This window comes from Bufo bufo, chromosome 5, assembly GCF_905171765.1.
Source record: "Bufo bufo chromosome 5, aBufBuf1.1, whole genome shotgun sequence".
NCBI classification, from domain to species: Eukaryota; Metazoa; Chordata; class Amphibia; order Anura; family Bufonidae; genus Bufo; species Bufo bufo.
The window spans coordinates 70,971,896-71,043,984 of record NC_053393.1 but is presented as its reverse complement, the minus strand read 5'-3'; the positions used below and the strand labels follow the sequence as shown (position 1 = coordinate 71,043,984).

At 45.2% G+C, this 72,089-nt stretch overlaps 1 protein-coding gene across 1 annotated transcript; it reads left to right on the top strand.

Moving 5' to 3' along the window:
- Positions 1-28,265: 28,265 nt before the first annotated feature.
- Positions 28,266-56,990, top strand: AZIN1 (antizyme inhibitor 1). Its single transcript, XM_040431829.1, has 12 exons — positions 28,266-28,540; positions 38,651-38,787; positions 43,432-43,627; positions 45,105-45,278; positions 46,933-47,105; positions 48,813-48,947; positions 51,583-51,664; positions 52,609-52,683; positions 52,777-52,939; positions 54,424-54,536; positions 54,615-54,829; positions 56,351-56,990. The coding sequence occupies exons 3-12, from the start codon at positions 43,526-43,528 to the stop codon at positions 56,418-56,420; spliced, it is 1,302 nt and encodes a 433-aa protein (XP_040287763.1). The 5' UTR covers positions 28,266-28,540; positions 38,651-38,787; positions 43,432-43,525; the 3' UTR covers positions 56,421-56,990.
- The last annotated feature ends 15,099 nt before the right edge of the window (positions 56,991-72,089 follow it).

The following is a 72,089-nucleotide window of genomic DNA, read 5'->3' as shown; positions in this document are numbered from 1 at the left end:
GTAAGATGTGCCCCCATAGATGCCCCCCAATCATGTGCCAGTAAGAAGTGCCCCCATAGATGCCCCTCAATTATGTGCCAGTAGTAGTACCACCATTTAAAAAAATAAACACTTATACCTACCTCCATCCGGCTGGCAGCGATGCTATGCAGGCCTCTTCCGGCCTGTGTCCCGTGCTATACGGCTCAGGCGGCGTGATAACGTTATTGCGTCGCCCTCTGATAGGCTGCAGCCTATCAGAGAAAACGGGGAAGGGAGACGCCTCACACTCCCCTGCCCCGTTGCAGCACTTCCATCTGTATCGCTGTCCTGAGGACGGTGATACAGATGACTATGGAGATGAGCGCTTCCACAATGGAAGCGCTCATCTCCCTGTGCCCTGCCGCCGCCCCCCATGTCACCAGTGGCCAGCGGGGCAGCTGCCCCTTGTTAAAGACGGCCCTGTTCCTATTGAATTATCCTACAAGTAAAATTCTTAACATAGTAGTGTTATAGTTTTTAAAAATTATGGCTACTTTCTCACAAGAACAACACCATACCTGTCCATGGGTAGTGTCTGGTATTGCAGCTAAGATTCATTAATAATTTTATGCAAGCACTTACTCTGTGGTGTCAGCCAGTGCAAAAACAGGCAAAACTTTAATCTGACCTTAGATTAAGGGTCCATTCACACGTCTGCAAAATAGGTCCGGATCCATTCCGCAACGTTTTCAATTGGGTCGCAAAAGATGCGGACAGCACACAGTGGACAAGAAAAGGCATTTCTATTTACAGAAAATAGAAATACAGAAGTATTGGAATGCATTGTAAAGGATTAGACCCCCAAAAGTTCAAGTCCCAAAGTGGGACAAAAAATAAAGTGAAAAAAAAAGTTGAAAAAATAAAGTTTTCCTCTCCAGAAATTAAAAGTTTCAAGTAAAAATAAACAAAAACGTAATTTTCCCCAAATAAAGTTAAAAAAAAATTGGTAAAAAATAGGGGGGAAACAAAGTATACATATTAGGTATCGCCGCGTCCGTATCGACCAGCTCTATAAACATATCACATGACCTAACCCCTCAGATGAACACCATAAAAAATAAAAAATAAAAACTGTGCTAAATAAACCATTAATTTGTCACCTTACATCACAAAAAGTACAACAGCAAGCGATCAAAAAGGCGTTTGCCCACCAAAATAGTACCAATCTAACCGTCACCTCATCCTGCAAAAAATGAGCCCCTACCTGAGACAATCGCCCAAAAAATAAAAAAAACTATGGCTCAGAATATGTAGACACTAAAACATAATATTTTTTTTTTAAAAAAGCTGTTATTGTGTAAAACTTACATAAATAAAAAAAAAAGTATACATATTTGGTATCGCCGCGTTCGTATCGACCGGCTCTATAAAAATATCATATGACCTAACCTCTCAGATGAACACCGTAAAAAATAAAAAATAAAAACTGTGCTAAATAAACCAATTTTTGTTACCTTACATCACAAAAAGTGTAATAGCAAGCGATCAAAAAGTCATATGCACCCCAAAATAGTGCCAATCAACCGTCATCTCATCCCGCAAAAAATGAGACCCTACCTAAGATAATCGCCCAAAAACTGAAAAAATTATGGCTCTCAGACTATGGAAACACTAAAACATGATTTTTTTTGCTTCAAAAATGAAATCATTGTGTAAAACTTACATAAATAAAAAAAAAAGTATACATATTAGGTATCGCCGCATCCGTGACAACCTGGTCTATAAACATATCACATGATCTAACCTGTCAGATAAATGTTGTAAATAACAAAAAATAAAAACGGTGCCAAAACAGCTATTTCTTGTTATCTTGCCTCACAAAAAGTGTAATATAGAGCAACCAAAAATCATATGTACCCTAAACTAGTACCAACAATACTGCCACCCTATCCCGTAGTTTCTAAAATGGGTCCACATTTTTGAAGTTTCTACTCTAGGGGTGCATCAGGGGGGCTTCAAATGGGACATGGTGTCAAAACAACCAGTCCAGCAAAATCTGCCTTCCAAAAACCGTATGGCATTCCTTTCCTTCTGCGCCCTGCCGTGTGCCCGTACAGCGGTTTACGACCACATATGGGGTGTTTCTGTAAACTACAGAATCAGGGCCATAAATATTAAGTTTGGTTTGGCTGTTAACCCTTGCTTTGTAACTGGAAAAAAATTATTAAAATGGAAAATCTGCCAAAAAATTTAAATTTTGAAATTGTATCTCTATTTTCCATTAATTCTTGTGGAACACTTAAAGGGTTAACAAAGTTTGTAAAATCAGTTTTGAATACCTTAAGGGGTGTAGTTTATAGAATGGGGTTATTTTTGGGTGGTTTCTATTATGTAAGCCTCGCAAAGTGACTTCAGACCTGAACTGGTCCCTAAAAATTGGGTTTTTGAAAATTTCTGAAAAATTTCAAGATTTGCTTCTAAACCTCTAAGACTTGTAACATCCCCAAAAAATAAAATATCATTCCCAAAATGATCCAAACATGAAGTAGACATATGGGGAATGTAAAGTAATAACTATTTTTGGAGGTATGTATTATAGAAGTAGAGAAATTGAAACTTGGAAATTTGCAATTTTTTACAAATTTTTCGTAAATTTGCAATTTTTTTATGAATAAAAATGATTTTTTTTTTACTTCATTTTACCAGTGTCATGAAGTACAATATGTGACGAAAAAACAATCTCAGAATGGCCTGGATAAGTCAAAGCGTTTTAAAGTTATCAGCACTTAAAGTGACACTGGTCAGTTTTGCAAAAAATGGCCAAGTCCTTAAGGTGAAATAGGGCTGAGTCCTTAGGGGTTAAAGCGCCGGCCATGTGCGGTCCGCAAAATGCGGAACACACATGGCCGGTGTCCGTGTTTTGCAGATCCACAATGTCACGGATGGTGTACAGGAAACAAGACAAAGCAAAAGAATCTATGACTCACTGGATCCAAAACTAAGGAACAAAAAAGGGAGACCCCTGCATAAGACCTGTCACTCTCCCTGACTGCTCAGCCTATGCGAGCACCCCAAAGGTGGATGGTCGCATATCCACGTACCTCGACTATCTACCACCTGAATACCCTACAATAGTGAGGGGGACACGACCACCGGCTCCCTACACTAGACACGGAGGGAGTCAGGGTCAACTGAGATCCAGCAAACAGAAAATCACAAATAAAAGTACAGCACTTATCTTAGTAGAAGACTGGGCAATAGGAACAGCATGCACACACACTCCAGGAAGTTGTATAAGCCGCACACTACTGCATTATGGGGAGGAATTTAAAGGGAAGCAATCAGTCCAACTGCATGACAGCTGAGAAAGGCTAACGAGATGAGGAACTGAAAACCAAAACAAAGAAAACTCAAGGAGGAGGTTCTGAACGGCTTCTGTCAGAGCTTCTCAGCTGTCTGGTTGTGACAGTACCCCTCCCTCTACGAGTGGACTCCGGACACTCAGAGCCCACCTTCTCAGGAAGGGACCTATGGAAAGCCCTGATGAGACGAGTGGCCTTAATGTCCGTCACTGGGACCCACATCCTCTCCTCAGGACCATAACCCTCCCAATGAACGAGGTACTGGAGAGAACCGCGGACAAGACGAGAATCCACAATCCTAGAGACCTGAAATTCAAGATTCCCATCAACCATAATCGGAGGAGGAGGCAAAGGCGAGGGTACAATGGGTTGAACATAAGGTTTCATAAGGACTTATGAAAAACATTATGGATCTTCCAAGTCTGAGGAAGATCAAGACGGTAGGCAACAGGATTGATGACAGACAGGATCTTGTAAGGCCCAATAAACCTAGGACCCAACTTCCAGGAGGGAACCTTCAATTTGATATTCTTGGTAGACAACCACACCAGATCACCAACATTCAGGTCCGGACCAGGCACACGTCTCTTATCTGCCACACGCTTATATCTCTCACTCATGCTCTTTAGATTATCCTGAATCTTTTGCCAAATAGATGACAAAGACGAGGAGAATCTGTCCTCATCAGGTAAACCAGAAGACCCCTCTCCCGAGAAAGTCCCAAACTGCGGATGAAACCCATATGCACCAAAAAATGGTGACTTATCAGAGGACTCCTGACGACGGTTATTTAAAGCGAACTCAGCAAGGGACAAAAAAGAACACCAATCCTCCTGATTCTCCGCCACAAAACAGCGCAGATATGTCTCCAGATTCTGATTGACGCGCTCTGTCTGGCCATTCGACTGCGGGTGGAAAGCAGAAGAGAATGACAACCGAACCCCCAAGCGAGAACAGAAAGCCTTCCAGAATCTGGAAACAAACTGCGTGCCCCTATCAGAGACTATGTCTGAAGGAATACCATGCAATTTGACAATGTGGTCAATAAATGCCTGCGCCAGCGTCTTAGCATTGGGCAAACCAGGAAAAGGGATGAAATGCACCATTTTGCTAAAACGGTCCACCACCACCAGAATCACAGTCTTCCCCGAGGAACGAGGCAGGTCCGTTATGAAGTCCATGGACAGATGTGTCCAAGGACGGGAAGGAATGGGTAAGGGAAGGAGAGGACCTGATGGACGTGAATGAGGGACTTTGGCACGAGCGCAAGTCTCGCAGGCTGCCACAAAACCCTCAACCGACTTACGAAGCGCAGGCCACCAGAATCTCAGAGCGATGAGATCCAGTGTGGCTCTTGCCCCCGGGTGCCCAGCAAGGACCGTATCGTGGTGTTCCTTAAAAATCTTGTGTCTCAAAGCGAGAGGCACAAACAACCTACCAGGAGGACAAAGATCAGGAGCCTCTGACTGGGCTGCCTGCACCTCTGCCTCCAATTCAGGAAAAAGAGCAGAGACCACCACACCTTCAGCCAAAATGGGACCCGGGTCTTCAAAATTTCCACCTCCCGGGAAAACAACGTGACAGGGCATCTGCCTTCACATTCTTAACCCCAGGGCGGAACGTGACAACAAAATCAAACCCTCCCATGCGGGCTGAATCTTCTATTGTCAGAGGCAATCAACCCCAGCTGCATGGGCTCCTGCTCAGAAGGGGCTGACAGCGACTGAGACCCCTGCGCACAGAATGAGACCGCTGCACTGTCCCGGGACTGAGTATGACAGGAAGGAGAGATCTCTCCTCTCTCTCTAAGACGCCTGTCAATACGAACGGCCTGAGACATAGCAGAATCCAAGGAGGTAGGTCTCTCATGAAAGGCAAATGCATCTTTCAATCCCTCAAGACCATGGCAAAATTGACTTCGGAGTGCAGCATCATTCCAACCAGTATCAGCTGCCCATCTCCGAAATTCTGAGCAGTATGTCTCTGCAGATTGTTTACCCTGGCATAAGAGACGTAGTCTAGACTCAGCCAGCGCAATACGATCCGGATCATCATATATCTGACCCAGGGCTAAAAAGAATTCATCCACTGAACGGAAGGGCCGTGCCTCCTCTGGCAGCGAAAAGGCCCAGGACTGAGCGTTACCCCTGAGCAGCGATATAATGATCCCCACCCTCCGTTCCTCATCACCAGAGGAATGGGGAAGAAGGCGAAAATGGAGTTTGCAAGCCTCTCTAAAACGCACAAAATTCTCACTACCCCCGGAGAACGTATCCGGCAGCGAGATCTTAGGCTCCGAACAAACTCCATGAACGCAAGCTGAACAGGTCACTTGAAACTGAGAAAAAGTCTTACGGAGATCAGCTACCTCCAATGAAAGACCCTGGAAACGTTCAGCCAAAAGTGAAACCGGATCCATGCTTGAGACGGTTTTGGCGGCTTATAATGTCACGGATGGTGTACAGGAAACAAGACAAAGCAAAATAATCTATGACTCACTGGATCCAAAACTAAGGAACAAAAAAGGGAGACCACTGCATAAGACCTGTCACTCTCCCTGACTGTTCAGCCTATGCGAGCACCCCAAAGGTGGATGGTCGCATATCCACGTACCTCGACTATCTACCACCTGAATACCCTACAATAGTGAGGGGACACGACCACCGGCTCCCTACACTAGACACGGAGGGAGTCAGGGTCAACTGAGATCCAGCAAACAGAAAATCACAAATAAAAGTACAGCACTTATCTTAGTAGAAGACTGGGCAATAGGAACAGCATGCACACACACTCCAGGAAGTTGTATAAGCCGCACACTACTGCATTATGGGGAGGAATTTAAAGGGAAGCAATCAGTCCAACTGCATGACAGCTGAGAAAGGCTAACGAGATGAGGAACTGAAAACCAAAACAAAGAAAACTCAAGGAGGAGGTTCTGAACGGCTTCTGTCAGAGCTTCTCAGCTGTCTGGTTGTGACACACAATTTGCGTGTGAATGGACCCTAATTAGTGGATACCGCTGAAGATGTTGTGGAGATGGTGGTATAGCAGCACTGAAGATGTTTCCTAGTCAGTGGTGTGAGCAGAGCTGAAGATGTTGCGGAGTTGGTGGTAGAGTAGAGCTGAAGATGTTGCAGAGTTGGTGGAGAAGAATAGCTGAAACTGTCACTGAGTTGGAAACAGAAGAAGTGTAGAGCAGGCGAACAGGGGCACCAAACATCTAGAACAGTCAGGCCTCACCCCATTGCCTAAGCTGTTTTTTAATAACCTGGCGGGATGATGTCACTGCCACAGCAACCCGATGCATAGGAGTAGTAGTGCTGTCCTCTGGACGGGTGCGTAACAGTCTTTTTATACTGCACTGTCATAGCAGCAGAAATTCAAGCTGTGACAACTCCATCACAACGGTATCCGACAGACTCCATGGACTTACAATGGAGCTGGTTAGGTTCCAACATGGTGTCCGTCATATTACCTGAAAAAATAGCGTTTGTTTTTTTCCTGGCAAATATGATGGAGTTTGTAAAGAGCCACCGAGGCAAATGTGAACAGAGCCCTATTTCTACAATGTACTCCCTAAAAGCAAACCTTGTCCCGTCCTTTCAAGTAATGTTGATTTCGTCCATACAAAGGGATCCTGAGATGAAATGTCCTAGAAGTTATTTTCCTAGAAAATCCTAGTCATCTAGCAGGTTCTTATGAAATGCTTAGCTTCTTTGTTATGCTCTCATTGCAATCTCTGCATCTTGCCAGGACGCCAAGTTCTTCGAGTGGAGATTACACTACTATTGTGACATACCTGGCAACTTACCTCTGATAGGTGATCTGTAATCATGGCACCAGGAATGCTGGAAGAAGGCTATGCCTGCCGAAGAATAGGATCACAGTAGGGAATGCCATCCGAAGATAATTCTACCCATAGCCTGCCTTTAGCCTTTGGCTCGGCTCCTCTAACTTGAATAAAGATTTAATCATATGAACAAAGCAAACCTTGTTGTCAGGGTTCTTCAACTGTTCCATTATTAGATTAGCTTTAATGCTTCATAATTCAACTTCCAATCTGAAAGCAAATACTGTTTGGTTACATATCTCGGGGCAATGTGCCACTGAAATGGATATTAACCCACAAAATATTTAATCACTACTGACAACTTGCAATTCTAACTACAACGAGGCAATTGTCCGTTCACTGTAAAGGATCGGTGAGACTGTAGGTGTAATCTATGAAGGGCTAACGACTGGAGAAAGGACGCGTTCAGCTCTGCAGCCCTCTATATTTTAAGGTGGCCATACACGTAGATGATGTCGGCCAAATCTGCACATTTCGGTGGGAACTACCAACCACTGAATGTGTACAGGGGTACCCTGACTACCCTAATGGCATGGGGGGAAGAAGGGTCAGGCATGTCGGATTTCAACATGGAAGATAAGCCGCTTACTCCCTTCTCCCCACAGACCCATTCATTTACTGTTAAAATGAACAAATATAGGACATGCGGTAGACTTTTTGGCATGGGCGTCTGGTCCATGTAGAAAACTGACCAAGTGAATTTACCCACTCAATTGACTGGGTCGGAATTCAATCTGAGTCAGATGCCAACCCCCACCCTCTAGAAAGAAACATCAACTTAGACCATTCTGACTTCTACCAGGGGATCAGGGAACGATCCATATAGCATGTCTACGACACTACTGAAAATTTTTGCATGCCCTTTTTACAGTATTCACAATGTATATGCATTTTTCACAGTGATAGTTGCCATGTGTAGTTACTTATTGCACTTGTTCCATAGCCAAAACCATCCTCATACATTACCATATTGCTCTTCCCTGCCTGCAATGCCTAAAAGGATATACACTCACCTAAAGAATTATTAGGAACACCATACTAATACGGTGTTGGACCCCCTTTTGCCTTCAGAACTGCCTTAATTCTACGTGGCATTGATTCAACAAGGTGCTGATAGCATTCTTTAGAAATGTTGGCCCATATTGATAGGATAGCATCTTGCAGTTGATGAAGATTTGAGGGATGCACATCCAGGGCACGAAGCTCCCGTTCCACCACATCCCAAAGATGCTCTATTGGGTTGAGATCTGGTGACTGTGGGGGCCATTTTAGTACAGTGAACTCATTGTCATGTTCAAGAAACCAATTTGAAATGATTTGAGCTTTGTGACATGGTGCATTATCCTGCTGGAAGTAGCCATCAGAGGATGGATACATGTTCTCATTCTGTTTACGCCAAATTCGGACTCTACCATTTGAATGTCTCAACAGAAATCGAGACTCATCAGACCAGGCAACATTTTTCCAGTCTTCAACAGTCCAATTTTGGTGAGCTTGTGCAAATTGTAGCCTCTTTTTCCTATTTGTAGTGGAGATGAGTGGTACCCGGTGGGGTCTTCTGCTGTTGTAGCCCATCCGCCTCAAGGTTGTGCGTGTTGTGGCTTCACAAATGCTTTGCTGCATACCTTGGTTGTAACAAGTGGTTATTTCAGTCAACGTTGCTCTTCTATCAGCTTGAATCAGTGGGCCCATTCTCCTCTGACCTCTAACATCCACAAGGAATTTTTGCCCACAGGACTGCCGCATACTGGATGTTTTTCCCTTTTCACACCATTCTTTGTAAACCCTAGAAATGGTTGTGCGTGAAAATCCCAGTAACTGAGCAGATTGTGAAATACTCAGACCGGCCCGTCTGACACCAACAACCATGCCACGCTCAAAATTGCTTAAATCACCTTTCTTCCCATTCTGACATTCAGTTTGGAGTTCAGGAGATTGTCTTGACCAGGACCACACCCCTAAATGCATTGAATGCCATGTGATTGGTTGACTAGATAATTGCATTAATGAGAAATAGAACAGGTGTTCCTAATAATTCTTTAGATGAGTATATATATATATATATATATATATATATACACACATCACTGTCAAGCAACAATTAAAGTGAATTAAACCGCCATACACATTAAAGAGCAGATTTGTAGCTATGACACTGGCTGACCTGTTACATGTGCACTTGGCAGCTGAAGACATCTGTGTTGCTCCCATGTTCATACAGTACAGACCAAAAGTTTGGACACACCTTCTCATTCAAAGAGTTTTCTTTATTTTCATGACTATGAAAATTGTAGATTCACACTGAAGGCATTAAAACTATGAATTAACACATGTGGAATTATATACATAACAAACAAGTGTGAAACAACTGAAAATATGTCATATTCTAGGTTCTTCAAAGTAGCCACCTTTTGCTTTGATTACTGCTTTGCACACTCTTGGCATTCTCTTGATGAGCTTCAAGAGGTAGTCCCCTGAAATGGTTTTCACTTCACAGGTGTGCCCTGTCAGGTTTAATAAGTGGGATTTCTTGCCTTATAAATGGGGTTGGGACCATCAGTTGCGTTGAGGAGAAGTCAGGTGGATACACAGCTGATAGTCCTACTGAATAGACTGTTAGAATTTGTATTATGGCAAGAAAAAAGCAGCTAAGTAAAGAAAACGAGTGGCCATCATTACTTTAAGAAATTAAGGTCAGTCAGTCAGCTGAAAAATTGGGAAAACTTTGAAAGTAAGTGCTATTTGACCATGAAGGAGAGTGATGGGTTGCTGCGCCAGATGACCTGGCCTCCACAATTATCGGACCTGAACCCAATCGAGATGGTTTGGGGTGAGCTGGACCGCAGAGTGAAGGCAAAAGGGCCAACAAGTGCTAAGCATCTCTGGGAACTCCTTCAAGACTGTTGGAAGACCATTTCAGGGGACTACCTCTTGAAGCTCATCAAGAGAATGCCAAGAGTGTGCAAAGCAGTAATCAAAGCAAAAAGTGGCTACTTTGAAGAACCTAGAATATTACATATTTTCAGTTGTTTCACACTTGTTTGTTATGTATATAATTCCACATGTGTTAATTCATAGTTTTGATGCCTTCATAGTCATGAAAATAAGGAAAACTCTTTGAATGAGAAGGTGTGTCCAAACTTTTGGTCTGTACTGTATGTGTCCGCATTGCTGAGAAAACTGATGTTTTACTATATGCAAATGAGCCTCAAGGCTCACCTCTCTCTGCAACTGCTGCATCCTCTGCACTTTGATTGACAGGGCCAGGCGTTATGATGTTTTCACTGCCTGGCCCTGTCAATAAAAGTGCAGAGGGTGCGGCAGTTGCAGAGAGAGCAGAGCCTCTAGGTGTAGCAGCAACGCCCCGGTTGCTCTTGGAGGCTCATTTGCATAAATTAAAACTTCCTTTTTCTTAGCAATGCGGGCGAACACAGATGCCTTCAGCTCCCAAGTGCACATGCAACAAGTCAGCCAGTTTTGTAGGTACAAATCTGCTAACAGATGCCATTTAAATAAATGCCAATCAAAACCATAATTGTCAGCAGGACTGGCTGGCCATCTAATATGTATTGGAGTGTCCCGATGGCAGATTTCAGAGGAAACAAGGGTTAAGTATGTGAGATTTCAGCATGCCCGACCCTTTTTTGCTCAAGGGAAATAAGCTGCAAAGCTTTCAGTTGAAAACCAATAATGGAAGTCGGCAAGAGCTGCTGACGAAACACCCTGCTACCTACAGTGCCTGGCCACCTTAAATGGAGTCTGCCAGGCACAATGTCTTGTAGGGTTAGATCAGCTAAATGTAACGAAACCTTTCACTAACTGATCCATTGCTTCATTCTGGAGAAAAAGTACTTTTAAGGGTCCATTCACACGTCTGTAGTGTATTGTGGATCTGCAATACAGCCGGCCAGAACCCCCCATAGAACTGCCAATTCTTGTCCGCAATTGCAGACAAGAATAGGACATGTTCTATTTTTTTGCGGAGCTGCGGCCCGGAAGTCTGGGGCCGCGCTCCCGAAATGCGGATGCGGAGAGCACATAGTGTGCTCTCCGCATCCATTCCTGCCCCATTGAGAATGAATGGGTCAGCACCCATTCCCGATATTGCGGAAAGGATGCGGACCTATTTGCGGACGTGTGAATGGACCCTAATCCATAGACAAACAGCAGATTGCTGGAGGTGCTGGGATTCGGATTCCTACCAATCAGATATTGCTGACCTATCAAGGAGCTTCAGTGAAAGTGTCCTGCAACAACCCCATGCCTAAGCTTCCTGGACCCAATCTGATTTTTTTTACTGACATTAGGTTGTACGTTGTCCTGTACAATTCTTCGACATCTTAACCATGGGTTTACAGCCTATGTGGTCAAAAACACGTTCTGCTCAACATTTGCTTCTGGGAATTCAATAGCATATGCGGGTAACACGATCTGCTCCGGGTGGTTGGTGAGGGATGTTAAGGTGATAGCTATAGATTCCTCTTTGATCCACAAAACAAAAGTTACTCCCCGAGGACATAACTCGGTAATATGAGAAGGTGATATCTGAGTTGATGCCGGACATCTGTTGCTATGAAAGCCTAGAATGACTTACCAGTAATGGCCTTATACACCAGCAGAGTTTCTAGACCTTTCTATACTGACTTTTCAACACTCAAATATCTATTGCTGACACTACGTCAGTATGTTCCTCTGCAGTACATAAAGGGAGCAACGCTTAGCAATTATTTTTCCCCTTGGGATGTCCTACCACTGGTAAGTCCTTGGTAAGAAGATTGTGGCTTCTGAGTTTCAGGGCAGAAAGTATAAAAGCTCCCACACCTCCCATTTTCAAAGACTTACCATCGTCATATCTTACAAGGTTAGCCCTTTCTTTCACTGATATTTCTTACACCATAGGCGTACACCACAGAGTGAATAGACAGTCACCTTAAGGCTTCTTTAAAACATAGGTGTATCTAGGGTAGGTCAGCATGGGGACGGGGTGGACTGGGAACTTAAAGTGGCCCTGGAAAAAACCTAAAAGTGGCCCCATGTTGTAGGTGGGTCCAAAATGACAGAGGGCCATAGTGCAGAACAGAATACCTCCCGTAACCGCCTGGTGGTACTCTGCGTTTTGGCACGCTGGGAAATTTCCCTGTAAGCTATATGGCCAGTCCGCCTATGTGGTCAAAAACACATCTGTTACAAGGGTGGGCGTGGCGGTACTCTGGATGTGTAAATCTGAACGGCACGAGATTTACACTGCAGACACGGTCAGCGGGAGGAGAGCAGCGCTGCCTGGCCCTGTCAATCAAGAGAAGAAGGGCGTTAAAAGAGGTGGGCAAACGGAGCCTCTAGGAGCAGGTGCAACACCCTCCCTGCTCCTAGAGGCTAATTAGCATATTATAAAAGTTTGTTTTTCTCAATAAAGGCTTTAGGCAGTGAGATGGCACTAATATAGTTAACCCCTTAACGCAGAATGCCGTACATGTACGGCGGGGGATGCATTGCTAGAATGCATTCCTCCATACATGCACGGCGGGATGATCGGGCGGTGCGCGCCCGATCAATGCAGGGGTCTTGCAGTCCCTGGTAGCCGGGCCCCTGCTGTATCCGCCGGCATCGCTGTTTACAGTGATGCCGGCGGATTAACCCCTTCTATGCCGCGGTCCGCGCTGACTGCGACATAGAAGTGGTTTGCGGCGGATGAGTGATCGCATCGAGTCCCCGCGCTGCTGTGGCGCGGACCCGATGCGTGACAAGGCAGCCCGATGCCGTGCAGAGGCTGCCCAATGCCCTGCATGGCATCTGGACCTGCCTTCTACGGGTGCCCAGGAGATCCAGCCTCAGGCTGGGTCTCCTAGGCAACCTGTTAGTGTATGACTCAGTGTCATACACTAACAGGCAATGCATTACAATACAGATGTATTGTAATGCATTGCAGAGGGGATCAGACCCCCAAAAGAGTGGGACAGAAAAAAGTGTGTTGAATAAAAAAAATTACATTTCAATTAAAAAAACAAACAAAAAAAACACGCCCCTTTCCCCTGATTTTCTAATAAAATAAAAAATAATAATAAAAACCACACATATTAGGTATCGCCGCGTCCGTAATGAACGGCGCTATAAATATATCACATGATCCACCCCGTCCGATAGACACCATAAAAAATAAAAAATTAAAACTGTGTAAAAAAAGCCATTTTTGTCAACTTACATCACTAAAAGTGCAACACCAAGCAATCAAAAAGGCAAATGCCCCCAAATATAGTACCAATCTAACCGTCACCTCATCCTGCAAAAAATGAGCCCCTACAAAGGACAATCGCCCAAAAAAAAAAAAAAAACTGGCTCTCAGACTATGGAGACAATAAAACATGATTTTTTTTTTGTTTCAAAAATGATTTTATTATGTTAAATGTAAAAAAAAAAAAAAAGTATACATATTAGGTATTGCCACGTCCGTAAAAACCTGCTCTATAAAAATACCACATGACCTAACCCCTCAGATGAACACCATAAAAAAATATAAAATGTCAAAAAAGCAATTTTTTTGTCACCTTACATCACAAAAAGTGTAATAGTAAGCGATCAAAAAGTCATACGCACCCCAAAATAGTGCCAATCAAACCGTCATCTCATCCCGCAAAAATCAGACCCTACCCAAGATAATCGCCCAAAAACTGAAGAAACTATGGCTCAGACTATAGAGACACTAAAACATGATTTTTTTTGTTTCAAAAATGAAATCATTGTGTAAAACTTACATAAATTAAAAAAAAGTATACAAATTAGGTATCGCCGCGTCCGTAATAAGCTGTTCTATAAAAATATCACATGACCTTACCCCTCAGGTGAATACCGTAAAAAAAAAAAAACTGTGTAAAAAAAGCCATTTTTTGTCTCCTTACATCACAAAAAGTGTAATAGCAAGTGATCAAAAAGTTATACGCACGCCAAAATAGTGCCAATCAAACCGTCATCTCGTCCCAAAAAAAATAAGCCCCTACACAAGACAGTCGCCCAAAAAAATAAATAAAACTATGGCTTTCAGAATGTAGAGACACTAAAGAATCATTATTTTTTTTAAATGCTTTGTTATGTAAAACTGAAACAAACAACCAAATAAAGTAGTCATATTGGTATTGTCGCGTCCATGACAACCTGCTCTATAAAAATACCACATGATCTAACCTTTAGCTGAATGCTGTAAATAACAAAAAATAAAGACGGTGGCAAAACAACTATTTCTTGTTACCTTGCCTCACAAAAAGTGTAATATAGAGCAACCAAAAATCATATGTACCCTAAAATAGTACCAACAAAACTGCCACCCTATCCCGTAGTTTTTTAAAATGGGGTCACTTTTTTGGAGTTTCTACTCTAGGGGGCATCAGGGGGGCTTCAAATGGGACATGGTGTCAAAAAAACAGTCCAGCAAAATCTGCCTTCCAAAAACCGTATGGCATTTCTTTCCTTCTGCGCCCTGCTGTGTGCCCGTACAGCAGTTTACGACCATATATGGGGCGTTTCTGTAAACTACAGAATCAGAGCCATAAATATTGAATTTTGCTTGGCTGTTAACCCTTGCTTTGTAACTGGAAAAAAAATTATTAAAATGGAAAATTTTATCTCTATTTTCCATTAATTCTTGTGGAACACCTAAAGAGTTAACAAAGTTTGTAAAATCAGTTTTAAATACCTTGAGGGGTGTAGTTTGTAAAATGGGGTCATTTTTGGGTGGTTTATATTATGTAAGCCTCACAAAGTGACTTCAGACCTGAACTGGTCCTGAAAAAGTGGGTTTTAGAAATTTTCAGAAAAATGTCAAGATTTGCTTTTTAACTTCTAAGCCTTGTAATGTCCCTAAAAAATAAAATGGCATTCCCAAAATGATCCAAACATGACGTAGACAGATGAGGAATGTAAATTAATAATTTTTTTTGGAGGTATTACTATGTATTATAGAAGTAGAGTAGTAATTTTACCCCATCCAGAACCCCATCAGACCTCAGATCAGACAGAAAAGAATATGTAACAGTACATTACCCTACTATAATGGCATCATATGTTGGGTGACAACTACTACACTGCACATTCATTACAGTACCATAGGGGTTGTCATAGTCCCCATTAGAACCTCAGATTACATCTGCTATAGCACCCAGCAAGTGAGGTTAAAAGTGTGTTGTTCCTCACTTGAATGGTGCAAACAGGGACCATTTTATCTTCTCACATAGAGACACAACCCTCTTATTGGTGACTAATACAGATGTAACGTTACATTACCCTACTTCGTGAGATTTCCCTACCTCCAAACTTCCGGTCGCACTGCTAATGACGTGAGGAGGCGTTCCTGAGTTTTGACGATCTGTGCATGCGCAAACGGACAGTTTATGGAAAATCTCAGCGGAGTTCAGCTTCACACCGGGACACTGCGCATGCGCCGGCCGGAGTTAGCCGCGCATGCGCACTGGGCCGTAATATTTCCCTACTGAGGCTCTCCGGCGCATGCGCAGTGTCCCGGTGTGCAGCTGAACTCTGCTGAGATTTTCCATAAACTGTCCGTTTGCGCATGCACAGATCGTCAAAACTCAGGAACGCCTCCTCACGTCATTAGCAGTGTGACCGGAAGTAAGGAGGTACTAGGTAGGGAAATCTCACGAAGTAGGGTAATGTAACTCTGTAACGTTACATTGCAGGCGCGGCAGCAGCAGCGACGTGGTCAGTGGCCTGCCTGCCGCCCAGACTGGCCTGCGCCCTGAGGCTTGAGCCTCCCGAGCCTCTGTGTCGGCCCGGCCCTGCTCGGGAGTCCACAATCCTGCTGATTTGAAATTCTAAATTACCGTCCACCATGACAGGAGCGTGAGGCAAAGAAGACGGCTCAACAGGTTCGACACTTTTCTTCAACAACGACTTATGAAATACGTTATGAATTTTCAAAGCCTAAGGAATTTCAAGACGGAAGGCTACAGGGTTAACAATGGCAGTGATCTAATATGGACCAATAAATCTTGGGCCCAACTTCCAAGAAGGTACATTAAGCTTAATGTTTCTTGTGGACAGCCACAAAGAATCAGCCACTGTCAGGTCCGGACCATTCATACGTCTCCTGTCAGCCACACGCTTATACCTGTTGCCCATCTGTTTCAGGTTATTTTGAATTTTCCGCTAAATCAAAGACAGAGAAGAGGAAAATCGTTCCTCCTCAGGAATACCAGACGTTTGAGAACCAGAAAATGTGCCAAACTGCAGATGGAATCCATATGCCCCCAAAAACAGCGACTTATCAGTGGACTCCTGTCTACGGTTATTAATGGAAAACTCAGCTAACGACAAGAATGAAGACCACTCCTCGTGGTTCTCCGAAACAAATCATCTCAAATAAGTCTCCAAATTCTGATTGGTGCGCTCCGTCTGTCCGTTCGACTGAGGATGAAAAGCCGAAGAAAAGGACAATTGTAGCCCCAGTCGAGTACAGAACGCTTTCCAGAATCTGGAAACAGACTGAGGCCCCCAATCAAACACCACATCAGAGGGAATGCCATGTAGTTTCACAATGTTATCGACAAACACCTGTGCAAGAGTCTTGGCATTAGGTAGAGCCGGCAATGCTATAAAATGCCCCATTTTGCTAAACCGATCAACTACAACTTTCGGTGTCCCAGGCTATGAGCTGTGCGCTACGATTGGCCAGCGCTGCAGCAAGGGACAACCCTAATACAAAAACTCTGCCCCGTACAACAGAGGGAGCTGCACACACACCGGAGCCTATACCGGGCGAACGGAGCGGCGCCCAGACATACTAGTAAGTGCAGGGAGACCCCTGGACGCCGCTCTGCCCACTGATATAGTTAGTTTTTAAACTAGTGAAAGGTCCTCTTTAATATCCCTATTAGGCCCTGGAAAAGGTTAGGACCAGAGACAACTCATTCCTCCTCAGATGGATAAATGGAAGTTTCTGTCTCAGATACAAACAACAGGGAATATAACAAACACAAACAAACCCGACACTTAACTTCTGTAGAGACGGACGAGCAGGAACACCAGAGACAAACTCACACCAGCTCAGCCAAACCCAAATGAAGCTATCTACCGCATAGTCAGAAGGGTGGGGTCAGACTATAAAGGGTAGAAGTGATGACCACTGAGCAACAGCTGAGGAAAGGGAAGTGGTAATTAACCCTATCAACACTGAATCAAGAGAAATCAAGGAGGCTGTTAGATTCCTCCACGCTCAGCCAATCTCCTTAATTTCCTGACATCAGTCACCTGAGGGACCGTGACACATACATAAGTGATTACAGCCCAGTTATAACCAGTAAATTATATTTCTGGTTCACTTTTCCTGCCTTTTCTGCCTGGCCTAGACCACTATGGTGGCTTCTTCCAGCCACGACTTCATACAGAGTTTGCAACAGAGACATCTTTGGCTCCTCACTTTTCCAGCATCTTCCTTTCCCGAACCTACACAAACACCCTACCCTGCTGATACCTGTTGCTGCCATTTGCCTCTATTATGACAGGCATCGGAGTAGCGGTTAGACAGATATATGAGCCTGGCTGCTGCGTTCAGGATGGATTAGAGAGGGGAAAGTCTGGTGAGGAGGAGGCCAATTTATAATGAGTAAGGGCTGGATTACACCTACCGATGTAGCAGATGACTGTGTCCTTCCTGACAATCTCCTGCTTGTCAGTGAAGGAGACTGCTGCTATTACATCCAGTGATCTCCTCCACAGTATAGGGAGCAGTGATCGCTAATGACATCGCTCGCCCCATACTGAATCGTTGCTTGCCAGCAGCAGATCGCGATTAGACAGCATGATCTGCTGTTGGCACTTGATGATTTTTAAACTTGCTGAAAGACTGCTATTGCCCAATGAACGTTCATCGGGTAATGGAATCGGCGGCAATATTTATTACACAGGAAGATCGCTAACGAGCGTTCCTTGTCAGCAATAATGTGCCGACAATCAACTGGTGTAATACAGCCTTTGCAGTAATTGAGACAAGAATGGATCAGGTCAACAATGAGAGTTTTTGTTTCCACATTACGAAAGGGTCAGATTCTAGAGATGTTTTTGAGGTGCAGGTGGCATAGGCGGGGCGAGTGATTGAATATAGGGGGTGAAGGAAAGATCAGTGTCAAACATAACACCGAGACAGCAAGCATGCTGGCTAGGAGTTATGGTAATGCCATAAACTGAGATGTAGATAGTCTGAGGTCACAATGTTCGGGCCCTGGACAAAACATCCAAACCTTGGGCTCTGAATGTTTTGACCTAGTGACGTCCCTGCCCCTAAGTAATCCTCCCCCACTGGTAGTTACATTGTCCCCTAACCATCCCACCCCCCACTGGCAGTAACACTGTCCCCCTACCTATGCCCCCACTAGCAGTAATGTTGTCCTCTTTTCAGTTTCTTACCCCTCTTGCAGACTGGCAGGAGCCATGACAATGGAGGTGAAGGGAGAGTGCTTCTCCTGAAATTCTCCCCTACTCTCAATTGGGTAGGAGGGAGATTACATGTCCAGGCCTAATAGCCTTACGAAATTGAGTTTCTGGTCTCAGAGAACCCCAATAACCAGGCATAAGATGTCACGGATATAGTATGGGAGAACACCAAAAGACAACAATAAGAAAGGGGAAAGACACTAGGTCTCACCGCTAGGGAAGGAAAAGGGTCACCACCTATAAAACCCTGCTCCTGGCCCTAACTCCTATCCGTATGGACACCTCTCGATGGTAGAGATGCCCATACACAGGAACCTAGAAAACCCTGGTGACCCTCGGATGCCCTAAAGGTAATAAGGCAGAGATAACCCGTTCCTTCCCTGGTGAAGGAACCAGCGTCTCGCTGAGGGCTAGTAAACAACCGGGGATGGGGGGGGGGGAAACAAAACACAACAAACGCAACACTTCTGAGGATGATGGATGATCAGGACTTCAATAAGAACCACACTCCAGCTCTTCCAAAGCCAAATGAAGCTATCCAGAGCAAGGAGTGATGGGTGAAGACAGACTAAATAGGGGGAGGTAAAGGTCACATGATCCACACCTGAACAGGAGGTGTGGACATACCAGCAACACACAGACAAAGTGAAACCAAAAGAGGCTGTCAGATCACTCATGTGCAGCCAGTCTTTCAGACCTTCTAACACCTGTAACAGGTGTGACATCAGAGCTGTGGATGGATTGGAGGGGCGCGAGAGTGTGGGCATTAGAAAAAAGGGATGTTGCAGTAGCCTGGGTGGGAAGTGTATGCACTAATGTTTTAGTGTCACAGTGGGGAGTGGGGGAAACCCCCCACCGTGCGGTGTCAAAAGGTAAAAAGGGGATCAGCCTGGCCAAAAGGAGTAATAAGGGAGCAGGTCACCTCCTACAGCGTCCCTAATCCTCTCCCTGACTCCTCACCGTATGAGCGGACCCCGATGGTAGGACGACTCATACTCTGGATTCCTAGAGACCCTAAGTCGCCCTGGTAATCCCTTACCAAAGAGCCGGGAAGAGACGACCTGTTCATCCCAACCATGGAGGAACAGGAGTCTCTATCTGAGGCCAGGCTGCAAGGAGAGGGGAACACATACAGCATATGGAGATGGCAGGTAAGTGAAACCCATAACACACTTACCTGCCACAGACACACTGACTGGAACCCGTGCACAAGTGCTGCTGTCCACACCAACATTAAAGGACACAGCACACACCACAAACCACACAGGAACCCAGGACACCCATAGCTGCAATAACATGAGACAAGGGAATGTCTAGTAAACATGCTGGACATCAAACATCACCAGCCATGTAACACCACACAAGACATACAACACCCTGAACATAACCCACACAAACCAAAACATAGGAACGGAAGGAGACACCATAAGAACATCAACATCTATGACCACAAGGGTGGCCCTCACTGGACAGATGGAACACCCTGGACTGGAGCAGAGCTCCAGCACCAAGGACAGCTGAAGTACAACTGACTCCAGCCAGGAAACCACAGAAGATAAAAGCCAAGTGACCACACCCAGTCAGGGAGTTAACCCTTACAGCACCAGACAGAGGAAGGGAGCCACTTAAAGGGGAAGTGCACACACAAGCATACAAAACCACACATTACCACCGGCAACAGCATGCGTGGCAACCATGTCACGGCAATCACCCAGAAGGCCGAGACACTGCCACCGCATGCTCACACAGCAACACGTTGGCGCGAGCAACCGCAAGTGTGGCAACCGTGTCACAGCGCAAACCAAAGTCTGTGACATTTAGGAAAGAGTGGACAAGATAAATATTTGGGAGTTGGAGGTGGCACCATGTTGTTAGGTCCAGAATATTTTGCTAAATCTTTCCCAAAATGTTTACAGGGCCAGTGTTTCTGTGTAGACTAAGTTAAATTACAAAGTTCTGACTTCCTGCAGACACCACTAGGGGGAGCTTACAGCATACTGTTTTATTATATGCAGCCAGCATGATTTATCATGTACATCTACGCAGGGGATTCAGTCTATATGATTTGGTAGACAATAATTTATGTGTCTCCCTTTAAGGCTGGACTCTGTGTGCTTCTATTTTTTGTTGGCAGAAATGCTGCAGCCAGATGCTATATTAAAGTCTATTGTGAAGGATTGAAAGATAATGGAGATTTGCAAAAACTGTCTAGAATGAAAACTGGTTTTGTTGTCCATATCAACCAATCACAGCACAACTTTCATTAAAGGGTTTATCCGACCCTAACAAATGATACCCCATATGCCGGGCCCCTCACACTAATGCTACTTACCTCGCTTCCTGCACTGCTCCTGGTCCCCGCACCGCCGCTGCTGCTTCTCCCCGTGCGCGGATGAAAAGATCTGGTGTCGGGGGGAGCAGCCAATGGTAGGCGGTGACGGAGACGAGCCTCCCTAGTGTCACCAGCAATGCTAGGGAGGCTCGTGCCCGTTTGCCATTGGCTGCTCCCCCCCCAACACCAGATGTTTTCATCCACGCCCGGCGAGAAGCAGCAGCGGCGGTGCGGTGACCAGGAGCGGCGCAGGAAGCGGGAAGTCAGGTAAGTAGAATGAGTGTGAGGGGCCCGGCATAGGGTGGAGCATTTGTTAGTGTCGGATAACCCCTTTAAGAGCACTATACAGTAAGCTGCGCTGTGATTGGCTGCTATGTGCAACAAAGACCTTTAGACAGTTTTAGTAATATCCCTTTAATACTAGCAGCTACACTAACATGTCCTGTTGCTGTGACTCCTCTACCTGTCTGACCGCACTTTGTAACTTGACAAACCAGTCTGTCCGAGCTGCCATTGTGTCAGCTAGTCTGTATGACGTCACTCATTCAGGTTTTACGGTGCTGAACCTGGGGGCGTAAAGGTGTGTTCCCACGGGGCAGAAGGACAGCATTTACAGTAGCAGATTTTACAAGAACTCCAATCCACGCGCTGTCGAAAAGAATCAGCAGCAGAAATTGACCTTCAGTGCGGATTTTAGGCAGCACCTCAAGTTATGCTGCGGATTCCTGCTGCACATTTCCCCCGTAGCAATCCACAAGGTGCAATGTGCTGCAAGTCTACACATCTGCATGGAAATGAGACAGATTCTGGTGCGGATCTGACACAAATTTCACGGGGATTTTTTTCACTGCAAAAAACATTACGTTGGAACATATATTGAGATCTGTGAACGTCTTATCACATATTTTAGCATTAGGTTTTTCCTCAGGAATGTGACATTTATGTGCTTCACTCTAATCACCAAATGATGTGACCCAACCCAGGATTAAGTGGCCGAGCAGAACGTGTGACTCCCATAAAAATCGTTATTAAAGGGTTGGTCCAGCTGTGCCCCAAACATAAAAAAAAAACTCATCCCCCCCCGCTGCTCTGTTCCTGGCCACTTCTGGTCTCTGCAAGACTAGAAAGCGTCTCGGTGACCACTGCAGCCAAGCACAGGCCTCAGGGGTCACAGCACCTTGAATGCTGTAGTTGTGATGCAGCTGCTGTGACCCCTGTGATTGGCTGCAGTGGTGACAGGAGGACCGAGACGCTTTCTAGTCTTGCAGAGACCAGAAGTGGCCAGGAACAGAGCAGTGGCGGAGTTGAGGTTTTTTTTTATGCTCGGGGCACAGGTTAGGACTCCCGGGATTGTCCGTTCCAAAGCTGGACCAACCCTATTTTTATCACTAATTAATATATGGTATATATATATTTTTTTTTTTTGATTGTACACTTTTTTATTCTGTTTTCTGAACATGATTATGAGGTTATGATATCATGCAGCCATCTTGCTTGAGCAACTGTTGACAGCCTTTAGAAATATGCTTTACAGCAGCCACGTGGACCATGGACACAATAGTGTAGAGGGGACGGCTGAATGGGAGCTGAGCTGCAGTACCCCGACACGGCCACTACACGATGGGTGGAGCGTGTTTTTTGTTTATAGGGACAGGATAGGACCCCAGGGGTTGGCTGCTCCGAGGCCGGACAACCCCTTTAAGTAAGTTCCTCGTGAAGAAGTCACTAGGTGAGCTCTATGGGTCCCTTTCCTCCATATCCATGCGTGCATCAAGCAGTAATGTGCAGATCCTGTAACTCCCTTTTCTGTACTTTCGACCAGGGTAATATATCACAAGACTTACAAGGAGCAGAAGGACAATCATATTTGATGACGCAGATCCTTTTCCAAGCTTCTCCTACTAGTTTATCTCCTAAGTGAGGTTAAATGTTAATTGGAGCTGTGTCATCTGGAATGCCTGAAGACCTGGACTTCGACAGCTTGCTGACTTGAGCTCCAGCCTTTCCTAAAAGGTCCACATGTGACAGGTTATGTAAGCCATTACAGAACCCTGCTGCCTTCTTCTTCTACTCGGAGTCCTTCAGAAAACCCGCTGCACGCTGCCGGTGTAGACCAACCACCTGTTTCCTTCCCAAGAGAAAGAAAATTCTCTATTTTTACATGGCTGCCTGTGGGGGATTCTGTCTCTTCTATACCGGGGTGGCTTGGATCTCAGCACAGTTTTTTACTACTGATATCAGAATAGACGACTATCGTCTCAAGATGAATTATGACTGAACACATGAGCGTACGGGTTCTGGGCCCAAAAGCAAAAACTGTAACTGGGTGCCTAACGGGGCAGAAGGCCCTTTGGGCTCCTTCAGGCACCAGATCACGGGTGGGACTGCTACCTCTGCCTGGTTGCTACCACTCCATTTTTATTTATTTTTGCTGCGTTTTTTGGCCTGTAATAAAACTTCAGCAGTTTTTTTTTTACACGTGTTTTCTGGGGGTTTGCGTTTTTTTAGTCAAAATTTTTCTAGCGTATTTATTTCCTCTAGAGAAGTCTAGGGGACAACGCCTGAATAAAACACCAGGCTGTGATTTGAAGAAAACGCTAAACTCAGTTTTTGCATTGCGTTCTATGTTTGACTGTTCCACAACAATTAACATCTGAACGCAGCATTTATCGTTGTAAACAAAAATACCTTTAAAAAGGCCACACAAAAACCTGCTAAAAATGTGGATTTTTTTTCCAAAAACAGCCAATTAGAAGTTCGGGCTTGGGTTAGTTGTAGTGTTGATTGTATTATTTCCCCTTATAACATGGTGATAAGGGAAAATATTAGCATTCTGAATACAGAATGCATAGTACAATAGCGCTGGAGGGGTTAAAAAATAAAATAAAATAAATTTTACTCACCTTAATCCACTTGTTCGCGCAGCCGGCATCTCTTCTGTCTTTAACTGTGAGCAATAGGACCTTTGATGACGTCACTACGCTCATCACATGGTCCATCACCATGGTGATGGATCATGTGATGGATCATGTGATGAACGCAGTGACGTCATCAAAGGTCATATTGCTCACAATTATAGACAGAAGAGGTGTTGGCTGCGCGAACAAGTGGATTAAGGTGAGTAAAATTATTATTATTATTTTAACCCCTCCAGCGCTAGTTTACTATGCATTCTGTATTCAGAATGCTATTATTTCCCCTTATAACCATGTTATAAGAGAAAATAATAATGATCGGGTCTCCATCCCGATCATCTCCTAGCAACCGTGCGTGAAAATCGCACCGCATCCGCACTTGCTTGCGATTTTCACGCAACCCCATTCATTTCTATGGGGCCTGCGTTACGTGAAGAACGCACAAAATAGAGCATGCTGCGATTTTCACGCAACGCACAAGTGATGTGTGAAAATCACCGCTCATGTGCACAGCCCCATAGAAATGAAGGGGTCGGGATTCAGTGCGGGTGCAATGCGTTAGACTCACGCATTGCACCCGCGCGGAATACTCGCCCGTGTGAAAGGGGCCTAATAGTTGAAGCTCTGCAGTTTTGAGCGTCTTTTCTAGCATTTCTTTTAACAGTCTACAGTGCAATATGAGCTCCACACAATGGCCCAGATTTACTAATCCTGTAGATGGCGGAAGCTTAGACCGGCTGTATAGACCTGCAGCAGATTTATCACAGTTAGTGTTGAGCGAACTTGTGTTTTAAGTTCGGCGTCTAAAGTACGGGTTCGGGTTATCGAAGAATCGCGTTATGGATTCCGCTACCACGGACCATAACGGAATTTAGAATCCATAACGCGATTCTTCCATAACCCGAACTTTAGACGCCAAACTTAAAACACAAGTTCGCTCAACACTAATCACAGGGGCCCAGGCTGGAGGATACATCTGGTGCAGGGACGGACACTCTTCTCTGACTCTATACCAACTATTGGTTGGCTCACTAAGAGACAGATCTTTATGCCAAAATAGTGTGCAATTTTGGCGCAAAATGGCAATCGTAAGCCTGCCCTCTTTCCCATTAGGCTTTAGCCCCTTTCCGCTAAGCCCACCCCCGCCAAACATGTCGGAAAAGGGTGTAAAACCCCTTACGTGAGACCAATTGCACCAATTTGGGCCACTTTTCAGACTGATTTTTGGCGTAGATACATCGGTAAATCTGGGCCAATGCATTTTCTTTGTTGAGTTTTTAGGGTAGTAGAGTTTTTTGTTTTTTTTTCTAAATGTAGGATCTTCTGAGTATGATGCTTCTGGCATTTTTCCCTATTGGATTCTCTATAGGATTTAAAAAGCCTCAGGAAAAAAATGCAATGCAGAATAATGCCACCAAAAATGCTATAAAAGGTCTTCAAATTCATGATGTTTTGAAAAAGCAAAAATAAATAGGTAAAAAGGGTAAAAAGAGCTTATGGCAGGTTCACTTCCCATTTGGAGCCTACGTTTGGCATATAGACTGGAGCTCCCATCGTATACCTCCAAAGTGTCCTTAGCACTCCATTCACACAACGGAGGCCAGTATACCCCCCATTGGGCCGGTGTACCTTTTGCAGAGAAAGCCCCCTTTTACACGAGCGAGTTTTCTGCGCGGGTGCAATGCGTGACGCGAACGCATTGAACCCGCACTGAATCCGGACCCATCCATTTCAATGGGTCTGTGTACATGAGTGAAAAACGCAGCGTGTTCTATAGTCTACGTTTTTCATGCAGCCCTGGCCCCATAGAAGTGAACGGGGCTTCAGTGAAAACCGCATTGTATCCGGAAGCAAGTGCGGATGCGATGCGTTTTTCACTGATGGTTGCTAAGAGATGTTGTTTGTAAACCTTCCGTTTTTTATCACGTGCGTGAAAAACGCATCAAAACGCATTGCACCCGCGCGGAAAAAACAGAACCACTGAACGCAATCGCAGACAAAACGGACTGAATTTGCTTGCAAAATGGTGCGAGTTTCACTGAACGCATCCGGAGCCAATCCGTCACGCTCGTGTGAAAGAGGCCTAAGGGTCCTTTAACACAAGCAGATTTTTTTTTGCCGAAAACGAGCCCAGACTGACGATATAGCAAACTGATTGGTGCTTGTTAGCTCCATTTCCATGAAGCAATGCCTGAATGATCATTAATCAGCCTGACCCCCCCCCCCCCCCACCCACCACATCGTCAGACCGGACCGAAAGACCCCTGAACGCGAACCGCCCGCTTAGTGCAATGGTTCGGGCAGATAGACTTTGATTAGCGTTGGCGCTAGATCCCTGTTCATTCAGGTCGATGTTCTGTAAACAACTGATGACTTTTCATAGCAAGGACAAGAAGTTGAGGAACGAGCGTTTGCTTGTGCAGTACCCCAGGGAACTACTGCAAAGGGTTCATTATTGCCAAAGGAGTTCATTTATTGTTGCCAAGTTAAAGGTTGTGATTTATTGGTGAACCACTTACCCACTTCCACGTACTGTGTAAACCCAATAGTAATTCCATGGGCAACAGACAGTTAACATTGGCAGACTGTTTAGGTTATCAGGGTGATGGACTTAGCCCGCCCCTTGTCTAGTCTGAGCAGAGATACAGAAAGGAGGTGTATGAGAGAGTTCCTGCAGACCGGGTCCAAGTCCAGAGAACTCCTGTCTCGGAGACTACAGCTGCCAAAGAAGCAGCTCTACTCCCATAGGACCCCTGAAGGAAAGAGACCCTACTTCCTAGAAGGTCCAGAGACATTGAAGTCGTGCAAGATAACGGCAGTATTGCAACTACCACACTTTGAGACGGACTGGCCATCGGTGTCTAAAGTCTGCACCCCTGCAGAAGGAGTTAATAATTGCCTGGGGTCATTGGAGAGACTGCAAAGTGTCTTCGAGAGAGTCAGGTCAGCACTACTACCTCCATCATTGACGCTGCTTGTACAAAAATAGTCGGAGAAAAACTACACTGTGATATACTTTAGAACTGCGCCTTCTGCTGCTCTTTGTACTACTACTCCCATCATTGTGAAGGAGCTTATTCATTGCAACCAACGGACCGGGTTATTGACTCCACCATCCATTTGCCACTGCATTTTCTTGTACCCTGCCAACTGCTCACCATCAGGGGTACCGCCAACTACCACTAGGCAGGAGAGCCAATACCAGAGAGTGCCCTGAGCGAAAAAAGGGTGTGTCCTCCAGGGCCACAACCACCACTCCTACCTTCCTCGCTGCACTTGTTTGTGGGTGATCTGAGCCCCGTTTACACAGGGCAATGATCGGGCAAATGAACATTCATGCCGATCATCGGCTCGTGTAAAAGAAAATCTACAGCCCTGCTCAAAAGAGCTTACAATCAATGAGGAAATAGGGGGGGGGGGGGGACACAAAATGGTCCAGCCATTGATCTCCTTTATATGAACGCTTTCCGATTTTTCAACATATGGTTAACCGCCCCCCGCCGGAGGACTCGACTTGGCCAGTACCATAGGGTGCCCCTTTAAATAAATTGATAGAATGCCCGTCCGGCCCTGGTTACTGCCGGATCACACACTGGAGCGCCATGTGGTTGTACCGGTAAATCAGGCCGCCGGGGTTGAGGGTTCATTTTTGGTGAATTTGCTGAATGTTTTAGGGTTCATGCACGCGATCGTTGTTCGGTTTCCGACTCCGAGCCACATTCTATGCGGGTCGGATGCGGACCCATTCACTTCAACGGGGCCACAAAAGATGAGGAAAGCACTCCGTGTGCTGCCCGCATCCGGTGCTTCGTTCCTTGGGGCCGCAAAAAAAAAGAGCATGTCCTATTCTTGTCCATTTTGCGGACAAGAATAGGCATTTTTATTATGGGTGACCCGCTCCGTTCATTGCGGAACGAACACGGGCGGCATCCGTGTTTTGTGGATATACGCAAAACACAGCGCGGTCGTGTGCATGAGCCCTAAGGGTTCTTATGTCTCCAGAGCATGTACGTCCTAGGGGAATTTAGGGCCCCTTGCTCACATGGGGGCTGGCGTCAATGAGGTTGGACCCTACTTAGCGCACTTTAATCATATAACAACCCCTTTATGTAATGTATATATTTTTGTTAGTACCCCCACCCCTGCTGAACCCCATTATTTTCACGGGTAAACCTCCTGTAATACATGTGCTCCTCTCACACTTTCCATCTGTTCACCGTCCTCACCCTCCACAGAGCAGTCAGCACTGCCCTTTCCACTGCCAGTTCCAAAAATGGCGATATGCGGCTTCCAGGAGGCAACGTCACTCCAGAGATACAGCCAATCAGAGCAGCCCACCCCGCCCGCAAACGTGGAACGTCACCTGCTGACCCCGCCTCCCCGTTCGAATTCTATATAAGGAGCTCGTTCGGAGCCGGCCCTGGCTGGCTTAATCCTGTCTGACTTCTCCTCCATTTACACGCAGGCATAGCGCTCGTACGAGACCCTCCTCAGGCTTCTTGCTCCATTTCTGCTTTGTGACGGATTAAACAGCGACGCTGGTCTGGTTCTCACCCTTGCCTCCCTTCGGGCTTATGGCAAAAATCGCCAGTTTGATTTCTACCTTGTGTTTCCACACCACTCTTTAAAAATTCCGCCAAAAAAGAGAAGACGATTCCCCAAATCCTTTGGGCCGTTAACTCACGTAAGTACATGCAGCGGGGATCGCGTCGGGATGTTAACCCGGGGCCTAGGTTTTTCTTCGCGGCCAGTAACCCCACTCCCCTCTATGTATTTTGAATGGATCATTGTAGTGGCGCCCTCTAGCGGGTGCTCTGGTTTTACCACCCCGGGTACGGCTGTGTGTGTGTGTGAGAGGGCGCTGCGCGTGACCCGGATCTGCCAGTGTGTGTGCGCGCGCGCGCATGAGAGAGAGGGCGGCCTGGAGAGCAGTGGTCACGTGGTGACTGTCAAGGCCTTAACTGGGCGGGGCTTGCGTTTGGGCGGGAATTTCAAAGTTCTTCTGTTTGACGTCTGTCATTTCCACCAGTTTCTGGCGGCTGAGGTGTTGGGCATGAAATCATGGCTGCCTGGGCTCTTGTGACGGGTGACTGCTCGCCCTGTGTCTATATATGGGGCAGGCATGTACTTTAGCATTCCTGTGAGGTAAGCATGACAGTGTACATTTGCTTTACCATGTACCTCCAGCTATCATTTCTGGCACTGACATTGGTGTGAGGAGACCCCAGGGCGGTATACTTCTCTGAGGCGGTAACGCCCACTACAGTATGTCCGCCTCTAATTTCACATCTGGTTGGAAGATGGTAATTGGCGGTATGGAAAATCGGGTGTGCTGCGCCTTTAAAGGTGATGCTAGTGAGCCTCGTCCCGTCTGCCATTGGCTGCCCCCCATCCCCTTACACAGGATATACAGGGGGGCAGCGGGGTAGGTATATTACCTGTGAGGGGCATGGCACATGGGGGGGCAGTCAACACCAGCGGTAAGCGTTGGTCCCAGTCAGCGGCGCGTCTCTCTGAATCGAGTGGTAGCGAGGATGTCTGACCGTGGCTTCATTCGCTCTGATGGGATGGATGTGGGCAGCGCTCCTCAGGAAGTGAATGGAGAGGTGGACAGACAAGTGCGTAGCCCCTCCCCCTTGTAATCGGGGGGTGGTGGTTCGGCGGTCGGACGATCAGTGGGGTTATAGTATTTGTTTCACCGCCTAAAACAATTAAAAACCCTTGGGAGTGCGAGTTTATTCTCAACAATATTTATTCTCTAATTTTGAAACGTGTATCTGATGTCCTATTACGATTTACATGAATCTGTCCTGGAATGTTGTTACTTTGCTATTACGAGACAACGGATTTGTTATTGCCATTTCCGAATTGGAAAAACTAAAAGAATACAAAAATACCAACCCCTTGGGAGGTGTTCACACAACTGATCCACGCTGATTTTCTGTGAAGTTTTGGTGTTTTTTGTTTTTTTTTGTTTCCCTTCATTTAAATGGGAGAATGGGCGCGGATTGTGCTGCCGCTGTATTCAAGGGGTTTTTAGTGTGGAAAAGCAAGCCTCGTCTCCCAGGGACATGCATTTTTGGTGCAGAAAACAAGTAAAACAGCGCCAATAAACATTGTGTGAACAGGCCCTTGGAAAGTTTTTTTCTGTGCATTGCTTTTTTTTTCTTCTATCTACAGGTTTGTGTGCAGGCTTGTTTTTGTGGGGCGAGCTGTAGTTTTTATTGGTATTGTTTTGGGTGACAATGGAGTTTTTGATTACTTTTTATTCAATTTTTGGTGGCACAATTGGCCAAGTCTGATGCCGGAAGATTTTTATATTGTGATGTTTTCAGACACAGCAATGCCAATTTCCTTTTTAGACCATGTCCACGTGATTAGCTGCGGATTTGCATGGATTTTTGTGAGAAATTCGCAGCGTTGTACTGGACCAGCAAAAGGGATGAGAGCTGCACAAATCTCCGCACGCTGCAGACGGCAACGGAGTGGACATTGACCTGCGCTGAGCCACAGCAAAAAACTACAGACACATGTGGACATAGCCTTGTTAAAGGGAACCTGTCACCGGGATTTTGTGTATAGAGCTGAGGACATGGGCTGCTATGGTTAATTTGCATATGTATCAAATCGGGTTTTTTACTCAATAAAACCACACCGAGCTATGGGGACTGGGTATTGCGGATGTGCTAGCGGCCATCTAGCAGCCCATGTCCTCAGCTCTATACCCAAAATCCCGGTGACAGGTTCCCTTTAAGTTTTATATGTAGGTTTGGGAAATTGAGCAAGTAGAATTTTTAATCTTTGATTTTATTTTATTTTTTTATAAAAAACAAAACACTTTTACCCCTCTTAGGAAGTGGTTCCCAACAACAGAGCCGTGGACCAGTATTGGCCTGTGGATGATGTGGTACTGAGCCACATACTGGTACAGGGAGGAGGCGACGTCACCGGTGGGCGTTGTTTTCACCCTGGCTGTGACGTTTTACAATTGGTTAGTGGCCTCTTCACTGCCAGGGAGGAGCTGCTCTCACCAGGATCACCTCCTCTTCTGGCTGCGGCCCCAGCAATGAAACTGCCTCTCCTCCTCCTCCTCCTCCCAGAACCAGTAGGAAACTGCTGTAGGCCTGGCCTTACAGAGGACCTCTGCCCACTCCTGACAGGTCTGTTTTAATAGCTGCTTGCATTCCCCATGTAATAACAATTCTAGGGCATCTATTCTTATGGCTGTGTTGTGCCGTTCCTTTATTATTCCTCCTAGAAGTTATGAATTGCTAGTAGCTTTCAGTAAATGTACAGAGGGGAGGTAACTAGTTGGGGGGGTGTACCTGTGCACGGACAGGATAGAGTGAGACTGTGCACGTACACCCCCCCCAAACTAGTTACCTCCCCTCTGTACCCTTACTGCAGACTGCTAGCAATTCATTCATAACTTCTAGTAGAAATAATAAAGGAACGGCACAACATACAGCCATAAGAATAGATGCTCCAGCTTTGTTATTACATGGGGAATGCATGAAGCTATTAAAACAGAAAATTTAGGAGCGGTGACAGGTCCTCTAAGCTCATATTAGTGATGATCTGGCAGTGTAATACTGCCGCTGATTGCCCTATCAACAAGCAAATGTGGTTTTCAACAGCTGGCAGCAGACGGTGCTGTGTAATCAGGATCTGCTGCCGGCGCTGTGAGCAGGAGCACCACTGCCTTTACGTAAACAGCTGATGGGCGGGGGGCCCGGGTGTCCTACAATCCTGAGGATAGCTCATCAGTTAAAATCCTGTAAAACCCTTTTGATGACTTATATTAGGCTTTCCATGGAGCACTGTCCTAATTAGTGCTGTGGTTTTTTGGCCTACTTGCGTTGTCTAGACAGGGAAGTCAATTGCTTTACAACAAGCAACATATTACTACAACGTGTTTGTGATCAGCTTTGAAGAGGCTAAGGAGATTATATGTACTGAATCATCCTTTTATTCAGGAGCAGGGCTGAAATTAGAATTGGAAATCCATATATTGACTGACTCGCTACATTACAGGCGGTCTGTCATCAGTACAATCCCGGATACACCAGGCAGTGTCCTGTAGAGCTAGCTCCTCTAAAGGGCCGAGAAGCGTAACGAGCGTTCATAGGAGCGTTTGTTAGTGATTATCTGGCGGTGTAAATGTACCGCTGTCTGCTCTCCTGTCAGGTCTTAGGCCTCTTTCACATGGGCGGCATGTTTTTTGCCCGGATAAGATGCGGGTGCGTTGCGGGAAAATGCACGATTTTTCCGCGCGTGAGAAAAATTGGCATGTTTGGTACCCGAACTTCTTCACAGAAGTTCAGGTTTGTAGATTGTATTTTTTTCCCTTATAACATGGTTATAAGGGAAAAAATTTGCATTCTTAATACAGAATGCTTAGTACAATAGGGCTGGAGGGGTTAAAAAATAATAATTTAACTCACCTTAATCCACTTGATCGCGCAGCCCGGCTTCTCTTCTTTCTTCTTCTTTGCTGTGCACAGGAATAGGACCTTTGATGACGTCACTGTGCTCATCACATGGTGAGGGACCATGTGATTGGACCATGTGATGTGACGTCACCACAGGTCCTTAGCCGGCAGTTCAACATTACATTACATTCTTTCCGCGTCTGTTCCGCATCCGTAGTGCCATTCCACGGCCCTGCAAAAAAGGTGGAACGTGTCCTATTCTTGCCTTTAATTGTGGACAAGAATAGACATTTCTATCATGGAGGAGGATGTTCCATTCTGCAAAATGGGGAAGGCATACCGCTGCGCTGGTATCCATGTTTTATGGATCCGGCCTTGTGCATGACCCCTTTATTGTATGTGTGTAGGAAAACACCCATTTGACATGGGGAATGGTGAGACTCAGTTGTCTCCTTATTCATACATAATTGGGAGGAATAACTGGAGTACCACAAATCAAAGATTCACTAGAACAGACGTGTCAAGAGAAGCATTTCCTGCCGGTGGTGTCGGCCCGGAGCACGTTGCTGTATCAGGGTCAGCAGCCTTTGGCACTACAGCTCCCAGCATGGACACTTCTCTGTTCTTGTAACTCCCATAGAAGTGAAAGGTGGATTCTGGGAGCTGTAGTTTCAGAGCCGCTTGAGGGCTGAAGGTTGGCGATCCTCCGCTCTATAGAGTATCCTCCTTGCTTCAGGCACCATAATCTCGTGGAAGAATGACCCGTCCTCTCTTATATGAGCATGTCTGTCCAGAGCTGGTGAAGCCAAATGTTGTAGAATGGTGCCTGGCAGTATAAGACTAAGTACAAAGGTACTATCAGTATCAGATTGGTGGGCGTCCGACTCCTGGCACCCCTGCCGATCAGCTGATTGAGAAGGCTGTGGTGCTCCTTACAGCTTACCAGCCACGTGGTTATCCACCTCATCACTCTTCATAATGGTGCACATGCCTGTGTATAGGGGATCATGTAATAGAGAAGCTGGGACCCGTTGGCAGCAGCTCCTTGTTCTGGCTATTGGAGCTAATCCCCACCACCGGACACGTCTCTGCAGTGGGTGAAGGTCCCAGCATTTTGGCAAAAGATGGCTAATGATTTGGGCCCCATTCCCACACCCGACCCACATTGGATAGGATGCGGATCCATTCATTTCAGTGGGGCTGCAAAAGGTGCTATCCGCATCTCCGTAAAAAATAAAATCATGTCCCATTGTCAGGACCCGAATATAGGCGTTTGTAACATAGTGAGACTTGCGGAAGGGGGAAAACAAGCAAAACGGACACGGTCATGTGAATGAGGACTACTTTTTGTTCCGTGTAGTAGTAGTAAGAAGCGGCCACGTTTAAAGGATGCGTACAGCTTACATCTATAAGCTAGTGTTAATGTGTCTGAGAGTGAGGAAGTGGTTAAGACCTCGTACACACCCTAGTCTTGTGCACATGCCTTTTTGGTGAAACGAGGGTTATCATTAGCAGAGATGCTAGAACAATCACCCAAAGTCATGCCCTGCTTTGGCGCCGGTGTTCCCTGTCAGATCCTCTATTCTTCTGTCTTTTTGGGTCGGCGTGCATGCCGCCAGTGTTGGTGGCAACAGTGCAAATAGAGGGAATGCAGGGTGGGGTGAGGGATTTCTTTCCGGCCTGGACCAGCCCAATCTAGTTTTCTTTTTCCTGTCATTAAATTAACAATGTAAACCGGCCGTTGTGTAGTTTCACTCTGCGTCGGACGGGCCAGGAGAGCACATGCCTTACACCCATGTGTCTCCTTCCATCCAGCAATGGGAGCAGATGTGCCTTGTAAATGTCTGAGGTAACTCCACTGTGGTGGCGGCGGCGTTCTTAGTGTTTCGTGTGGTGTTTGAGGTTTTCATCCTCATTACGGGTAACGGCTGCTGATTTGTGTGACATTATCTGCTCTGCTCGGCTTTGCTGCTTGATGTGATTGTAGTAAATGCGCGAAGAGCGCCCTCCTGTCTCCGCTGCTTTCTAGCGCTCGTCTGTCAACGGGTTACTTCACTTTTAAGGCAGTTTACTAAGCAATAAGCTCTATTGAATAGTTTGAATGAATGGCGTGCCACTATAGCAGCTTATAACCTCAGGGTCCCCCCTGCTTCTTGCCGGCTCACCGCTTCATGCTCTGTCTGCTCAGAAGTCAATTTTTGTCGTCTTCTATTGACCATTAATGTTCTGGGATTTGCGGCCAGGCTATTAGAGGCTTTGGCACATTTCTGAGTTTGTTCGTTTTTGCAGTCTGCAAACAAATGGTGCTGGGTGCGATTTATTATTAGAGGCGTCCTTTGGTCCCATTTAGGACTGTATAATGTGTGACCTCTTATTGGCGATGGACTGGTCTAGTGCTGGTCCTGTAGCCCATGTCACTTGGCCATATTCCTGGTGATATTTGTATTTTCTTCAGCAGCTCACTGTATGAGGTGGCCAGGACGGTAGGGAGCTACTGCGCAGTGGCAGCTCGCTACCGCGATCTCTGCCACCATAGAGGCTGGCGCTTTATAACCAACTAGACATGGCCACCGCTGCTGCATTGCAGTTGTGGTCGTAACCCCTGACAATGAGCAGTCTGTAAATGACACTACCAGGAGAGGAGGGAGTGTTGTATGAAGAAGTAAATTATATGGTTCTATTTAAAGAGAACCTGGTTTTGTGTATAGAGCTGGGGACATGGGTTGCTAGATGGCCGCTAGCACATCCGCAATACCCAGTCCCCATAGCTCTGTGTGCTTTTATTGTGTTAAAAAAACCATTTGATACATATGCAAATTAACCTGAGACGAGTCAGGGACAGGACTCATCTCAGGTTAATTTGCATATGCATCAAATCGATTCACTTCTGTATTCGGCAAAGACGCAGTGTGTGAATGATGCGATCCTGGTGCCGGATTCCTCACTGCGCCTGCGCCGAATACAGAAGTGAATGGCGCATGCGCCAAATACAGAAGTGAATGGCGCATGCACGGGATTTTGGCAGCGATGTGGCGGACCGTGCCGTCAATCAAGAGGAGAGGGGTGGGCAGAACAGGGGACCTGGGCGGGATAAAGGTTGAGTAGACGGAGCCTCTAGGTGCTGATTTTACGCCCACATAGCACCTAGAGGCTCATTAGCATATAATAAAAGTGTTTTTTTTTTTACCAAAACTGCTGCTGGGATAAAGGTAAAAAACATACGGTTATGTAGTGCTGACATTAGCACATCGCTAGTGTCAGCTACATAACGGTATTTCTGGTGGTAGAAACCCTTTAAGCATCTGATTTGTTGAGCTGATGTCCAGCATGTACCAAGTTACAATGGTGATAGTGAAGTGAAGCCTGATACAGAAACAACATTGTTCCTATACAGGGATCCCTCAGGATACAATATTTTTAACATAGAATGATCTTTTCTGACCCATCGTAAGTTGAAACTAGACTCAACATACAATGCCTCAGATCCAACCAATGAAGATCACTTCTCTGGTAAAATAGCTGTATTACGGTACTTTCACACTTGCGGCGGAGGATTCCGGCAGGCAGTTCTGTCGATGGAACTGCCTGCTGGATCTGGCAATACGGACGCAAACTGATGGCATTTGTCGGACAGATCAGGATCCTGATTCGTATGACAAATGCATTGAAATGCTGGGTCCGTCTCTCCGGTGTCATCCCAAAAAACTGATTCAGCATTTATATTCACATTTTTTCGGTCTGAGCGTGCGCAAACCGCAATGCCGTATCTGTTTTGCCGGAACACTCAGGGCTGGAACCAGCATTATGCATTTCAATGGGAAAAAATGCCGGATCTGGCATTTCGGGAAGTGTTCCGGAATTTTGGACGGAGATAAAACCGCTGCATGCTGCGGTATTATCTCTGTCCTGAAAAGTCAATGACTGAACTGAAGACATCCTGATGCATCCTGAACGGATTTCTCTCCATTCAGAATGCATTAGGATAAAACTGATCAGTTATTTTCCGGTATTGAGCCCCTAGGACGGAACTCTATGCCGGAAAAGAAAGACGCTAGTGTGAAGGTACCCTAAGTTGCTAGTCATCAGCTATTCCTGACTGTTAGGGCTCATGCACATGACTGTTGTTTTGCGGTCTGTTTTTCACGGATCTGTTCCTTATCTGAGGTGGTTTTTCTCTGATTTAAGTCCTCTTCCGTTCCGTTGTTCCACAAAACATCTTTGTGGCTTCAGAATGTGATCCGTTTTTTTGCAGATTGTAAACAGTATCTTATTAATCACCAAACACATGAGCAATATGGGCTGGGCATAGCATTTGTACAGTATGGATCCACAAAATACGGATGTGTTCTGTGTGCGTTCCCTATTATTTGCAAACCCGTTGACTTAAATGGGGCCTCGGACTGTGATTTGCGGACAATAGGACATGCACTACTTTTTTGCGGAACGGAAATGGAATGCACACAGTACCTTCTGTTGTTTTTGCGGACCCATTGAAGTGAATGGTTTCCGTATACGGTCTGAAAAAAAGGGACGGAAGCGAAAAGAAAATACGTTCGTGTGCATGAGCCCTTATATGTAAGGACTTGTCTTAACTCAACTTAGAATGGTTTTAACAAACAATGATTGTCCTGGGGTTGGGCGGTATACCGTGGTATTAAACAGTGGTATGGCGATATCCGTTTCCTAATAACTGCAGTATTTTGTGAAGTCATCGAAGCGGTCATGTGTGCTTACTGCTTAAAAAACAGCGGCCTCCCGCCCCTTGTGGCTGCTGCCCCCACTGTATTGTCTCCTGTTGTGGCTGCTGCCCCCATACTGTAAGGCCTCTTTCACACAGGTGTCGCGTGTGAGGGCTGGGCAAGATGCGGGTGCGTCGCGGGAAAATGCACAATTTTTCTGCGCGAGTGCAAAGTGTTTTAATGCGTTTTGCACGCGCATGAGAAAAATCGTCATGTTTGGTACCCAGACCCGAACCCGGACTTCTTCACAGAAGTTTGGGATCGGTGTTTAGATTTTATTTTCCCTTATAACATGGTTATGGGGGGAAATAATAGCACTCTTAATACAGAATGCTTAGTAAATTAGGGATGGAGGGGTTAAAAATAAAAAAATTACTCACCTCATCCTCTTATTCGCGCAGCCCCGCTTCTTTTCTTTCTTCTTCTTTAAGGACCTGGGAGGGAAAGGACCTTTGGTGACGTCACTGCGTTCATCACATGGTCCATCACCATGGTGATGGATCATGTGCTGAACGCAGTGACGTCACCAAAGGTCTTTTCCTCCCAGGTCCTCAAAGAAGAAGAAAGAAAAGAAGCGGGGCTGCGCGAATAAGAGGATGAGGTGAGTTTAATATTTTTTTTTAACCCCTCCATCCCTAATTTACTAAGCATTATGTATTAAGAATGCTACTATTTTCCCTTATAACCATGTTATAAGGGAAAATGATAAAGATCGGGTCCCCATCCCGATCGTCACCTAGTAACCATGTGTGAAAACCGCAGCGCATCCGCACTTGCTTGCAATTTTCACGCAGCCCTATTCACTTCTATGGGGCCTGCGTTGCGTGAAAAACACACAATATAGAGCATGCTGCGATGAGCGGTGATTTTCACGCTTCTGCACATCCCCGTTGAAATGGTTCAGCTCACGCATTGCACCTGCGCGGAAAACTCGCCTGTGTGAAAGAGGCCTAATGTATTGTCTCCTTGTGGCTTCTGCCCCGGCGGGCAGTGCCCCAACACTACAGTATGACTAATGTCTCCAAGTTGTGGCTGCCTGGCCGCTGCCCCACACAGTATAATGTTTTTGTGGCTGCCCCCATACAGTATAAGGTCTCCTTGTGGCTGCCCCCATACAGTATAATGTCTCCTTGTGGCTGCCCCCATACAGTATAAGGTCTCCTTGTTGCTGCCCCCATACAGTATAAGGTCTCCTTGTGGCTTTGTAGTTTTTGCCCGGCAGCCCCTTGGCGTATTTGCTCTGCCAATCCCTGTTATAGTGAATGGGGCCGGATGGACTTTTGGTTGCACACTGTACCTACAGATCCCCAGCTGAAACCATTAATGCCAGTGTGAAACAGGCCTTACCTCTACCTCATAGCTAGATATTGGTAGTAAATGAGACTGTAGTAGGGTACATCACTACTGCCCATGGTTTCCTCCAGAAAAGATCCATACTTGTTCCCAGGATGTATTACAGATAACCTGGACAGATGGACTTTCAGTTTTTGGAGATGACTTGCAAAGTTATCCATGATATCATATGGTAGAGGCTCGTAATGCCTATATATGCACTTTTATCTGCTGACTGATATTCATGTGTTTTATATTGTCCTTAACTTTTTTATTTATATTTTTTTTCAGGGCGGATCTTCATTCAAGGCATACAACTATCCGGTGGGACTAGGAAAAGCGCTCTATAGAGAGCAGTTTGACTTCAACGCGGAGCCGCCTTGGCAGCCTAGCTGATGATAGGAGGTTCCATCTCCTAACTTGTCCATGTAGGTGACCCTCTGCGTCTGCTAAATTGAGCTGTATCTCAGAAAAAAAAACTTCCCATTATAATTATATTTTACAGTTGGCTGAAAGACTGGATTTGGGAAATGATTCCAATTAAATGAGAATAGTCTGAGCAGCTTCTGGCACATTCCTGTAAGATCCAGACCACACTTCGTCCAAGCATTGCAGGGCTCCAGAATGCGACCAAAATGGTCGCCAATGCGACTTAGAACTGCTAAATGGCGACAAGACTTTGTAGTCTTGTCGCCATTTGCGCCTAGACCCTCCGCTCGCTGCTCTGCCTCTTAAAAAAAAAAAGGCTTTCATCCAGCAGACAGAGACACGCTGCAGCCGTCTGCTGGGTGAAGACCCGCCCCTCAGATTACCCGGCATAGAGGGTGGGCGTGGCTTGTGCTCCCGCTTCCAGCAGTCTGGCAAGTTTTGGAGTTGAGTCTGTGCAGTGGCGCTGGGCTGCTGGAGACACTTCAACTAGGGCCGCACAGTCCACGGCTGATAACACCAGGCGAGTCACCCGTATGCAGATTTATTAGTGTGTTTTCTAGGACTGGGTCCTTATGGGGTCACAAGGAGAAGGCAGAGATCCGTAAGGACAAGTATAAGCACCGGCTGTGCTGCTTTAACACTCGCTGTCCTGGTCTGCATAGCACTGCCGGGGTCGCATGGCATTTTATTGATTTATGATGCTATGTAACCCTTAGAGGTCTGGAATGTACTGGATAACACTGACCTAATGCGGTCAGTGTTATCCAATACATTCCAGAACTGTAAGGGTTACATAGCATCATAAATCAATATAATGCTCTGCGACCCCGGCAGTGCAGAGCTCCTGCAGACAGACTCCGGTGTGAAACCAATTGACAAGGAGAGATTGCCGCCTATACTGCGATGTCCGTGCACGGCTCCTTACTGACACTGGGGTGATGGGCAGAGAGCCCTTAACTGCAAAGACATGTGGTAGAGTTAAAGAGGGAAAATGGCACTGAAGCAGCCTGTAAGGGGTTAAGCACAGGCTAGTTCATCCGCCAGAGGAGGTCCCCTAGCTTTCCTACATCTCTGCTTGCTGGCAGTGAATGGAAACCTTTAAGGTTGACATTGACAGACTGAATGTCCATGTCCAGCCACAGTTACACAGTGAGCAGCACTAAAATATGGGCGATCTTTCCTCAAGAAACAGCAAACAAGAGGTTTTCATTCACTGACCGGCAAGCAGAGGGGTTGAGAATAAAGAGTAAAGCTCGTGTAGTATTATATTTTTAGCTGTTATATTTTTTCTTAATGTAAAAAAATTTAAAAAAAGCTGCCCTCCCCCCACCCCCACTGTCAACACGTGATGCCGGCTGATGTGGTCACTGGTTGCAGTGGCGACTCTCAAGTGATTGGCCTTTTAAGGAGTGCAGTGGGGATAGTTTTTTTTAACCCATTCTGTGTCACATATAGAATAATACTGGTTTGAAACCCCTTAAAGAAAAATATAAAAATTACTCCTTAAAGGGTTTGGATACAGTAATTTCTGGACCTCAGACTGGCAGGACCTTTGTTGGTGATCATACTTGCCTGATGCCCAGTGCGGGGTCCCGGCTTATTTGCTCCCCAGCCTTTGTTGCTTGTCTTGAGTCCCTTCATGAAAACCTCCTATTTGACGGTGTTACAGCCGATGACTGACCACTGCTTCCCATGCATTATGTTAAATGGTCATGTGATGCCAGGGGAGCAGATCTCCACCGTGGCCAGAGATTGTCTTGATGCCACTGCAGCCAAACGTTTTCATGGAGAAAGCCAAGACAAGCAGCGGAGGCCGGGAAGCGAATGAGCCTGGACCCAGCACCTAGGGATTATCAACGCAAATCTGGCTAGTCTGACAGGTCATGGAAATGAGTGTACAACCCCTTTAACTGCGTGGGCTGTAGCTTAGAAAACCCCATGCTCCTAAGCATCCCAGCTATAGTATGTATTTTAAATTTGGCGACTAAAAATTTCATTTGGCTCCTAAATTTTTCAGGTTAGGAGCCAATGGCTCCTTGATATTTTTTTTTAGTCTGGAGCCCTGCATTGTTTAAGGGAATGCCTGTTAAATCCCACATAGATTTACATTCTCTCTAAAAATAGTCCCCTCGTTAGGTCTGCTGCTATTTATATTCAGTGGGTTATTTTCCCGTTTGAGCCTATATGGTGTATGTCCTCACAGCCATTGTTAGACTAGTCACAATACAGACAGTGATTGTTAACGACATGCCGGTCTTACTTGCTGATGTGTCCGGCGCGCTCTCCAGTGCCATTGGGAATAAGGAAAGTTGTGGCATGTTTTAAATAGAACGCACTGGGTGTGCCTATTGACTATTGTGTTGGGGCGACGTGCAGACTTGCTGGTTTTTGTATGATAGCATCTAGTAAAAGTTCTTGCTTTGTGTAGCTGTCCCCAAAGCTAGCAATTAGTGCAACAAATATGTCACTGTGTAGGCGGTCTGTAGAAATCTTACTGGTTTGGTGGCACACTTTTTAGCAGCCTTTTAATTTTAGGCTACTTTCACACTGGCGTTTTGGTTTCCATTTGTGAGATCCGTTCAGGGATCTCAGTTTTGCCCTAATGCATTCTGAATGGAAAAGGATCCGCTCAGAATGCATCAGTTTGCCTCCATTCCGCTTTGGAGGCGGACACCAAAACGCTGCGTGCATCCTTTTGCTGTCTGCTTGACGAAACTGAGCCAAACGGATCCTTCCTGGCACACAATGTAAGTCAATGGGGACGGATCTGTTGTCACTGACACAATATGGCACAATAGGAAACGGATTCATCCCCCATTGACTTTCAATGGTGTTCAAGACTGATCCGTCTTGGCTATGTTACAGATAATACAAACGGATCCGTTCTGAACGGTTGCAGACGGTTGTATTATCTGAACGGATCAATCTATGCAGATCCATGACGGATCCGCACCAAACGTGAGTGTGAAAGTAGCCTTAGTTGTAACGCAGCCGTCTATCAATAGGCAGAATACAAGGCTTTACATCTACATAACAAAACATTAAATTTGGTGATTTTTAGCGCTAGGCAGGAAAGTGAATTATAGGAATTGAACTATAAGGGATTTTCAGGTGATTAAGTTTTTTAGGCTAGTGCCAGCAGAAGATTCTTACTTGCCTTCTCAATATTGCTCCAGTCCTCCGCTATCTTCATGTCCCCACCTGGCTGGCCATGGTCACATGTACTGCGTCCACCATTGACCGGCTTAATCAGTGATGTGGCCACAAGCAGCACTTCACCATTCAAGCCAGTCATTGGCTTTAACAGTGCATGTGACTATGGCCAGCCAGATGGCGACAGTGGAGGAGCGGTGTGGAGAAGGCAAGTATGAATCTTCTGCGGGCACTAGCTTAAAAATCATTTTAACCAGCAATCCCCTTTGAGACGGCCATACACATTCAACAGCTGTCAGCCAAGCAGTCGCCCAGCCACAGAGGTCTTTCCTTTGTCCCCCATATTTAGTTCGGCTGAATGTGTGCTCAATGGGAGAGGGGAGAAGGACGCTGCCAGACACCTGATGGCGGCTAATCTCCCAGGAGAACAAAGGGATGGGCGAAAATATTCATGTCACCCAATCCTGTCAGGGTAGAGTTGGGAGCTCGCTGCACATTAGACTGACTGCTCCTGGTCAGGTTTGGCCACAGTTACTGTGTATGGGGACATTTAGGGGACATATAAGCTTACTCCTTATTCAATACATATAATAGATACAAATGAAGCCTGTTTGTTTTAGAAAATACCCATATTCCCCATGAGGTAACATTTCTTGAGCCTATTTCTTTAAAGCTCTGCATTGTGCTCTTCCACTATTATTCCTGCTAGAAATTTACTAAAAAACTGATAGCTGGGCATTACCATTCCCCTTGTCCCAGGGGTGTATCCTTCATAGTCGACACTGTTGCCCTGATTGGGAAAGCGTAGCGTTACATCCCCAAATGGAAAGACTTGTCAGTGTGTTCATAAAATTCTAGGAGTACTAACAGAGGAACAGTACAATGCGGAGTTATAGGATGCCCCAGAATAAACAGACATCAGAAGATGTGACGGGTGGTGTTTATAGAGAGCTGCTACACAAATCATATTGGAGGTTTCACAAGTACAGGTTTCTCTAGTTCTCCGTAGTCTGAAATGGTTGAGAACAGGGACAGATGGATTCCACGGAGCATGACGTTCATTCATAGTTCACTTTGATATCAATGTTGGATCAGGTTTCAAATTGCTATTCCTCCTGACTCCACTAAGGCTGGGTTCACATCTGCACTTTTAAATTCAGCAGCCGGATACCACCAGATACCCCTTCACTGTAATAGGACCCAGCCACTTTTTGGCATATATGCTGGATACAGTGAATTCTGTTCCTCTGCCGGAATTAAAAGCGCAGATGTGAACCCATCCTAACTTGTAATAGTTTCCTTCAGCCCATGGCTCTGCAAAGTACCCCTGATTCAAACCACAGATTTAAAGTAAAGCCGTATGTGCACCTCGATTATCAGACAACCTGTGCTTTCTCACATTGTTTTAGTGCATTATATTTTTTGGCTAAGATGCATGCATGTACTATTAAAGACATAATACACCTAATCAGTGATTTATTTTTCTTTAGTTTGTTGCATATTTTTAGGACCCAAAAAGACTTGTGGACCCCTAATTTCACGTTTCTTGGTTTATGATTGTCGGATTTGCGGAATACGGCTGAGATGAAAGGATTTAATGAAGATGCAAATTACTCTATTGGCCTACTGGACGATACATCAACTCCCACAGATGTCATTAATAACTATATTTATGAGCATACCCTGGTGAGTCTATACAACCAGTGACCGCTGTGCTTAAAGGGGTTGTCCGAGTTATTTTTTTGTTCTTTCTATGTTCCTAACTGGGCAAATGTAACAGCTTTCCAATTCACTCACTTTATCTCCAGTGGCTGGTTTCTCAGATTTCACTGAGGGTCACATGACCTGTGATGTCAGCTTCTCTCCCTGCTCTGATAAAGGTCGTTTACAAGCCTGTAAACGAGACGTCACTGTGCTGGCCACGCCCCCTTCACTGCCGGCTGTGTGCTCTATCCTAGGAATCTTAACCCCTTCAGCTGCACAGACTCAGGGCTGAAGTGTTTACTGTGTAGCTGCAGGCAGTGAGGAGACAAATGCTGGGCACAGGAGCTGAAAGAGAAGTTCTGCAAAGCATTACAGGTAGGGGGAAGATCCTGTGTGTATTAGCAGTGTCATTATATAAGTGGAACTTGTAGTTCTACACTTACAAGTTGCTGTTTTCTCCCAGCACTCAGGGCAGCTCTTGTATCCACTCCCTTAGCAGTGTCATTATACAGCTGGGACTTGTAGTCCCACACATACAACATGCTGCAGAGTCTCCCAGCAGGCAGACATGTCACTCAGGGCAGCACTTGTATTCACTCCCTTAGCAGTACAGGAGGAGGGGCAGAGATTGTTTTTATTGCATGTAAACAAAGGGCCAGAAAAGAACCAGGGAAATGAGGAAATATATAATTTTTTTTTGCATAAAACTTGCTTAGCTCAGTTATATATCAGATATTCAGTGCTATATTATTATTTTTTTCATAACTCGGATAACCCCTTTAAAGGGGTTCTCCAGGAAGCAAAAAACATTAATATGAATAAATGTAATAACTTGTAAAGGCTCATTTTGTCTAGGGGGCGAGCAGCAGAAAAATGTAAATGGCCACTGTCAGATTCCTTCACATGGAATCCGTCCTAATGACAGCAGAACTTCCTGAGTCAGAATGCAGAGCAGGAGCTGAATGGAAGCGCTGTTCTCTGCTTTGTCAGCCCTGTAAAACACTATCATCTACAGATCAGACCTGTCATCTGTGCCAGCGTCACAGCTCATTACTCACTGGAATGAAGAACCAGAAAGTGTTTGCTAATAACACACCTCCCCCACAGCAGTGTGTGTCTGGTCCTTCATTCCAGTGAGTACGGAGGGGTGAGAGGCGAGCCCTGAGGCCGGCATAGATGACAGCTCTGATCTGTAGATGATAGTGTTTTACAGGCCTGATAAAGCAGAGAGCGGAGTTTCCATACAGCTTCTGCTCTGCATTCTAACCTAGGCAGTTCTCCGGTTATTAGGACAGATTCCATGTGAAGGAATCTCAGTGACCATTTCTCTACTGATCGCCCCCTAGACAAGACGAGCTGTTTAGATTTATTTAGGGAAACACTTTCCATATTCTTATCAAGTAGCTGCCTTTTTTTTTTAGTACAGAATAAAAGTTAATTGTATTTTTTTCCATAACAGACAGGAAAAAATGCATTTTTTGTTGCTGACCTTGGGAAGATTGTCAAGAAGCACATTGAATGGCAAAATACCATGGGGCGCATTAAGCCATTATACACCGTTAAGTGTAACTCCTCCCCAGCTGTTCTAGAGATATTATCAGCCCTTGGGATTGGATTTATATGTGCCAATAAAGTGAGTAATTCCTTAACTTCTCAATTTGTTAGGACAAGGCATGTTTAGCATGTTCTTTTGGTTAAAGGGTTTATCCAGGCTTTTTCTATTGATGACCTATCCTCAGGATCAGTCATCAATCTCACATCGGCCTGGACCCGACACCCACTCTGATCAGCTGTTTGAGGAGACGGTGCCTGCACGTGCAGTCTCCATTCTCTCTTCCTGCTCGCTGCTGTATGTCTGTGGCAAAGCAGCAGCGGACAGGAAGGGAGACGGCACGTACACACTGCGCGCACAGTCTCCTCAAACGGCTGATCGTCGGTGGTGTTGGATAGGTCGTCAATAGAAAATGCCCGTACAGCCTCTAACTTTGACTACATAGTCAATAAATGTAAAATCCAGCATGTGTTGGGGTTTTAAAAGGGTCACTGAACCCTTATTAAAAAAAAAAAATTGTGATATGTCATAGCAACATTGGTTTTGAATGGTGGGGGTCTAAATGCCGAGGCCCCCACCAATCACTAGGAGAAAATTGCTCACATAACATGCTTTCTCTCCTCGCTGCCGGCAATGGGCTCAGTAGAAAGTCTTTAAGCCCGTCTCCTGGAGCAGTCTCCTCGTTCTAGCAGTCTGTAGGATCTCCACATTCAGACGCAACAATCAAAACCTGATGCTATGACATATCAAAAGTTGTGTTTTTTGTTTTTTTGTTATTTTAAAGTTTGCTCACACTTTAAGGTCCATTCGGGCCACCATATTTCTGGGTCTGCATCCAAATGGGGGCCGCAAAAGATGTGGACAGCATGCTGTGCTGTCTGCGTTCGTACTTCAATTCCGCGGCCCTGCAAAAAGGGAGAGCATATCCTGTTCTTGTCCGCAGTAGGCATTTCCATCATAGGGCTGGCCAAATGCAGAACACACATGGCCGTTACCTGTGTTTCGCACATCCGCAATTTGCGGACAAGAATACACTTAGTTGTGAGAATGCAGGACTGCTCAGCTTTAACACATTAGTACTTGATGTCCATGACCAGCTAAGTGATTTGATCGATACGTTCTCTAGTGCAGGCAATAGATGTTTATGGACTGGGCTGAAAAGGGTTATTAAAGTGGTACCACAGCTTATCCTAGACATGGGAAGAGTCGCACAAACCCATTTCGTGTCAGACTTGTAAAAAAAAAGGGCAACACTCATTGGATCAGCTTTGTGTTCTCCAGAATTCCTTTGCATATTAAATATTCTGCCAGACCTGTGAAGGGAAGCACGCTATCTCCCCACTGCTTGGTGCCTTTACTGAGCTTTGATCTCTGCACGGAGTCACGTGTGCCGCGACCGGCAGTAGTGAAGTGTCACCCGGGGTTCACATGGTGGCAGTGACATACTGCTTTCTGAAGCTTCACCGGAGGAGCCCAGAACCAAGGGGAAGGAGGTAAATATCCTTCCCTTCACAGGTCACACGAGAGATTTAAAATAGAAGGGAATCCTGGAAATCCCCTCTTAGAACATGCATTGAATCACAGCTTGACACCATTATGTAGATGGGGTAACAAGAACCTGTAGTCAGAGTTTGCAGCTGATAAATAGAAAGATGCTGCAGTATGTTTTACATTGCCGACCGCCAAGTGAAGTACTGAATGTGTGTGATTCTTAAATTCTAATATCACCTTGCAGCATGAAATGACAATGGTCTATGACTTGGGCATCTCTATGGAAAACGTTATATATACCAGTCCATGCAAACAGATTGCTCAGATCAAACATGCAGCCAAGCTTGGAATAAACATTTTGACTTGTGAGAATGAAGCAGAATTGAAGAAAATAGCACGCAACCATCCTAATGCCAGGTGAGTGTTCAAATGGCGTCGGCGCCTCACACGTTACAGAACAGTGGATTTATACAGTTTCCTAAATTGGCAGCTCATGGCACATACAATCTGGTATAACAGGATTCAGTGCTTTCTGCAGGTTTATATACACCTAATATCCAGTCCAGTGAGCTGCAGCATATATCCAAGTATACCTTGGGGGATCAGCTGTCAGATCAGTGCTTGCAGGCAATATTAGCAGCATTGACACAAAACATTTAGCAGTGGACCTGATTTCAACAATGTATGTATCTGGAGCTCCTGACTTCCCCTGAGAGATGTATTGGGTGTGTCTGGCAGGGACTCTTTTCCCCCTGAAAACACATACAAGCTCAATTGAATGTGTGCGTATGGGGGAGCCGGGAGAACATAATTTTTGCCATAGGCTCCTATTGAAGTTGCATGCTGACTGTGACAACCCCAAAATTATCAGTGTTTACCTTGCTGTAACAGAAATTTAGGAGAAGGGAGTAGCAAAATGTTTTATACGGAAGGTTGTTTCAAAATGTGTTTCTTTTAATCAGAACAGAACCATTTTTAGGGTCCATGCACACGTCCGTGGTGTATTGCGGATCCGCAACACTCCCGGCCGGCACCCCCATAGAACTGCCTATTGTCCACAATTGCGGACAAGAATAGGACATGTCGTTTTTTTTTTTTTGGCGGGGCCGCGCTCCCGAAATGCAGATGCGAAGAGCACATAGTGTGCTCCCCTCCCGATATTGTTGAACGGATGCGGATCCATTTGCGGACGTGTGAATGGACCCTAACATTGACACTCAGGTGAAGATCCAGATTGGACTTGCATTTAGTATAGGGGACGGGCTACAGCATAACCCTGTAAATTAGATAGGTTGTGTAAGGGACAGACTTGAGTACAGTTGTGTTTTTGACCGATTTTTGTATGGTGGTACAACTGCTGACTTACTGATCTGATAAAATCCGCTGTCTCTGGTGCTCCCCGCTGGTCTCTGGTTATTGTGCTGTGGTGACATGCCCGCTGTAGATCGCCTCATGCCATGCACTGCTGAAGCAGCTGGTAAGTGGAGATCGCCGCAGCACAGTAGGCAAAGACCGGTGGGGAGCGGCGTGTAATGGATCTTTTATTTTATGTTGCACTCTTTGGACAAGTTTTTACATCTCTGGAAAGCCCCTTGAATTTTTAAACTTAAAATTCCAGTATAATGGACCCGCTTAGAATTTCTCATGCCTGTGTGTACTGGTAAGGTTGATTCTAAATAGAAATGCAGTAAGGTGCCGATTCAGACTGAATCCTGTTACCCTTCTCTTTTCGGTTGAATTTTGTGAGCTGCCATGGAGTAGGCTAAATTAATTTTGCAGTTATGCCTAATGTGTGAACTGTGCTGGCCAGTGAGCTTTGAGTATTGAGGAAATGCTGTTTTCAAACTCGTCTCCTGAGACGCCAATTGGGACTGCTTTTCTGATATTGTTTTATTTACAGCACCAACCCATGATTAAGAACTGCTGTAAATCCATGTGTCCCACTCGCAGCTCCCAGTCTTGGGCCCTAATTGCTAGTTTTCTTTCTATACAGGAGTGTTTCTCACTAAGTTCTTGACTCTTCCAAGGATGACGTTCGAGCTGCAGCACGCTTTTCAACATACTTCAAAACATCATGTGCTGATGTAAACCAACTGTGCCCCAATCATCTTCCCCTTCTCTTAGGGTCTTGCTTCATGTGGCAACAGAAGGCATCAGTGGAGACGAAGAGATGAGCATGGTGTTTGGCAGCACACTGAAGAACTGCAGGCACCTCCTGGAATGTGCTAAGGAGTACAGTGTTCAAGTGATTGGTGTGAAGTAAGTTCACTTCCAACTCAGAACATGGATTTTTAATATATGGACTCTGTAATGGCAAGTTGCATTTATGTGCTGCATGCTTTATCCCTGTTTGGTCCACATGGCTGCAGTTGTGACTGACTCCTGTGACCTGAACCTGGGATAGTGCTGCTAGCTAGGATTGTATTTTTGGAAATGACCATGAGAATTGCACTTTCAAACCAGTCATTGCAGTGCCTGTGCCCACCTCAGACAGACTCTTCTGATGGAAGAAACAGATTCTCCTGCTGTCTGGTGTAAACGTATCCTTAGATGGACAATCTTTTTCACTAGTAAGATTGTAGCCATGTTAGCTTATTACAGACCTCAGTTTTTGACCTAAGGCCCTGTTTTACACTTGCTTTGTTTTTTTCCGGTATTTAGATCCAGTAGAGGATCTCAATACCAGAAAAAAAAGTTTCCATTTAGTCCTCATGCTTTCTGAATGGATGCATCAGGATGTCTTCCGTATCAGCGGCATTCCGTTTTTATGACTGGAAACAAAGCTGCGGTTTTGTGTTCGGTCATCGAAAGGGAGCAAACTGGATCTGTCACTAAAAGCAATGTAAGTCAATGGTGACGGATCTGTTTTCTTAGGATCCTAAAAAACTGGATCTGTCGCCCATTGACTTTAAATGTATTTAGTGACCCGCTTTATTCCATTTTGATTTCACACAACTGGGTCCTAACAAAACAGATGCATCCTGATGTGCAAAATCAAAACTGATCCGTTCAATTCCGGTTTTGTGATCCTCTGCCAGATTTATTATTTTTATGCACTTATATAGCGCTACCTTGCAGCGCTAACCACTGAGCCACCGTTCTGCCAGATCTCAAAACTGTAATTAACAAGGCAAGTGTGAAACAATGACTAAAAGGGTTTCCCAAGACTTTTTTCTACTGATCAGTATCAGATCCGCAGAGGCCCGACTTCCCGTACCCCCACCAATCAGCTCTTTGAAGTGAAGGCGGTGCTGCTGCCTGCGTTGCCTTCTCCACAAACAGCTGATCGGTGGGGGTTCCAGGAGTCGGAACCCCGCCAGTCTGATATTGATGACTAATCCTGGTGATAAGTCATCAATATAAATAAAGCAGACAACACCTTTAATTTATTTTTATTAACTTTTTTTAATTATATATCCAAACTATCACATTTGTGGTGTGTTCTTTGGTGTGGATTTTCAGCAGATCTCCCCCTTCTATTGAAAAGGGAAAAATACTTACAAGAAACGCAACAATTGATGCGTGGCTGCTCTCCATTATTTCTGTGGGATTCACAAAACTAGCTGAGTGCACATGCGTGTTTTCAGAACTCCCATAGAAATGGAAACCTCAGTGTGCATTCATTCACGTTTGGGCTCCCGTTATTAGAGATGGGTGAGGGTCTCGGAGGTGGGACTTGCACCTATCTGACTTTGATGGCATACATAGCTAGAAGTCCTCGGTGAAATAAACCCATTAAGGTGCAGTGATTGCATATTTGATAACATGATATGCTCCACTTTTGAGGTTTAAACTGAATTTCTTTCAAACTCTATTCCAGGCATCCTCAAACTGCGGCCCTCCATCTGTTGTAAAACTACAACTCCCACCATGCTCTGCTGTAGGCTGTTCGGGCATGCTGGGAGTTGTAGTTTTGCAACAGCTGGAGGGCCGCAATTTGAGGATGCCTGCTGCTCTATTCCATGAAGTATTAAAGGGGTTCTCTGGGCTTTTAATATTGATGACCTATACTCAGGACAGGTCATCAATATCAGATCAGATATCAGGTCATCAATATCAGATCAGACACCCAGCACCCCCGCTGATCAGCTGTATGTAGGGAAGGCGCACGCACTGCGTGCCCTCTTCCTTCTCGCTTCTGCTATGTCTATGGTGAGAAGGGAGATGGCATGCGCGGGCGCCTTCATACAGCTGATCGGAGGGGGTGCCTGGTGTCGGACCCCCGCCGATCTGATAGCAATGATCTATCCTATATTAAAAGCCCACAGAACCCCTAATCTACGTGAAATGTGGTTAACTTTGTAAATATATTACTTCGATTGATCCTGATTAACAGCCTGTATTGTACTTCAGAGCAGCGCTTATATTTCTGCACGATGGGACCTGCTTAGAGCTTGCTTTGGAGATTTGAATGTTAGGAAGCATCTTCACTTCCTAGACCAGACATTGTTCAGTGATCAGATGCTTCTTAATGCTCATCATAAAGCTTGCTGGATATTTCAAATGACAAACCCCTGAACTGGGAATGTTGATCGGACTATGATATGCAGACGGATAATGTATTAGAAAAATCCTCAGATTTTAATGTAAATCAATTCTAAATGTAAAAATGGATATGTTACATAAAATCCTGTTATAATTTGAACTGGAAAAGGGCCATGGAGGAGTCAGTCTTGTGTAAACCCTTCTATTTTCTAATAGACGTCTATGAACAGCGGCTTATTGATCAGGATCGCTTCTGTTTTAGGAGATGATTCATCTAATGAGTATTTTGGTTTAGACACTAATTATGCAGGTCCACAATGTAGGAGCCGATCCTGGGTTCCTCCAGTTTATAAATGAGAAGTTGCTGCGTTTGATAGCATCTTATAAACGCCACATCTTTTCTTGCCAGATTCCATGTGTCGAGCTCTTCCAGAGATCCACAGGCATACACTCATGCTTTATCTGATGCCCGCTGTGTGTGCGATATGGCAGTAAGTTTCATATCTCCGTTATAAGGATGTTATTTAAATACAAGTAAATTCTTGCATTTTTACTACCTTCCCAAAGTCTGGAGTATCACTGAGACATGCATTTCACCCTGTCCCCTTAGGTGGCTGATACATAACCTTTAAACTAGCTTTAATTTATATTCCACCCTCAGTAATCAACCAAACACAGGGCTAACTTACAAAGACAGGTGTTTCCTACGTAAAATCCGCCAAATCTGAGTCACAGGCTTCATAATAAGTTTGGCGCATCTTCAGGCTGTCTGTACACCAGAAGCTGAATTCTATCTCCGCTATGAGCTGGTTGAGATTTCCGATGCAATTTGTAATTAAAGGGGTTCTGCACTTTAACTGATGATCTTTCCTCTGGATAGATCATCAGCTTCTGATCGGCCGGGGTCCGACACCCGGGACCCCCGCCGATCAGCTGTTTGAGAAGGAAGCAGCACTCCAGCAGCGCCGCGGCCTTCTCACGGTTTACCGCCGGCCCAGTGACGTCACGACTAGCATGGGCGGGGCTAAGCTCTGTTTACTTGAATGGAGCTTAGCCCCGTCCACGCTAGTTGATACTAGTGATGACGTCAGTGGGCCGGCAGTAAACAGTGAGAAGGTCGCGGCGCTGCTGGAGCGCCTCTGCCTTCTCAAACAGCTGATCGGCGGGGGTCCCGGGTGTTGGACCCCTGCTGATCTATCCAGAGGATAGATCATCAGTTAAAACAAAGTGCAGAACCCCTTTAACTAAACCTTTTGGGTGCCCATCTGATTAAGCCTCGCCCCTTTTCGGAAAGTGGTGAGATCAGAAGTCTCAAATATGGAGTGTGCCATAGTGTTTTTTTGTGTTTATAAAGGGGACGTAAAAGCTTTTAAAAAAAATGCCCAACTGTCAGCTTTTCTCTATTTTTATTTAAAATTTTTTCCCCCTTTTCTAGGAAGAGCTTGGTTTCAAGATGAGTATACTAGATATCGGTGGAGGATTTTCTGGGAATGAATTTCAGTTTGACGAGGTAGGTCCTACAGTGGAGAATGAAAATCTAAATTTGCCAGGTCTACACTTGGTGCCTGCGGGAAGGTGAAGGCTAAGTCTGAGTTTCTCATAGGTTTATCATGCTGTTTGTCCTTTGCTGGATGCATATTTTCCTGAGGGATCTGGAATTGGTGTCATAGCAGAGCCCGGAAGCTTTTATGTTTCATCTGCATTTACGCTAGCAGTGAACATCATCGCAAAGAAAGCCGTTGATCATGATCAGCATCTTCCTGGAGGTAATGACTGTTCATAGTGCATCTCTGTTCTACCTTACAATTTTTTGAGCTCACAAGTTATTCATTTCTATCCTAGTTTAGTTATGTGGAAAGTGTCCATATGGTGACTATAAGGGTTCCTGCAGGGTTTGTAACAAAGCCTGGCAAATCTGCAGTGACAAATCTATTGCCCTGTTCCAGTCAAACTGTGCGTGGTCATGATGCAGCATGCTAAAAATGAACATTCACTAGACTTCAGAAATCCTCACCACCCTAGCTATAGTGATACTACAGCGGTGCTGCTGCCTGTGATTGGATGGCTGACTAACATAATGGTCGCCACAGGGCAGTGAAGACGGTGGTGGTGAGGAATTCTGAAGGTACGTACATTGTGAGATTTGTTAGCTTTTTTGCAAAGTTTACAAGATTTATACAGTACAGACCAAAAGTTTGGACACACCTTCTCATTCAAAGAGTTTTCTTTATTTTCATGACTATGAAGGCATCCAAACTTTGAATTAACACATGTGGAATTATATACATAACAAACAAGTGTGAAACAACTGAAAATATGTCATATTCTAGGTTCTTCAAAGTAGCCACCTTTTGCTTTGATTACTGCTTTGCACACTCGTGGCGTTCTCTTGATGAGCTTCAAGAGGTAGTCCCCTGAAATGGTCTTCCAACAGTCTTGAAGGAGTTCCCAGAGATGCTTAGCACTTGTTGGCCCTTTTGCCATCACTCTGCGGTCCAGCTCACCCCAAACCATCTCGATTGGGTTCAGGTCCGGTGACTGTGGAGGCCAGGTCATCTGGCGCAGCACCCCATCACTCTCCTTCATGGGCAAATAGCCCTTACTTTCAAAGTTTTCCCAATTTTTCGGCTGACTGACCTTCATTTCTTAAAGTAATGATGGCCACTCGTTTTTCTTTACTTAGCTGCTTTTTTCTTGCCATAATACAAATTCTAACAGTCTATTCAGTAGGACTATCAGCTGTGTATCCACCTGACTTCTCCTCAACGCCACTGATGGTCCCAACCCCATTTATAAAGCAAGAAATCCCACTTATTAAACCTGACAGGGCACACCTGTGAAGTGAAAACCATTTCAGGGGACTACCTCTTGAAGCTCATCAAGAGAATGCCAAGAGTGTGCAAAGCAGTAATCAAAGCAAAAGGTGGCTACTTTGAAGAACCTAGAATATGACATATTTTCAGTTGTTTCACACTTGTTTGTTATGTAGACAATTCCACATGTGTTAATTCATAGTTTTGATGCCTTCAGTGTGAATCTACAATTTTCATGGTCATGAAAATAAAGAAAACTCTTTGAATGAGAAGGTGTGTCCAAACTTTTGGTCTGTACTATATATATATAGATAGATATATAGATAATTATTATTTTTTATTTGCTTTCCCCCAGAAAGTGCTTTTTAACTCCTGTATTACATCAATTGTTCCTATGCTTTTCCAAGGACTTTCTAATCTCCCCTTTTATATTTCAGGAAAGCAAACCAGTAACAGACCAGCTTTTATTTATTTCATGAATGATGGGGTTTATGGTTCTTTTGCAAGTAAACTGTCTGAAAGCTTGGATACTGCCCCCCGAGTACATAAGGTAAGCAGCCATGTTCCCAGTGCCTTTACCGAACTCCCATCCTTAATGCTATAATTACAAATTTTAACATTATTTCAGGCATATGATGAAGACGAGACACTTTTTGCCAGCAGCCTGTTGGGCCCTTCTTATGACGAACTTGACATAATTGTGGAACACTGTCTTCTGCCAGAACTGAATGTGGGAGACTGGATTGTATTTGAAAATATGGGATCTGGTACAATGAACGAACAGTCTGCATTTTCAGATATTGAAAGGCCGTGCCTGTACAACTTCATGTCGTTCAGAGACTGGTAAGAGTGTGGCATTTGTAATGTGTCCTAACATTAAAGGGGTTCTCCAGACTATTTATAAAAACTTAGCTGTGGAAGAAAGATGGTTTAATACTTACCTCTCCCTCGCACCATTGACTCCATCCCTGCAGGCTCTTCTGCCCCAGTCCTTTGCCCTTTTGTGTTCAGCTGCATTTACTATTGTGCCCTTCTGGTCCTGCTCAGGTGCATAGCATCCAGTCTGGCCTTGGGCAGAAGAGCTTACAGCCTGTATGAGTGCAGCGGTGATGGCTGCATCAATGGTGTGAGGGACAGGTAAGTACTAAACAGTCTTTCTTCCACAGCTCAGAAGAAAGATCAGTTTTTATAAATAGCCCGAGAACTCTTTAAACATATACAATGTTAGACAAGGTTTACACATGGTATTTATGGCCTAATTAGGTATTTTCTTGTAGCAAAGTCCTGTCTTTGTAGGTGGTTGGATAGATGAACAGACCTTCCTTGCTTTGTAGTTATAGAAATCTGATACTAAGTAGATTATTGGCTGTTTAAACAGTGTTTTCCCCAATAATCTGTCAGACTTGTATAAGTCACAGGTTTCCCTTGCATCCCTGCCATCTGTGTATTCTACATCTATAGACAGTGGCCATCTTCAACTGTTAGAGGATTGGTCCAGTTTGTAACAGTTGCCTGTGTTCTTCCAACATACACTTTCCAATTAATCTCTCATGTCTTGGTGGTTTGTAGTAAAGGGGTTGTCCAATTTAGAAAAAAACACTTTTTTTAATTAACCCCATTAGGGAGTTTTGACGTATTGTCCTCTGTTCAGGATACTCATCTCATGGTGTCTCTGGAAGGCTGTCGTGTCCCACATTTGGGCGCTGCCACAGATTCAGGTTTATGCAGTTTTTCAAGCCAAAATCAGAATGGATCATAAAAGGAGAGAAAGTATTAAAGGGGTTGCCTTATCTCGCCCTACAAAAGGCAAGATGGGGCTAAGCCCTGACACCAGAGCTCTGCTGTTTCCATAGCTTTTATTGCAGTGAGATGGCACAACTCCTTTAAAGAGAATTACTATTTCGCCTCTTGTTTTCAATCCAACAAGAGGATAAAGCTTGGAAAACTGAATGCTTACTGCCTGGTTCTCCCACAGATTACAGCTGATTGTTACTGGTCCCAGCAGGTGCGCACATCGATCAGCCTATTGTCAAGGGACTTGTGCATTGTCCAGCAGAGAACACACTTAACCCTCACGCTCATGGAATCCATCAAATAAAGCCATTGGCACACTTCATGCCTTTGGCATTGGTGCCTCTTTGTGCCATTTTATTGTCCACACAAGCAATGCCCATAGAGGGAACAATCTTCTGTAGTATGTGCCAGTTTAAGTAAAATTATGGGTTCATTAATCTTTTTGTGCAACGTATTAAACCAATGTAAAATATGTATCTTGGATGACTTTTATAGGATTATTTGCAGGGATTACCTTGTGCTGGCAGATATCATTTTTTTGTGGTTTTTGATGTTAACATTTAATCCTAGGTATGAAATCCAGGACGCTGGGATGACGTCGGAGACCTTGATGAGGAGCCTGTGTGTGCCTTGTTTTTAGTACGGCGATGACCACTTTGCAGCAGCTTAGTAATAAACATTACTGAAATGAGATCTACAGGTACAAGTCTTCAGCTTTGCCTGGTCAACATTCCAGACTGGAAAAAGGAAACCGCATCCTGAATTAACCTCAACTCCAAACTTGAAGTTCAGTAACAAAAAATGGGACCAGGCAAAACCAGTTAGTGAGACACTGGGGCAAGCATTAGTTATGTCTTCATGTACATGTGCCAGCTTTCTCCATCCCCTGCACAGTTCAAATAAAATATGCAACAAAATGGATGACTTAGTTGAGATGGAAGCCATGTCCTTGGGTTCCTTGTAAGTTTACATAAGTACACAGTTTTTATACTAAGGATTCCTGTTAGTCTTGTAAATTTATTGTCTCCTCCGGTAAAACATGTCTTTTGAAAAAAAAAGTGTGACATAGACAATGTCTAGTGTGTGTAGAATGTGTAAATTTGTGCTTTGACCAGTAGTTTAATAAATGTAAATTGCATCGTATTTTTATTTCCAATTTTTTTTTTTCCAACCTGACAGTTACATGATCGCAATAAACTTTTGTGTAGAACTCACGGTTTTGTTTTTGGATAATCCAGAAGATGCTGCATCACTATGCAGTAAGCCTGTTACAGGATTGTGGGGTTCAGTTTATACATATAATACAGTGGGGAGGTTTATCACGAGGGGAATTTTTTTGGTCCATTTTGAAGAGGTTGGAGATGCCAGAAGTTGCGGCAAATTATCTAATGTGTTGAACGAATCAAAGTATCTGAAGTGGACTTCAATCCGAAGTTAAGGAAAAATTTGATTGGCCACAAAGCTGAATTTCCTTGCGTTTCATGGTAGAAAATCAATTTTTCCTAAAATGGTGGCTAAAAGTGAAAAAAAACTTTACTCTCCTCATTCACTTGATCATAGAGAGGCCTTCCGCTCCTGTCTTGATTGAAGAAAACCCACCAAAGGACCTGCGGCAAGCGTGAAGACTTGGCCACGCGCAGTGACGTAATCAGTGATGACGTGGCATCACTGCGTGCGGCTAGTGTGATCATGTGATTACATCACCGTGCACGGCCTGCATAATCACGTGGTGACCTCTTCATACTCGCCGCGGGTCTTCAATGAAGACTGGAGCAGACGGCCCCTCCACAATCAAGAGGATGAGGTGAGTAAAAACAATTTGTTTTTAACTCTGGATTAACCAGTGTGAGGCATCTGAGGGGTTAATATTGATGATTTTGGCATACAGCTCATGAAAACCCAAAATTCCTATCTCAAAAAATTAGCATATCATGAAAAGGTTCTCTAAACGAGCTATTAACCTAATCATCTGAATCAACTAATTAACTCTAAACACCTGCAAAAGATTCCTGAGGCTTTTAAAAACTCCCAGCCTGGTTCATTACTCAAAACCGCAATCATGGGTAAGACTGCCGACCTGACTGCTGTCCAGAAGGCCATCATGGACACCCTCAAGCAAGAGGGTAAGACACAAAGAAATTTCTGAACGAATAGGCTGTTCCCAGAGTGCTGTATCAAGGCACCTCAGTGGGAAGGAAAAAGTGTGGCGGAAAAACGCTGCGCAACGAGAAGAGGTGACCGGACCCTGAGGAAGATTGTGGAAAAGGACCGATTCCAGACCTTGGGGGGACCTGCGGAAGCAGTGGACTGAGTCTGGAGTAGAAACATCCAGAGCCACTGTGTACAGGCGTGTGCAGGAAATGGGCTACAGGTGCCGCATTCCCCAGGTCAAGCCACTTTTGAACCAGAAACAGCGGCAGAAGCGCCTGACCTGGGCTACAGAGAAGCAGCACTGGACTGTTGCTCAGTGGTCCAAAGTACTTTTTTCGGATGAAAGCAAATTTTGCATGTCATTCGGAAATCAAGGTGCCAGAGTCTGGAGGAAGACTGTGGAGAGGGAAATGCCAAATGCCTGAAGTCCAGTGTCAAGTACCCACAGTCAGTGATGGTCTGGGGTGCCATGTCAGCTGCTGGTGTTGGTCCACTGTGTTTTATCAAGGGCAGGGTCAATGCAACTAGCTATCAGGAGATTTTGGAGCACTTCATGCTTCCATCTGCTGAAAAGCTTTATGGAGATGAAGATTTCATTTTTCAGCACGACCTGGCACCTGCTCACAGTGCCAAAACCACTGGTAAATGGTTTACTGACCACGGTATTACTTTGCTCAATTGGCCTGCCAACTCTCCCGACCTGAACCCCATAGAGAATCTGTGGGATATTGGGAAGAGAAAGTTGAGAGACGCAAGACCCAACACTCTGGATGAGCTTAAGGCCGCTATCGAAGCATCCTGGGCCTCCATAACACCTCAGCAGTGCCACAGGCTGATTGCCTCCATGCCACGCCGCATTGAAGCAGTCATTTCTGCAAAAGGATTCCCGACCAAGTATTGAGTGCATAACTGAACTTATTTATTTGAAGGTTGACTTTTTTTGTATTAAAAACACTTTTTCTTTTATTGGTCGGATGAAATATGCTAATTTTTGGAGATAGGAATTTTGGGTTTTCATGAGCTGTATGCCAAAATCATCAATATTAAAACAAGAAAAGGCTTGAACTACTTCAGTTGTGTGTAATGAATCTAAAATATATGAAAGTCTAATGTTTATCAGTACATTACAGAAAATAATGAACTTTATCACAATATGCTAATTTTTTGAGAAGAACCTGTAATAGAGCCACAAAATGCGTATACTGGCCATGTGCGGTCTGCATTTTGCAGAACGCACAGGGCCAGCCCTATATAGAAAATGCCTATTCTTGTCTGCGATTGCAGACAATAGGGTAAGCTCTATATTTTTGCGGGGCTGCAGAATGGAATTACAGATGCGGGCACACATTGAATTGAATGCATCCACACCTGTTAACCAAAATTGCGAAATGGATGTGGACCTATTCATACGGCCATCTAAATGAGCCCTTATGGTGCAGTCAGTTCCTATCTGATAGCAGGTCTAATGTTCAGTATTCACATCATGTCTTTTACTATTGGTCTCTTACTATTACTGATAATGTCACCTTGTTATGCGGGACCTAGATTAGCTTAATCTTTTCTGTTTTGTTGTGCACGCGCAGGATTTAATTGTTACGTATTGCGTTTTAAGTACAGACGCATGCGCCTTACAGACTAGTGCATTCATACGAACATATGAGCACTAACTATCCAGTTCACAGCGCGCCTGTGATAAAATCCCCCTGGTGCGCCCACTACGTGATATGCACTGACTATATGCGTCTGACACGTTCAGGGCGGCATGACGTGGGCGCTGGGCGGACACATGTGCAGTGGATTGACAGACGCCGTTGTGATGAGAAAAGGGGAGGGATATTTAAACCCCAGTTTGGGCGGCCATATGCCGCTACAAGCCATGCATGCATGACCGGATTATCCTCTCCAGCGCCACCGTGCACAGCTTACAAGATCCCCTGATGAACCTTTCCATTTTAAAGGGGAAACTCGTCGGGAGTCATAAGTGGAGACGGGGCACGATATGGACATCATTTCATCATAGGCCCTCTACCATTGGGACTTTTTCTTTGCCAGGGATTCTAATACCAGGGCGCAGCCCCCTATTGGGAGTGCTGCTCCGCTTACAGGTAGGGATAGTGTAGGTTGATAGGGATAGCCTCCCAATGCACCTATTGCGGATATGAATTTATTCATTTTCATAAATTTTGTCCGGTCCCTCCGATGAGCACAGAATTGGTATCCTGGGAAAAAGACTGATTACCATCTCGGATATTCTAAGCTTTCATCCTAAGTGCTACCATTCACCAGGAGAACCTGAAGTGACCTCATTGTTCCCATGTACAGTGTTCCATTGGGTCAAACGTCTAAAAAAAAAAAAATTTTTATCAATATTTGTTTACTCTTTAAATGTAATAAAAGTGACGTTTAAGGGTATTTAAATTAGCCTCAGTGATAAACAGTACATTAGACCCTTAATCGTATTCATAAAACAGTCAATTTGGGTCGGGGGAGCCATGGTCTGTCTGAGAGGCGTGAATCTGGCCTAAGGTAAATCTGTTTTGCAACTTTTTAAGAAGTCGTAGTTGATAAATCTTGATTGACAGACTAACCATCCACTTTTCAAAACTGGAGTGGTGAAAAATCACAACTTCTGATGAAATAAGCCCAAAAGGTTGCAAAGCACTAATATGAATTTACCACATCCTGCAGTCCATAATTCTGGCTTTCCTTAATTTATTATTATTTTTTTTTCTGAAGAGCTTTTCTGGTGAGTAGTGTTCAGCAACCCGAACCCGGACTTTGCAGCAAAAGTTCGGATTCGGTGTTCAGGCACTTAATAAAGTGTGTTGGAAGGCTGCAGGGCAGCCAATCAATAAGCTTTTAAGTTGTGGGCTTTTAGAAGCCATCACAGCCATGCCTAGTAATGGCATGACTGTGATTGGCTGGTGCATTATGTGACCTAGCCTCTATACAAGCTGGATCACGTGTAGCACTGCCCATCAGCTATGAGTAGTGCATGGACAGGAAGCAGGCAGCTGTAGTGAGGGAGAGTGTTAGGAATGTGGCTGTTAATTCTGTGGGTGACCTAAAGTGATCTTTTGTGGGTACAATGCACCATCTTTGCACCCCTGACAGAGGAATATAATTAATTTGGCTGTTAATTCTGTGGGTGACCTATAGGGATATTTTTTATTTTTTTTGTACCCCTGACAAAAATATAATAATCTGTTCGTTCGGTGGGTGACATACCCATTTTTGGTGTGATGTAGACCTGCACTGAATCTGTGACGGAAATTAATATAGTTAATCTGTTTTAGTTTAGTGGGTGACCTCAAAGAATGAGGAGAGCATCAAATAAGGGATGTGGTGTTGGTGGAGCTCCTGTTGCAGCGAGAGGGCGTTGTTGATCTGTGCCAGCTACACTCCCAAATGAAATGCCTTCCTCAGGTGCATGTAGGCGACAGAACGTTCAGTGTTATTTTGTAGGCCTGAATACCAGTGTACGAATGGTGAGGCCAGAACAAGTAGATTAAGGGGGTTGACAGTGCCTCCAGTTTCTTCACATTGTCTCCCACCCGGTCCCTTGCTGAAAGCGCAGCGTTGGCACCTGCAGCCCATGGGTATCTGTCTGTCTCCTCACCCCCTTGCAAATCAAGCAAGCAGTCTCTTATGCTTTTTGATGACTGCTGGTGGGGTTTCTGTGGGACATCCAACTAGCCCTGCCCCAGAAGTGGAAGAGGTATATGGGGGGGAGCTCGTCTGCACTAGGTTCGTGTGGTGAGCGGATGGACAAAAGGCGCAATTCACAACCCAGTTGAGGATACGAAATATTTTTTATTTTTTTGGTATGCAAAGACGATGCATTTCGGGGTACGCAGACCCCTTTATCAAGTCTGTATCCTTGTCACCGTAGGCTACACGTGCAGAAGCGCTACCACAGGAGGACACTCATCGGCCGCATCATCAAGCAGTGCGGACCGCCATACACCCCCCCCCCAAAAGGGATCTCCAACAAGAGTGACCTCCATTTAGCCTACGGTGACAAGGATACAGACTTGATAAAGGGGTCTGCGTACCCTGAAACGCGTCGTCTTTGCATACCAAAAAAATATTTCGTATTCTCAACTGGGTTGTGAATTGCGCCTTGTGTCCATCTGCTCACCGCACGAACCTAGTGCAGACGAGCTCCCCCCCATATACCACAATACGCACCAAAGTGGCGGCTTGATTCCCGCCCATGGTCAACTTGGATGATATTCGGCTGCACAAACCCAGATCACCCCTACGATTTTACCTCCACCGGAATTGTACTACATAAAGTACAACCAAACCAAGGTGAGTAATAACCACTCACCCTGGCTAGGAGCAGATAACAACATATCTTGTCCACCACCACCTATGAGCGCCTTCTCCCCCTTTCTCTTTGGCCATTTAATCCCAGAAGTGGAAGAGACTGAGTGCACTGATGCCCAAACACTTATGTTTCAGGATGTGGACATGGGAGGACCACCGCAGCACATCTCTAATGATGAAACACAGATGCCAACTGCTGTGGCTTTCTGCAGTATACAGACTGGCAAGGAGGGCAGGGATGAGGAGTGAGTGGAGGATGATGAGGTCCTAGACCCCACTTGGAATCAAGGTCATGCGAGTGACATGTGCAGTTCGGAGGAAGAGGTGGTGGTCACACAGCAAAAGAGGGAACAGGGTGCAAAAGCAGAGTGGCTGTCCACTAGACAGTGCTCCTGACCACTGCACCCAGGGACTGAGCACACCAAACCCAGCTCCAAGGACTTCCCTGGTGTTTCAATTCTTCAGACAATGTTCTGACCACAAGGCGTGAGTGGTTTCAAAATTCCTTGCCTTTGAAATGCGGTCATTCCATCTGGTGGAGACGGAGACTTTTAAAAACCTTATGGCGGTGGCTGTCCCACAGTACGTGGTTCCCAGCAGCCACTACTTTTCCAGGCGAGCCATCCCTGCCCTGCACAACCAAGTGGCGGACAAAATCAGGTGTGCACTGTGCAATACCATCTGTGGTAAGGTCCACATAACCACCGATACGTGGACCAGTAAGCACGGGCAGGGACATTATATCTCCCTAACTGCACACTGGGTAAATGCAGTGGCGGCTGGCCCTGAGGCGGATAGCAGTTTGGCGCACATCCTCCTACTCTGCTTCCTTTATTGCCTTCTCATCCAGTCAGTGTAACACCTGCACCACCAACTTCAGCACAGCCAGGCTGTTTTGAAACTCATCTGTTTGGGGGAAAAATGGGCATGGACCAACAGACCGATGAGTGGTTGGTGCCACTGAGCCTCAAGCCTAGTGAGTGGTTGGTGCCACTGAGCCTCAAGCCCGGCGAGTGGTTGGTGCCACTGAGCCTCAAACCCGGCCTTGTGGTGTACGATAACAGACGAAATCTCGTAGCAGCTCTGGGCCTATCCGGTTTGACGCACATCCCTTGCCTGGTACATGTGCTGAATTTGGTGGTGCAGAGGTTCCTGAAAAATTACTCTGTCAGAGCTGCTGCAAAAAGTGCGGGCTGTCTGCACGCTTTCGACGTTCTCACCCTGCAGCTGGTCGCCTGTCTGCGCTGCAGCGTAACTTCGGCCTTCCCGCTCACAGCCTCATATGCGATGTACCCACAAGGTGGAACAACACCTTGCACATGCTGGAGAGACTGTGCGAGCAGCAGCAGGCAATAGTGGAGTTTTAGCTGCAGAACGCATGGGTGAGTCGCTCTGTGGAAGAGTACCACTTCACCACCAACGAGTGGGCCTTCATGCAGGATGTGTGCCGTGTTGGGCTGTTTCGAGTACTCCACCAACATGGCCAGTGTCGATGACGCCGTCCTCAGTGTTACTATCCCATTTCAGTCTCCTTGAAAAAACGCTTCAGGCGATAATGGAAGAGGGATCATTTCCACTGTTATCAGGCCAGTCATTCACAAGTGGCTCGGAGAGTTGGTTCCTGCACCAACAGAGGCCAGGTACACAAATGTCCAGCCAGGACACAGTTCTGGAGGATGACGCACCGTGTTCACAGCAGGGTGGCACCCAAAGCAGCTCATGGGCATAACTGGAGTGTGGCTGGGGGGGATACAGAGAACACAGACGATACACCTCCCACAGCTTGTCGATGCCTCCGGGCAGCCTGGCAACATGAGTGACTACATGCTGCAGTGCCTGCATAACGACTGCCAAGTTTCCCACATTCTAACCAGTGCTGATTACTGGGTGGCCACCCTGCTGGATCCCCGCTACAAGGACAACGTGCCGTCCTTACTTGAGCGTGATCGGAAGATGCACGAGTACAAGCGCTCGCTGGTAGACGCGCTGCTGATGGCATGACAGCAGGGACTCAGTGGAAGCACAAGGCGAAGGCAGAGGAGAAGGAAGAAGTCGCCAACGCATCTGGGGCACCGCCAGTACCTCAGAAGGGAGGGTTAGCATGGCCGAAATGTGGAAAAGCTTTGTCAGCATGCCACAACAACCAGCACCACCAGGTGATACGGAACGTCTTAGCAGGAGGCAGCATTTCAGCAACATGGTGGAGCAGTATGTGTGCACACGCCTACACGTACTGACTGATGGAACTGCCCCATTCAACTTCTGGGTCTCCAAAGGCATATGGCCTGAGCTTGCCCTTTACGCCTTGGAGGTGCTGGGCTGCCCTGCCCTGCGGTCAGTGTATTGTCCGAACCAGGCATGGATCCCACAGGACTCTTCCGTACCTTGTGCTGAGTAGACAAGTATACCGGCCGAACCCAGCAATTGTTATACTCCAGCGCACTTTCTCTTTGCGTTTCTCTTTTCCACTTCCCAATGTTTTGGGGCCTTCCCATATTTATTAAAAAACAGTCAGTCTTGGCTATCTCCTCCACCGCCGCTTCCACCTACACCGCCACGTCTACCGCCTCCTCAACCCCCTACTCTAGTTTGACCTCCGCCTCCTAGTTCAAGATTAATGTTTTTTTATATTCTGTTATTTTAAGTCATTTCCCTATCCACATTTGTTTGCAGCGCAATTGTCCTGCTCTTGCCCCCATTTTGCTTCCTTTTGCAGCCCTGTAGCCCTTACTATGACTATTTTACAGCCATTTTAGTGTACCAAAGTTCGGGTCCCCATTGACTTCAATGGGGTTCGAGTTCAGGCCCCAAAGTTTGGCCGAACCCGAACATCCACGGGTCCGCTCATCCCTCCTGGAGAGTTCACATGTGGTGGATTTGCTTAGAATTTTACAAACCTGCTTCCTTCGCATGCAGAAACTGCAGCAATGCTTATTCTGTTCTGGAAGTGAAGCTGATTTTCGCTGTGGATTTCACCATATACAGTATAGCACAGGTGAAATGTGCAGGGATTCCATAGAAAAATCTTTAAGTTGTGGTAAAATCGGCAGCAAAAGGTTTTCTCCACTTGTGAACTTGTATTGATTACCTAATGTACATGTTCATCTTTGAACATTTTACAGTTTGCATATAGAATTTATGTAGAGTAACTACATTATCTATCTGGAGTTAGATAAGATACATTATATTCCAGAGCTGCATTCACAATTCTGCAGGCTTCAGCATTCTTTGCAACATGACTTGCTCTGCATTTTGGGGAACTGTAATACTTAAAAAAGGGACTGTGCAGCAGTGACGTACCGCCAATATAGGCAGACCACGCCGTTGATATGGGGCCCGGAGCGCATGAAAGGCCCCGCCCCCTACTCTGCACAGACAGTTTAATCAATTCATAGATATGGGCTAATGTTAATATGGGGCCCCCCCTTATCTGTCGGGAGTGCAGGCTGAGGACCGCAGGGCAGCAGCATTATACGTCAGCAGGCACACTGAGCCAATGAGGAGCCGGCTCTACACACGTGCCTGCTGACGTTGATTGATGTTGCTCGGTCTGTGCTCATAAGGAAGCATGCAGAGGTCAGGAAGAAAAAACCTCTGTATGCTATCAGCGGTGCTCCCCCTCCTCCTCCATGCCTCCTGACCGCTACGTCTATATATATCTCTAGGTATGCATGTGTGCATATGTGTCCATATTTATCTATGCATGCATGTGTTTATGTGCCTAATGTATGCATGTGTATATACAGTGGCGGAAATAATTATTTGACCCCTCACTGATTTTGTAAGTTTGTCCAATGACAAAGAAATGAAAAGTCTCAGAACAGTATCATTTCAATGGTAGGTTTATTGTAACAGTGGCAGATAGCACATCAAAAGGAAAATCGAAAAAATAACTTTAAATAAAAGATAGCAACTGATTTGCATTTCATTGAGTGAAATAAGTATTTGAACCCCTACCAACCATTAAGAGTTCTGGCTCCCACAGAGTGGTTAGACACTTCTACTCAATTAGTCACCCTCATTAAGGACACCTGTCTTAACTAGTCACCTGTATAAAAGACACCTGTCCACAGAATCAATCAATCAAGCAGACTCCGAACTCTCCAACATGGGAAAGACCAAAGAGCTGTCCAAGGATGTCAGAGACAAAATTGTAGACCTGCACAAGGCTGGAATGGGCTACAAAACCATTAGCAAGAAGCTGGGAGAGAAGGTGACAACTGTTGGTGCGATTGTTCGAAAATGGAAGGAGCACAAAATGACCATCAATCGACCTCGCTCTGGGGCTCCACGCAAGATCTCACCTCGTGGGGTGTCAATGGTTCTGAGAAAGGTGAAAAAGCATCCTAGAACTACACGGGAGGAGTTAGTTAATGACCTCAAATTAGCAGGGACCACAGTCACCAAGAAAACCATTGGAAACACATTACACCGCAATGGATTAAAATCCTGCAGGGCTCGCAAGGTCCCCCTGCTCAGGAAGGCACATGTGCAGGCCCGTCTGAAGTTTGCCAATGAACACCTGAATAATTCAGAGAGTGACTGGGAGAAGGTGCTGTGGTCTGATGAGACCAAAATAGAGCTCTTTGGCATTAACTCAACTCGCTGTGTTTGGAGGAAGAAAAATGCTGCCTATGACCCCCAAAACACCGTCCCCACCGTCAAGCATGGGGGTGGAAACATTTTGCTTTGGGGGTGTTTTTCTGCTAAGGGCACAGGACAACTTATTTGCATAAACGGGAAAATGGACGGAGCCATGTATCGTGAAATCCTGAGCGACAACCTCCTTCCCTCTGCCAGGAAACTGAAAATGGGTCGTGGATGGGTGTTCCAGCACGACAATGACCCAAAACATACAGCAAAGGCAACAAAGGAGTGGCTCAAGAAGAAGCACATTAAGGTCATGGAGTGACCTAGTCAGTCTCCGGACCTTAATCCAATCGAAAACCTATGGAGGGAGCTCAAGCTCAGAGTTGCACAGAGACAGCCTCGAAACCTTAGGGATTTAGAGATGATCTGCAAAGAGGAGTGGACCAACATTCCTCCTAAAATGTGCGCAAACTTGGTCATCAATTACAAGAAACGTTTGACCTCTGTGCTTGCAAACAAGGGTTTTTCCACCAAGTATTAAGTCTTTTTTTGTTAGAGGGTTCAAATACTTATTTCACTCAATGAAATGCAAATCAGTTGCTATCTTTTATTTAAAGTTATTTTTTTCGATTTTCCTTTTGATGTGCTATCTGCCACTGTTACAATAAACCTACCATTGAAATGATACTGTTCTGAGACTTTTCATTTCTTTGTCATTGGACAAACTTACAAAATCAGTGAGGGGTCAAATAATTATTTCCGCCACTGTATATATATATATATATATATATATATATATGTATGTATGTATGTATGTATGTGTGTGTCTATATGTATGTGTGTATATGTCTATATTTATCCATGCATGTGTGTGTAGATATATATATATATATATATATATACACTCACCTAAAGAATTATTAGGAACACCTGTTCTATTTCTCATTAATGCAATTATCTAGTCAACCAATCACATGGCAGTTGCTTCAATGCATTTAGGGGTGTGGTCCTGGTCAAGACAATCTCCTGAACTCCAAACTGAATGTCAGAATGGTAAAGAAAGGTGATTTAAGCAATTTTGAGCGTGGCATGGTTGTTGGTGCCAGACGGGCCGCTCTGAGTATTTCACAATCTGCTCAGTTACTGGGATTTTCACGCACAACCATTTCTAGGGTTTACAAAGAATGGTGTGAAAAGGGAAAAACATCCAGTATGCGGCAGTCCTGTGGGCAAAATGCCTTGTGGATGCTAGAGGTCAGAGGAGAATGGGCTGACTGATTCAAGCTGATAGAAGAGCAACGTTGACTGAAATAACCACTCGTTACAACCGAGGTATGCAGCAAAGCATTTGTGAAGCCACAACACGCACAACCTTGAGGCGGATAGACTACAACAGCAGAAGACCCCACCGGGTACCACTCATCTCCACTACAAATAGGAAAAAGAGGCTACAATTTGCACGAGCTCACCAAAATTGGACTGTTGAAGACTGGAAAAATGTTGCCTGGTCTGATGAGTCTCGATTTCTGTTGAGACATTCAAATGGTAGAGTCCAAATTTGACATAAACAGAATGAGAACATGTATCCATCCTCTGATGGCTACTTCCAGCAGGATAATGCACCATGTCACAAAGCTCGAATCATTTCAAATTGGTTTCTTGAACATGACAATGAGTTCACTGTACTAAAATGGCCCCCACAGTCACCAGATCTCAACCCAATAGAGCATCTTTGGGATGTGGTGGAACGGGAGCTTCGTGCCCTGGATGTGCATCCCTCAAATCTCCATCAACTGCAAGATGCTATCCTATCAATATGGGCCAACATTTCTAAAGAATGCTATCAGCACCTTGTTGAATCAATGCCACGTAGAATTAAGGCAGTTCTGAAGGCAAAAGGGGGTCCAACACCGTATTAGTATGCTGTTCCTAATAATTCTTTAGGTGAGTGTATATACACACACACACACACACACACACACACACACACGTGTGTCTATGTATCTGTATGAATATATATGTATTTATGTCTATATATCTATGTATGCCTGTGTGTGTATATACACTGCCTGTCCCAAAAAAAGTCGCCACCAAAAAAAAGCTTTTAGCTTTGATTACAGCACGCATTCGCTGTGGCATTGTTTCGATAAGCTTCTGCAATGTCACAAGATTTATTTCCATCCAGTGTTGCATTAATTTTTCACCAAGATCTTGCATTGATGATGGTAGAGTCTGACCGCTGCGCAAAACCTTCTCCAGCACATCCCAAAGATTCTCAATGATGTTAAGGTCTGGACTCTGTGGTGGCCAATCCATGTGTGACAATGATGTCTCTTGCTCCTGAACCACTCCTTCACAATTTGAGCCCGATGAATCATGGCATTGTCATCTTGGAATATGCCAGTGCCATTAGTGAAGAAAAAATCCATTGATGGAATAACCTGGTCATTCAGTATGTTCAGGTAGTCGCTGACCTCATTCTTGGAGCACATACTGTTGCTGAACCTAGACCTGACCAACTGCAGCAACCCCAGATCATAGCGCTGCCCCCACAGGCTTGTACAGTAGGCACTAGGCATGATGGGGGCATCACTTCATCTGCCTCTCTTCTTACCCTAATGCGCCCATCACTCTGGAACAGAGTAAATCTGGACTCATCAGACCACATGACCTTCTTCCATTGCTTCCAATCTTTATGCTCCCTAGCAAATTTAGGCATCTTTTTCTGGTTTGCCTCGCTAATTAGTGGTTTTCTTACGGCTACACAGCTGTTCCCTTCGCATTGTGCGTGTGGAAATGCTCTTACTTTCACTATTAGGCTACATTCACACGACCGTATGTGTTTAAGGTCCGCAAATTGCGGATCGGTAAAACACTGATACCGGCCGTGTGAATGTAGCACGCCCTATGATAGAAATGCCTATTCTTGTCCACGATTGCGGACAAGGATAGGACATGCGCTATCTTTTTTGCGTGGCCACGGAATTGATCTACGGATGCGGACAGCACATATATATATATATATATATATACACACACACATATCCTCGTCCTTGGCAGCACATAACCAAAGGGTTAAGTCCCCTAGGTACAATCAGGATAGAGACACATTAGAAAGCAATGAACTTAATTAAATGATTAGTTATCAGGACATATAAGGCTACACATGACACCAGAGCCCTGTATTTTTTTTATTCGTTAGATGATCAGATGGACACTTGTTTTACCTCCCTGCAAAGTACCCGATCTTTTCCAGGTGGTATACAGGCATGAATCTGAAGCGCGCTGTAAGGAGATTTTACAATCCGCGTGTGCACAGTGTGAGGGTAAGGAGATTTAACAAGACAAAAGAGCGTCAGATCTCCTTACCCCTGAGAGCGCACACGCGGTGTCCGTGCGCGTCCATGAGTCAACGCTTACTGTAATTTTAACTTACCCATGCCCTGGTACTGCGCTTGCGCGGAGGCGCCGTGTCGTGGTACTGCGCTTGCGTGGAGGCGCACACCCCCGGAAGTCACGGAAGGGAATCTGACGATTTAAGGTTTTCTAACAGGTGTAGTTAGATGCATATATGTGTAGGTTTATATCAAATATTAGTCACTGGAAAATTTGTCTACTTAAAACGTAACTTTTATCATTTTCTTTCTAAAATAAGTCCCACAGAAAATGATAATTCATATGAGTGACTGCATGGGTAATCTGGAAAATCATATAGAAAGGAGGAACCGCATTGGAAAGATAGCAAATGCAATTCTTTACGCTACATTTGTAGCCACTCACGGTTATAATGATAGTTGTATTCACGATGATGTGGTGGCTCTGGGTCTTGGAGAGAGAAGCGTCTTTGGTGGTGATTCCGTTCAAGTTTTTCACCTTATCTGTGGCGCTTGATTGCTGGATCATCCACTGTAGATGAGGTCTGATAGATTTTAAATAAAAGTGTTTCCAAAATATCAGAGACCCTTCTTATATAGGGAACTTAGTGTTTGGACATCGAGAGTGGTTTTCTGGGGCCGCTACATCAATGATATTCTAATACTGTGGAGCAGCTCCAGAGAACTATTCTCTCAATTTCTGGCAGAACTTAATACCAATAAGATTGGTATGCACTTCACCTCTGAGGTCAGTGATCATAATTTGGCCTTTCTGGATTTGCATATCACCTTGATTGATGGTTTCCTTAATATCAAGACTTATAGGAAGCCAACTGCAACTAATAGTTTGCTAAGATGGGAAAGTCATCACCCACTTAGTCTAAAATGTGGCATCCCGAAGGGACAGTACCTTCGAATCCGCAGAAATTGTACTACCAAAAACAATATTCTAACCAGCTGGAACAGAAATTATGGTTCATTGGACAAGAAGATAGTGATACCCTCCTCAACATGCCAGGACTTGAAATGGTGGATCTCGTCAAATCACCTACTGCAAGGCAGGGATCTGAATCCCTACCGGCAGAAAATTCTCACATCAGATGCCTCCTCTTGGGGCTGGGTTGCCCATGTAGACAATCTATGGGTCCAGAAAAAGTGGACGAAAGAAGAAGTAAGGATGTCCTCCAATTGGAGAGAGCTGAGAGCAGTGAGACTAGTTCTTCTTCATTTCCAAACACAACTTTCGGGTTGCAAAGTAATAGTCCAGTCAGACAATTTACCAACCCTCTACTATATCAACAAACAGGGAGGCACAATCTTTCCAAGGAGTGTGCTATCCTGATGAGTTGGGCAGAGAAGTTCACAAAGGACATCTTGGCGGTTCATATAAGGGGAGTTCTGAACCAGTCTGCGGATCTACTTAATCCGGCAGTGTTCAACAACATTCTGGCCTTGGCTGGATGCCATGGCAACAGAACAGAACAAAAAGCTCAGTCAACCAGTGTAGAAGAGAAAATAGACAGCGGCACTCACCCGTGTGTTGAAATAGCGGCAGCTTTTATTTCATAATCAAATGTGGCAGGGGGCGGACAATTCTGAAGCACGCATTGAACAGCGGCGGCCGTTTCACGCTACATGCGCTTCCTCAGGCTGTGCGTCAATGCGTGCTTGCGCATCGCTCCTTTTAATCACTGGCGCAGGCCGTTGTCATGGAGACTGATGAACCAGACTGCGTCTATATAAAAGGGTGACTCAAAAATACATAAAAACAATATACAAGTAACAACCATAGGTTATAAGTAATGTACACAAAACATACGCATATTTATGGGTTTATTACTAAAGGAAGGGACTGAGATCAT

Bases quoted from the DNA above. Each gene is read 5' to 3' on its own strand.
- AZIN1 (XM_040431829.1), top strand. From the start codon at position 43,526: ATGAAAGGATTTAATGAAGATGCAAATTACTCTATTGGCCTACTGGAC. The intron at 43,628-45,104 runs GTGAGTCTATAC...TTTCCATAACAG, and splicing joins ATATTTATGAGCATACCCTG to ACAGGAAAAAATGCATTTTT. The intron at 52,684-52,776 runs GTAGGTCCTACA...AGTTTCTCATAG, and splicing joins ATGAATTTCAGTTTGACGAG to GTTTATCATGCTGTTTGTCC.